Here is a 69,747-nt window from a genome sequence, read left to right on the forward strand (position 1 = left end):
ATTTTAACCAGTTTCAGACCTCCCAAGGTGCATTTCAACCATTGCTACAAAAAAAACTTAACATCATAAATATTATTTCATGCTAATAGCTTAATTATAATATATAAGTCAAATATACGACCATTTTTTTAAAAATTCTCAGTCAATCAAGGTACAAATGTATACTGTATTTATTATCGCTTTACAGAATGTTTACATTTAGCTTCCTATGAACACAACTCGTAATCTCACTTTCCAAAGCCAATTCTTAACAAAGCAACAGTAAATTCTATACACACCACAGACATTTATTCAGGCTTGTTCTGCCAAATCAGCAGCAAAAACACCAAACAAAACTTTATGGCAAAATAAAATCATGTACTCATCGTGGTATTAAACTTGGCAAGAAATGTTCATAGTCAGAGTAATACAGGTATTTTCAGTTAGATGAAAACACAGTATATCCATCGCAGCATGGGAGATGACTCCAGTGGACTCCCCCACATCCAAAGAGATGCTGTGCTGTGATTACTCTTGCCCAGCAATGGAAAACATCAGGATGACAGAAAGATGGAATTGTCCAAGAAAAACACAATTTCAAAACGTGGGGAATGGCAGGTTTTGAAATGCAGTGTCTATATGGGTCTAAGTGAGTGGCTCAATTCACGACTTCTTTCGAGGGGTATCACAGTAAGGTACGTTTTCAAGTAGAAGGTTCTCTCGGGGCCGAAGCACTATGTAAATGAAACAGAAAGTCAGACATAAACAGACCAGGATGCAATCTCTCATTTATTCTTTCAAAGATTTTTACAGACAAAAAAGGTAACCACGAATAACCACCACTGAATGCAATATCGTTAAAAGTACAGACTGAAAGTGTCCAATAAAACCAAATTTACTTACAAATCTTGTCTTCCACATGAACTCCCTGTATTACAGTCTTGCGAAGAATTACTTCAACATCTGATGCCATTTTAATCATCTGGAAAAATGCTGAAACTGTGAGTGACTGCAACTCAAACAAACCATTAATGATAACCATTAATGAATAATTTATCATATGAATTAATTATTTTTGAACCAAGCTGAGAAGATGAATTAATTATTAATACAATTCTATTCTCACCACTCCCGAGTCATAGAGGGTACATGTTCGTTTGCTGACTAAACAATCATTTAATACCAACAATAAAATATTACCTCATTTATCTTTTCCTCTGAAGTTTCCTCTTTGTTCTTTCTGAATTCCTCATTTATTTTCTGTCTTGCAGCTTTAGAGAGTTAAAATGAAGAGGGTGGTTATAGACTCTTAATTTGTAGATTGTGGCTAGCAAGGTTGCATAGTTTCTAAATCAAGCAAACATAGAATGGCACTTCTAATGTTACTGCGAAGACATTCCACAGAGCTTTAGCTAAAAGGTTATCTTTGTTAGTCATAAAGAATGTCTAGTTAAACTTGGTGCATTTATCTAGCTGCAAACGAAGCAAAATGAGGACACAAGGACTCTGTGGGCGGTTCATTTAATATTGTACACAGCTAGCTATGTAGCTAGCTAGCTATGTAGCAAGTCAGCAAGGATAGATGCTAGCTTCGCCAGCAAGCTAGCTACCTCCGGTGAACGAAACCTCAGTTTACATAATTAGCTAAGGATACATCACTTTACCTCAAATAACACATGGCGAGCTAAGTCAGCAGCCATGGCAACTGTCAATGACTAACTGGATGTCAGTACCTGTCAATGCTCGAAGATCGTCTTTGAACACATCTAGTCTAGTTCTGTGAAGGGCCTTGAAAATTCGGAGAACCTGTAATATGAACAAACGTAGCGAGCTGTATCATTATCAGAATCAGTTCGTTTTACGGCAAACTGGATTTTAGCAATGTTCCCTTGTGATAAACTTACCAATTTCTTGGCAAACTAGACTACCTTACTAGTGCAATACAGTTACATTCGTTACTCGTTAGCTATCCAGGAAATTAAGACAATACAAACATGTTTTTCTTACAATAACTACAACACAAACACTGCACAGAGCAGAAGAATAAGACCGTTGTCCACGCAGGTCATTATAACACTCAATCACAATTATGTTAGCCCCTCACCTTCAAGCGTGACTCCATGTTGACTTCAGGAATATTGCACTGCTACTCGGAGTGCACATGCTGCACCATCTGTAGTCTCGCAATTCGATTGGCTTTGAAGTCACTTTGAGGATCACTGAGTATGCGCATTATGGCGGACTAATTAAACGGAGCGTGAAGGTTTTTTTTTTTTTTTCGTTCCTTCACTCACTTTACTCACTTACTCACAATTCACTTTACTCAGTTTGCCGTGAAAAAGTGAAAGGTAACAGGAAACAACAAATCATTCTTAAATAATTGGGTTGGCAGAAATACTTAAATCAGAACAAATCAGGTTGAGTTAAAGCCGATTCCCGAGGAGGGGTGAGCCACAAAAGATGGCAACCTGCGGCATCAATAACAGGCGCTAACGCTCCATTCATCAAGTCTTCCGGATCACGAAAACGTCGAAGACTTCAACCAATAAGATTCGCTATACGTTTAAAGAGAGACGAGGACAATTCTGGATCTGTCGGCCCATGCTGGCCCCTGTTCACCGTGTAACTGCATAATTGAAAGTTTGATTTTATAATGTGAGAGAATATCATGGCAGATAGCATTCACATTTCAACTACACATAGCGCTACCTTCATACTGAAACTCTATGAGAAACTTTAATATTTTTTTTCTATGGATGTTTGCCTCCTACATTCAAAGGGCACCTGTACAATTAATCAGGACACATCCATAAAATTCCAAGTCTTTTTTTCCACTCTGTACAGCTGCCTTTTATTTATTATTTATTTTATTTTACATAACGTGCATTTAATTATAAAAAATACATGGGAAAAGGTAAATGCCAGTAATGTAAATGTCCTAATCCAAGGTGACGATGGAAAATTATTTCACCACTAGGGGGAAGCAGAGCTGACCCTTGCCATGGAAGCTTGGTTGGCAGGAACTAATGGAGGGCGACCATGAGTTTTTGTTCGGTACAAGATGGGCTTTAGGGGAGATGCAGCTAAGGATATGAGGCCAGATATGGGAAGGCATAGTATGGCACTATCAGAATGTGAAGCAGATGTAGGCTACAGTTGATATGCATTGTGAGGAGAGGAGGAGAGGGGTCACTATGGAGTTGGAGAGGAGGCCACTTATAATCTCTCATTCACTGAACATTCTAAATTCTGCAACTGTAAAATGTTGGTGTAATTTTAACACTTAGTAAAAAAAGTTTTAACCTTGATACCAGGAGTGAGTTCATAATTGATAATACACTTATAGTGACACAATTTAGTGGCTAAAAGAGATTTTGCATTAAACATTCGTTTAAAAAAAATCCTTATGAACCGTTACACCAACTGATATTAAATTTGATACATGTGATTTCAGGTTTTCCATTGAAATTATGAGTGAAACATTTCTTCATAAATCAGAGTATTGGCAAATTACACAGCAACTTCTTTGAATAGACCTATCATTGTTTTAAATGGCAGCAGACAGACACCACTTTAAACTTGTAAGAATGCTGGTAGTAGTTTTTTTGACTGGTTACTTTCCATTCCGTAAAGGGCCCCATAAAAACTCTACAAAATAATAATGAGTTACAATTGTACTCTGAAAGGTCTAGACCAGGGATTCCAAATAGTCCAGTAATTCCCAACTCCCTTCAAAGAGTCACCGCTGAAATTACAGTAATTTCTGCGTTGAAGTGTTTTTGAAGGGGGGTTTTGAAGAAAAAAGGGGCTGAAATTTGAACTTCACCACTCACTTCAACCCATAATCAAGAATACTAGGCCTGTCCCCTATACATTTCACCACAGGGCATGCATCGATGCTTTCTTTTAAGGCTGTAAAGGCAAGAATAAACATGGCGTGAGACAAAAAAAAGGCAAGCCCTTGTCTTTTACTGAGCAAAACATTGAATCGATTATCGATTATCAGTATCTTTATTTATTTTCTAGTATCTTTGATGTACTAGAAGTAAAGGTGTACATATTAAATAGGTTAGGAGTTACATGTCTACCCTTGCTAGGTCCTTTTGTATTCTAACACAAATGTATACCTAATAAAAACATAGAAAGTATCTCTGGAACAGCCACAAAGTCCATGCAATAAGGGTACAAAAGTCAAGGAGTTCCCATAGTAACCTTTCAAGATGCTCTATTTCCTCCTGTAAACTTGAATGGAAAAATACCATAATATGGTATTTCATCTGACATTACACATAAAAATATACATTAATGCTTCAAACTCATCATCAGTACACTCACAATAAGCTACCTCAATATTTGTTATTCTATAGCTAATAATTGTAATATATTCCAAATACATGTCTCCAAACGAAACCTGGCAGCATACTGCTAGGCACTCACTGGTTAAAAAAGTTATGGAAATTCGTTCATCTCTGTTCATTCATCACATCTGCGTACTGTTAAAAAGTTAACTCTACAACCTCCATGACTACATTAAAACAAGGCTACTCCTGAGGAGAATATTGAATGGAATTAAAATATATTAAGAACAAACAATTGAATTACATGTTACATGAATTGACACAATGGTGGACACTGATACCCTGTATACTGTGCATCTTAAAATCAAGGTATAACAATCTATATTATTATTATTATATGTTCTTTGATACATGAATAAGACAATAAAGTTAAATATCATAATAAAAACAACATATTGTCCAAGAGATCTGGGGTACCTGCTTTTGTTTTTGTTTTTAAGAGAGCCCACAGTTGTTTTCTGAAGAGGATAACCCCAGGGAAAGTGTTTAGTGTTTAGTGTCTGTCATTCATAAATCACAATTACTATTTGCATGCCATGTGCTTGGGTTCTGCCCCCCACTCACCCCCTTTTTTGTGGGTTTAATTTTGAACTGTTTTCTCATTTTCCAGGAGAACCTCAAATGGATATCTAGTTATAAACATAATATAGTGCATGTTTGCAACCTCAAGTATTGATTTTTTTTTTCTCAGAGACTGATCATTGGTACCTCTTAAGTGCACTGTCTTTGACCCTTGTCCCAGAGAATCTCAATCCATTTGGCCACGTACTTCACTGTCTAAAAACAGTGCAGGGATTAAACACTGACCAGGCACAACACAACAACCATTTTCTTAAGTTCAAAGGTTGTTGGAGTAGGTGGACTATACACTTAAATGCTGTCAATGCATATTAAAACTATATAAATGAAAAGTTTGAGCCCGCATGGCTGGACTGACACCCACATGTACCAGACTTAGAGATGGCAGGTTAAAGTGGATTACATAACAGTATTGATCTTTTTGCTCTGTGTGTTACGGCCCACTCTGCTTGGTTTTAAAGTCTTATCTTGCCAGAGATTATGTCGTTGTACAGGGCTTCAGTAAGGGGAACGTAGGTTTTCTCTGTGGTGTCCAGGAAATAGAGAGGGTCCTGAACCACCTGTGGGCAGAATCCTTCTTGGACCAGCTTTCCTTTCTGTTGTTTAAACGTTTCTGTAACATCCAAGGCCATCTGAGGGGTAGACACACAAAGGAAAGTTTCAATATTTTAACTTTTTGTCTGTTAACTGAAGAACTTCGGAACTCTGAAATAATCAGTGTTCTCTTTGTAATGTGCTTTGAGACAGCATTTACAGTATGTTTAGTAACATAAGGTAACACAAAGTAACAGATCACCCTTGTGACACTGAATGGTAGGATATTAAATACTAATTTTGTTTTTTGTTTGATTGCTTTTGTTTTTGACACTGAAAAAAAGTAACATAAAAAGTGTTATTCTTAATCAATCATTTCTTGTGACCCTTACCAAAGATGGAAATGTGCCAACATATAAAGTGTGAGATATGTTTGTTTTGTTTTTAATACAAATCGAAATCAACAGGAAATGTACAATACCCCTACTACTGGCATTTTCATGTATTCACATATTGTGATTACATTTATATGAAAAAGACATGTAGAAATTAATGATATGAAACCCACTCTACTGATATTTCTATTCAATATACTGATAGTTCACTTACTTGAATCCGAAGGAACCAGGGCCAGGAATATACTGGAAGGTTCTTCACCAAATGGCTGTAGAGTTTTTTGCCCTCCAAAGACTGATCTGGTTTCAGGACAATAGCTGCCATACCTGCCCTGCCTTCATAACCTGTATCCACACAGGAATATTCAACAAAACACTGCCACATTTTTTCACTTTGGAATCAACAATATACACATTAGGGTCAGCTCACTGCAACATCCTCCATACTCATGCAGAAACTTTGAGGGCATGACAAATACAATCCTTTAATACACTTGCTTGTAGACAATGGATATTTTTGGCCCTACAAGTCCAGGTCTGCACCCCAGGAGAGAAAATCCCAAACATCGATGAGGCATATTTCAAGCTGATATCATCTGAACAGCTCACAGGCTCCTGATGAGCTGCTAGAGGGTGCTTTTGAGTAGTGTGATGAGGGGACCCCCTGGCCATCATAACCCCCCCTACGTTAGCAGAATGAAGCTAATTATGTCCCACCGCTGTGCACTCCCGGTCATTGTCCACTGATGACACAGTCCAGGCTTGAACTTGAGCCATGTGTACATTTTAATAGTAAACAGACCTAACCCTAACCCTAACAGCTCAAACTGTGCTCTTACTGGGGGCTATTCTACCTGCTGTTCAGAGAGCCACTCTGAAAAAATAATACAGTTCACAAGTTACTGCTTTTTTAAAATTCAAGTAAATAACTATTGAATGACATCATTATAATATACTTGTATTCACCTCAAGCAGAAATATGCCCCACCCATTTTCATCCAAATGAGAGTGAAACAATGGCAATGGACATGCACATAAGCATGTATGCTGTGAAGCATAAGGTCAACTTGCTTGTCACAAATTCCAACATGGCAGACTTTGGTTACCTGGTACGCTCACTCCATACACGTTCACTTCCTGCAGGAAATCCAGGCTGCCTAAGATCTCTGACACCTCCGTGGTGGCCACGTTCTCTCCTTTCCACCTGGAAGCACACAAATGGGGCCCTTCAAGTAGTTTTCGTAAAGCATCAGAGTATTGCACTGGAATTCGATTCTATTATATCTTTCTGGTCTTCACAAAACTGAATTTAATGTCAGAATTTAATCCTTTTTGCTTCACTACAAGACATTTTGGTTCCTAAGGCTTTTTATAAGTGTTGTAATTGGACACAGTTTCTGCAAAGCAAAGAGCTTTGTCAATACCTTCAAGTGACAAGCCTTTTTTTTCTTACACAACATTGTAAGTTTAGTGATAACTGAAATGAATGAAAAATGTTTCCTGAAAAAACATAACAGATTAAAGTGAAAAGAGAGTCTAGATTTTTTTTTTGCAAAATGACTCACTACACTCCATACAGTACTTATTGATAACATACAGCATATGGTTATGAATATATGAATCATAAATCTACACAATAAAGCATTGCTGATTTCAACCCACAGAGCACATATATGCTATGTTTTCATGACCACCCCCCGCCCCCAACCCAACCCAACCCAACCCAACCCAACCCAACCCTGCACACTAGGTGGTGCTGGCAACATTACAGATGAGCTAAAGATAAATATACGGAGAGGTGAGCCCACACAATCCATCACATTAGTTTACAAACAGATGGCGAGAAACTGAATGCGAGTCACGATGACTGATGTCACATACTCGGTAACTTGGCAACTGTCACCAAAGATGACACAGAATAGACAGTTGAAAACAGGAATGACTAACATATTGAAGCTGCACTAGAAAACAACAAAGGAACAATTCATCACAGGATGAGTAATATTCCATTGTAAAGAACTGTTGTTGTTTATTTCTGCATTTTAGTTGCTGTATTTTCTTGGGGGCCAATAATTGACTGTTTCACTGAGGCAATCGCATAACCACTTGCAGCTTTACTGTTGTATTGTCAGTGGATGGATACTGCATAACTGCATCACAGCCTGAATGAAAATAAAATTTTTAGTTTAGCTTTGGTGGCAACAATGTTATATATATATACATATATATATATATATATACATATATATATATATATATATATAAATATATATATATATATATATATATATATATATATATATATATATATATATATATAACATCTGTGTTAATGTTAAAAACATCTGTGTTAAACTGTTCTAAGTGACTCCTGCACTGTGCTGTAACTATATAGTATTGAAATAGAACTGTATTCAATGCAACAGTTACCGCGTAATCAAAAACATCCCAGGTTTGCAACTGAATGCTGCAGTTGCGAAATTTGATTCAGCTTTTTTTTAAAAAATTTGTTTGCAGCCCACACAGATTACTTGTTACGTGTCATCAGTTTTTCGAATGAAATTTTGCATTCTTATGCCAGACACAACAGGATTCACTGTCGAATGATCCAAGATGGGCTGAATGGCCCTTTGCCATTATTATACTTCCTTGCATTTTTAATCTCATGAATAAAGTGCGCTTTATAGCGTAGTTATTAATTAGACAGGGCTACTGAGAATGTGCCAGGGGTATACCTGCACTGAGCAAACAACATGTATGAAGATGATCTCTTTTGCATATTTCCCCCTTTTTCACCCAACGTTTTGCAATCAGCGGCTGTAAACTGGGCTCATCTCACCATGACAACCACCACACACGCATGACAACCACAACTATTTTCCGCGCTAGAAGTCCCAAGAGGACAGGCACAACTCCCTGATGTCATCTGAGCAACTCAAAGTAACAAGTTGCATAAAGCGCAGCCTGCACTCTGAACACCTTAAAGGCCAGAGACACTCAGGAGCCCAAAATAATAACAATTAAGTTTTTAAATTACAGGCTGACATACTGAAATCTGTAAATTACATTTGCTGGTGTTCAGTTATATCCCTGCGGATCCAGTCACACAGCAAGTGTCTACCACCCCTTGCTTGTTGTTAACTTGAAATAGCTATGAAGTCATTATTCAAAAAAAGTTAATGAATTTGCTGTCAAAATGTTGCTCTTCATAAGTGGTTTTCTTTCTTTAGAACAAAATGGATGAGTTCTTCCCAACAAAACAATTCCAGCAAAAAAAAAAAAAAAAAAAACGGGCTGGATATTATTGTTATTCAGGGACAAAAACAGGAACCCTTTAAATAATAATTAAAGCCAATACATAAAAAGCTTTCTACTCTTGAAACATTTGACTTACTCTGTGTTGAAATTTTACTGTAACACTAAATGCATTTATACTAAATTTTATTTAATACTGTTTTATCAAAACACATGAGTCAACTGATATTCTGTCACCATAGTAATAAGACCAGTATCTCACATGCACATATTTATTTATGTGTCGATCTTGCTTTCAAGCTCCATTCTTTTTTCACTTGGCCCCCAACAACATTAAACATAGCAACCAGAATTTCACAACATGACCAAACCTCTGAAAGCATCTTTTATGGAAATAAAAACATACAGCTGTTTTAAATCATTGATGTTGACACAGACTAACTAAATAATATGAATTCATGAAATCAAATCAAATTAAAAAAAAAAAAACCCAACTTGCTTGGTTTGACTGAATGCTTTTCAAATGTTGTGCAGCCCTTCATTCATGTATTCATCCTTCTTTTGCCATTAAAAATACCTCTTTTGTTGACTGGAGATCTCTCAGATATCCAATTATAAGAGAGAGAGATGGGGCTTCAGGTACAATAGACTACTTTGTGGTGCAGTGGGTGAACACACGGGCCAAAGCCACCATTCTGTGCTGCTCATTACCTGCCAAAGGCAGGCAGGAAGACAGATGAACAGTTGCATTGTGACCTTGAGTGCTACTAGACACATGCTTTTGACCCGGTGGCGCGCCCTCACATAAAGCCCTTGTCCTCTAATCCTTTAGACACGGGAGCCGCTTCCAGGCCGATGTGCCTGTCAGGGCCTCCTCGGTGAGGGCCTTCCACTCCAGCCGAAGCGAGACGATGGGTCCTGACAGGCCATCCCAGGCCGCTGCCCGGGGGAGGTCCTGCGTCATTCGTGGGTTTTTGTGAATGGAGCCGAGCCTCAACGCCCCCCTCAAACCCCCTACCCCCACCCCAGCTGGGACCTATTCAGTGGTGCCAGCTCGAATTAGCCTCGCCCGCGTCTTTCACCCGAAGCGGCGGGGGGAGGCGGCGGTGCGAGGAGAAGTGGGCAGTGTTCTCAGCGGGGCCCAGGACTGCGGGCGAGCCCCTTTCACGCTGGGGGAGCTGGGAAGGCCTTGCGGGCGCCTGAGAGGCAGCACGAACGCAGCGCAGAGAGGCCCCCGGCCGTGAATGGAGCTGCACCAATCGAGGACTGCAAGCCTGAGCAGGTCAGAACAACAGATGCGAGCGCGAGGAAAACGAGGCCCTCAAACGATCTGAATAAGTATTTCTTATGGGGGATGGAGGATAATCATGCCATGAAGACAGAAAACAAACATAATAGTAAATACACGCTTTCAGACTATGTATATTGTGTGTACACTGCGTGCACAAAGTGAACATGAATTCAGTCGATACAATGAAAGCCTCTTCACTATGTTTATTTAAAAGGGGCTTGGCTCATTTCCTTGCATTTTATGAAAACAATCATTTGTTCATTGTTCGAAGTGCAAGTATACAAAGATTATAAGTGCTTTTAGAAACAGATTCATTATTTTTGCACACACGCCAATGAGAGGTGTTCCCATCACTGTCATTAATTTGGACAAAGACAACATCACAGGCTAGCCATTAGGACAGAGAGAATTGTCTGAAAGGAATGAGCATGCGGACTGTATACCAAGCACTGTCAATTAAAAGGTGCACAGTAATTTTTACATTTTGTAAAGAAAACTTTTAGCACTCTGTATTGCAGGTGGCAAGTGTCATGGAATATGCGGTACTGCATTTTGCCTGAATATGTAAGGTAAAACAAATACATAGCTTGTGACAGACACCTCACCTCCGCAAAAATCCCTGCTCGCTACACTGTAAGAAACACCAGCTTTGCTGATCACCTCTGATAAAGCAATCAACCATAAACAGAAGGCTCTGCAAGAGGGAATGAGGAACTAACAAGGTATACAGCAATGTACCTGAAGGTGTCCCCTATCCGGTCCCGAAAGTACACAAAGTCTCGGTGGTCTTGGAGCATGAGATCGCCCGTGTTGAAGTAAACGTCCCCCTCCTTGAAGACGTCTCGCAGGAGTTTCTTCTCGGACATCATCTTGTTTCCCGCATAGCCCAGGAAGGGATTCATGGCTGACACCGGAGCCACCAGAATACCTGTTTCTCCTTCAAAGGCAAGAACTCCTTTTACCACAGACAGGCACAATGATCTAAATTAACTCCACAGGGTTATAGTAATAGAAGCCATTGAAGCCTACAAGCTGGGAATGGGCAGAGCTTGCCCAGGTTCAGTGGCCTTCTTCCTGGTTGGTGAATCTTTCCTGATATTAGAAGGTTTTGCCTGCATGTGTTTACATGACTTTACAGTTGGAGCCCACTGCGTATCTGCTAGCAACTCCACATCGAAAGAGAAGGACCATAGGAGAAGGGTTCAGCGGTACACAAACTTCAAGCTTTTGAGAGCCAAATAAATTGAGATATATAACCAAAAACATTACCATAAACAATCAACACAAACACATTTACATTTCACCTTACCTTTACTGGCTTTTACACAGCGTCCTGTTTCTGTTCTGATTGGCTCGTATGTTACCGGGTCATACTTCAGGAATTCAAACGGCAAACTGCGCTGTGAAACAAACACAAATTGTGTGCCGCATTCAACAGTGGCATTTTCACTAAAATGTTCCATTCACTGCAGGTGACTGTGCTGTTACAACCGGGCTTACAATGGAAGTAATGACCATTTTCACACCATCCGCTGGCCACAATCAGCAGGAAAGGTGCTCCTTTGCACAAAAGTCTGGGCACATTTGTGCAGGGGATAAAGAACTGGTTTGTAACCACAGGACTGCAGCGTAGATTCCCAGGACGGCCTCTGTGCCCTTGAGTGAGATATTTAACCTGAGCTGCTTTAGTAAACATCCAGCTGTATAAATGGACAATACGCAAAATGCAAGCTCTGTAAATCCCCGCTGGAGGGTGGAATCTGCCAAGCCAATGAATATTAAATTATCTAAAAAATGTTTATCAAATGCATCTGGTTCTCTCAGACGTCATTTCCAAGACTCACCGCTGAACACAGAGACAGGCGCATTTAATCGCAGAGCATTTGGTTAAAATTTACTTAAAATGCAAGTGCTCATATCAAAAAACACAGTTCCGTTACAGTATCTTTGACTGTTTTTGTCTCCTTTTATTTGGGAAGTGCTGCTTGTGTTTTGCCCAGTTAGCTTTGTCCTCAGGGCAAGTACAGCATTTACGATAATCAAGGCTTTGAAATATAGGAGATATTCAGAATCCTCTCTCTTCTCTGTGTTAGTATGGTGGAAAATGTACTCAAGGGCCTCGTTCCAATGAAAACATTGTCCCACCCACCACTAACACAGTGTAGTCATTAAACAGTAGTGGTCTGTCTGGCTCTGAGTTTTGACTGGAACTGGACTGCGGTCTTTATTTGATAAGTAGGATTTTGCAGACGGGTTTTGTCTGCAGTAAAGAATAAATATAATCCAACATGCAGAAACAACACATAAAACACGTGAAAGGTGGTCCTGATGTCTGACCTTGTTAAAATAACCAGCCCGTCCAATGGGCCCAATTTCGCTGGTGTAGTTGACGAAGCCGATACTGGCCTCCGTCAGGCCGTATGCCTCGCGGATCTGGATTTTCCCAAAGCGCCTGGTGAACTCCCGCCACACGTCTGACCTCAGGCCACTGCCGGCAACAATGCGGACTCGGTGAGTGGACTCCTCGGCGACCTGCACGAGACAGGAGGGTCAGGTCACACGGACATTACCCCAGTCCCAAAGCAGCTAACATTAAAGTGACTCTCTCAACTGATTTTGTTTTCACTCGTTGGACATTGACCACTTCCTGTGTAGACCAAATCCATGCCCATTCACAGTGCAATCCAAATAAACTGAATTAGAATTGTACATTAAATCCTGGAGCTCCCAGACCAACCAATTCATATATAGACCTTAATGTGGCCAATGGTAATTAAAGGAAAACTGTATCACTACATTAATACTAGCCTTATTCTGGTGCAATTGTGACAATCTGAAAAGGTCACAAAGCCCTGAGTTCCAACAAGGACTTAAAGTCAGGCCATGAGAATAAATAAATAACAACAATTGTCTCTCACAATAGATATTCCCTTGACTCCTTGATCTCCTGAAAGTAACATACTGGTCAAAATACCAAATATGAATCACTCAAAACAAAATCTTACCTTGGGCTGGTTAATCAGGTAGCGACAAAGTTCTCCGATGTACTGAAACACTGTGACATTGTATTTCTGGCAATCCTTCCAAAACTGGCTGGCAGAAAACTTCTTTTTCAAAATGCAAGTAGCTCCTGAGAGTGGAGACCACAGTAAGAGAGTAGTATGTAATATAGCACCTTTGATTTTTATTCTGAGGTTAGCAAAATACATATTTAAAAATATTAAGTGATTAAATTCTTTACCAAAGCTTTTAGAAGCACTGTAATTCTTCACAGTAAGGTAGGATAAAACAGTAATGGGATGGAACTGAAGTTCGCTCAGTATCGATTGGGTAACGTTTGAAAAGGTTTCATGGCTGTTTTCAGCATGTCACTGACATTTCAGATTAGCCTCACTACACTGTGTGCAGTGCACTAGATTGAATCTGAAAGTAGCATTAAACCACAGTCATTCCCAGAAGCCTGCAATTTTGTTTCAAAAAGACTCACAGTGTTTGCTGACTTGAAGCTTGTAAGCTTGTTGTCAATTTTGTCTCAGTCACATACAGTACAGCAGACATGTTTGCTCAAGGATGAAAAATCTCTATGGTGATACCATCCCCCGTTGATCCTTCTCATTAAGGCTAATGTGGATATGCCAGCTTCAGGGAACTGTGCAGCATTTCCCTGCGGAAGGTCATTTCACAGCTTCTCTATTCCCTGTTCTCTTTCCTGTGGCCACACAGGACCAGGACTTGGGAGAACTCACGCTCAAGACATTCCTACCGAGCTCAATGCATCCCCCAATTCCTAGGAGGGAGGCCGACATGTGGTAGAGCGGGAGAGCGATGTACACATTGTCCTCGGCTGTGGCTCCACACATCCGCAGAAAACACAGGCACATCACGGCCTTCAGGTGACTGATGCGTGCAGCTTTTGGAAGCCCTGGAAAATGATGTGGATCCACCAGATATACAGATTCATTCACACAGCATTATGCTATAACAAGCCTGATTATTTTTTCCTTTCTTTCTTATTTGCCCTCAAGTCTGTAATGAACATTAATTGCTTTGCATTACTTTTATAAATCATGAGGAAGTTGTGAAATTTAACATTATGTCAGGATAATTTTACAATTACAGCAGAAAAATGCAAGTGCCAGATCAAACGAGTACTCAGTAAATGGCAATGAGTCCCACTGGGAGTGAATCTTGCTATATCAATTATTTATCTGAACGCACCAGTGAAGGTGAACACTGTTTCAGTAATCAAATAGGGAAAGCAAGCTCTCTCCCTAATTGTTGGCTGTCCACCGCCAAATTTTTCTCATGCAACATATTCTCGATGAGACGTTTTTAACAACCAGTCTTAAATTAGTCTGCAAAGACTCTGTATTGTTTTTGTTGTGGAAGTGATTGGTCCCACATGATTTAAGAAGGAATTTGCCTTGTTCTGTCAGAAGGGGAGGCATGCCTGTTCTAAAACAAGCGTAGGACTGCATTTAAATCACAGAGTGCAGGATGTTACCAGGTTTCCAGCTGCATCAATTACATTTACATTTATTTGTTTAGCAGACGCTTATATCCAAAGTGACATACAAAAGCTTACAACAATTAAAAAAGCCAAACAGCAATGCAATGCAAGCTAAAGAGTGCCATCAAATTGAGAAAAAGTTAATAAAATACCAGATAATGATACTTTTTTGTTTGTTTCATGGCTTAGAAACATGTAATATAAACATATAATTTAAAAAAAATTAAAAGGATAAATAAAAGTATTAGTCAGTGAATACAAAAAATGGCAAAATCTATGTATAATGGCTAGGGGCAATCAGTTACACAAATTTCAGGTTCAGCTTTTTCCTCTGACTAGAAAGAGTGGCTTTTTACTGGCTTTTGCATTAAATATGTGACTTAGATCAAGCTATTAATTTTCAGGGGTGGCTAAACAATGACACATATTCAAATCAAATGACTGAACAACAAAAATAAACAGTTCTTCTAAGTAGCTTTAGAGGTTCTCTACTGAAGCTTTGGACAAGAAGAAACATATTGGTAATTTTCAAATCAATGCATCTGGAAATACTGCTTTGACCAGTCAAACAGTCAAACAGTTGACCAGTCAAACAGTTTTGAATGGAATCTGTTTTTTCCCCTCATTTTCTATTTTAGAAGACTCAAGCTAAAGCCTTGTATTTTACGGTTCTGCCCGTTTTTTTTTTTTTTTTTTTTTTTTGGACAGAGGGAACGCCCCTGAGTTCCACCAATACCAGCGTCTGCCCACTCAGAGTGCATTTAACAACATTAATTTCAGCTCGTATTTTTCTATGCTGGAGGGATTTCTCTTGCCAGACTTATATGTGTATAAAGGTCAAGGAAAAAAAAAATTCCAGAGATGTAAGCGCTCCTTTCTTACGGTGTGGCGTGGTGATGCAATATGTACTACTGTGCGGGGAGAAACAGATGTGCTCAGACCGAAGTACGTTTCACACAAAAGTATGTTTGCTCAAATAAGAGAGCTCCGATTTGATCTTAATCCAAAATACATCTGATATTCAGTGAAATGAAGTGGATCGTTACAGACGTCCTGAATTACCGCGCTTGCTGGAACGCCAGCTGGCAGGAAAAAAGCCCTGTGAGTGACTCACGATGATGTTTAATAAAGCTGTTAAATTGCCCCCGAAACGCCAGTGATATAATAAATGGGAGCGAAATCTGTGTAGGCCCGCGTGTGAACGCTGGAGCGTTCCTGGCGCTTGGTGAAAGGTGAAAACACTGTTACTGTTATCAGTGAGGAAATGAAGGACAGATGGAAGGAGGGAAGGAGGTGATGCCTGTCCAAGGGAACCCCGCTGCTGACACTGAGATGCTTCCATAACCTTCGTGAAAAGCAGGGGTGTTAAATGTGTAGGATTTAAATCTGCGTACGCTAGTATTTTGGCAAATATGTCTGTTTGAATGTTTTGAAAAGGAATAACAGTTATTTCAGTTATTTCAAACACTGCAAGGGAAAGCCACTACAGGGAAGGGTGGGATACGGAACCCACCACTATTTGAGAATACAAGTTTGAACGGTTGATTTTAGAATCTTATACCAAACAGCTAATGTTTCAAAAACTGGAGCAAGCTGAGCAAGCTTTCCATCAGGATATGGGTGTGCATGTATGCCTGGGTTCTCTTGTCACACCACTGTCAGCACCCTAGGATTAGCTCAGGTGCCTATGAGTTGCTCAGCTGACACCAGGAAGATGCACCTATGCTCTGATTGGTGTGTGTGATCCCTGATGCATTGTGGGACTTGTAGAATGGAAAAAATCACAGTTAGTGGAGACTGGATTCTCTGCTCTTTGTAGTCTATGTGAATGCAGAAGTTGTTGTGGTGAGATGAGCCCTATGTACAACTGGTGATTACAAAACTTGGGTGAAAATGGACAACAAATAATAATAAAAAACAACAAAGAGTAGATCCCTGGAAAATGAACAAATAAAAATGAACAGCACGGGCTGAAGGACACATTTCAACAGAAATATTTTCTGAAGTCAACATTTGCAAACAGAATGCGAATGCGATTTCAGAATGCGACTCCCTTGGTGCAAAGGGGAGACAGTGTACCTGTTGTCCCGGACGTGAATATGAACAGGAAGTTGGACATGATGTCTGTCTGAGGGGGCTCCTCAGCAGGAGGGGGTTCTTCTGACGCTGTCTCCAGTTTGTCCAGTAATGAGGTCACCCCTTCATGAGGGGAACCCTCATCCACCACCCACAAATCAATTCCGCTGTCCTGTAGAGAAATGCGCACCTCATCTAAAGAATTCAGCAAATCTGTGAAGAGGAAAAAGTAGCTAAATTAAATACAAAATCAGACAGTTTCCCTAATCAGAAATGGCTACATTGGTGGTATACTTACTATCATTACATATATTAGTGCAGATGCTCTGAGAGTGACCTACAAGACTAACATGGAATGATACTTATCACTATCATAACAGTGATAAGGACAACAGTTAAATAGCATCCAGCTGAAAATGGGGCTAAAATTAAGCATACAAGAGTAAAAACAGTGAGTAAAAGTCAATGATGTGGAGAAGAGCTGCATTATGCATTATACACAAACAGCAGGAGGTGTGGAGAGAGTCCGTTTTGTAAAGTTGATTAACTGGCAACAATCACGCCTCAATCTGAATACAAATAGCTCATAAACTATCCTTGCATGAAATTTATTGCAGGCAAACTTTAGTGAGTCTGCGAGGGGTCTTGCCAGTGTTGGCTGGAACATACTGTAATCAAGATCTGAACCCTCCCAACTTCATTTCCATGTGTATGTGAAAAATTCTCAAAGATGGAAAATGAAATGTTCTATATGTTGAACATGACTAGAGTATGTTGAATGGAGCTTGTGAGTGGGAGCAAGCAGGGGATTCATTATATATATTTGGGTCGTGCTGAAAGGGTGCAGCTGACTACAGTTATGACATCTCATCATGTGTTGGAAGTGTTGTGATGGAAAATTGAGGCTTTATGAGCCCCAAAATGGGTGGAGCTAACATATGTCATCAGTGACTCACCAATTTGAACAAATCATAGTGTTTTGCTATGTAAAATAATTTGTTTGATTGGTTCACAAGAGTCAGAGATCAATGATGGTATGGTAGCTCCACCCATTATGGAGTTTATGAGGCCTTACTCTTCCATCACTAGGGCAAAGACACTGTACTCTGACTTTAGGTGGCATATGACCACCATATTTTATAACAAAAATTGCTGGCTCCTTTGAGATACAGGCTTCCTTGCACCAATGGGTCCTGCTTAACTGTGACTTTTGGTAACTATATATTAAGGTTGAGGGCGGTCGGTCATATACATAAACAATCCCATTTGTTGGCTGGATATCACTGTCAATCTGTCCTTGACCGCTAATGGCCGGTCACTATGACTTTACAGGCTTAATGACTTTTCTTTCCATTGTTACTTTTTTACATGAGAGCAAATCGCTATAGTCCATTGTTATGGATAACTCTCTTTTAGATTAGATATTTCTCAGTCATGAGCCACCGAAGGCTCTGCTCATTACTGTTTCTGTGAAAAATGCCACCTGGCAGTTGCTGAATGAATTCTGCCACAGCACAGCTAGAGGAAATAAACTACTGCTGCATCTGGAATCAGTACATGTTTTGCCTCTGCAATGCCCAATGAAAGTGTAGGCCATTTTAAACATCTTATTGACACAACTCAAATAAATAATTTAAATTTAAGACTAAATAATTAATACAGCAAATCATACAATATGAATTTGAACACAGACTTTAGTTGTGCATTGCTTGGCTGTACCAGATATGATTTTCTTGACATGTCATTAATTTTAATAGTTACTATTATAGTTACTACTGTAGTTACCGTAGTTACTACTATAGTTAAAACATTCTGTAATTATGAATTTGCACCATTCAAAAAAAATCAAATTCTATCACAAAACATGAGAAGCCATCAGTCATACATGCATATCTTCCTGATGTATAAGACCTACAAGGATATAATGAGGGTCATTCATTAGAAAGAGTACAGCTGAGAAGTTAACCAAGCTGGTGGTTAACCCACGAAGGGTTTAGCCTACAACTGTCAGACACGTAATGTACTTGGACTCTGAACATCGTAGCCATGCAGCCATAACTGTTACATTCAAAGGACTCACACAGACTGACTCTATCCCATGTGAAGACCTTAGAATATTCTTAAGAGTTTTCTTCTAAAACAGCAAGGTTTTAATGCATGTCGAATGACATGCAATAAACTTATTAGAAAATGACGGTTTCACCACTTCCATACAACTTACAAGTTACTTCCATACAACTTACAACTTACTTCCAGTCATATATTTCTTTTGTATTCGATACACCATTTCCACTGTTGAGTAATGTTTAATTCTGCGCTCGGTAAAATTCAAAAAGTTTAAAATTCACATTACCATAATGATGGTAAAGTAACAGTAGTCGTTACAGTAACAGCAGTAATTGTAGTAAGATAAAATTAGATGAAGATCATATAACAGCAGTCAACATTACAAACACATGTGACAACGCAGCACTATTCAGCTGTGCGCCAGCTTTAACAGGATGCAACATGCCGCAGCGATATCACGCGCACATCAAGCCTGTAGCTGTAGCACATTACCGTGCTTAAGGTGAGGGAGGACGGTCTGAACAAGGGAAGCAAGTCAACGAGGGTACGTGGAACACATTTTCACTGGTTGGCTCTCACAAGGAAGAAGACACAAGTATTGCGACACAGAGATAACACGCTACCATGCACATGCTATTTTTTTTCCATTCAGTATACCTGAGCCTACGACGAGTGTTTTAGCTCCGCAGCTCTGGATACAGTGAAGAAGTGACTTGGATTTGATGTTAAAGTTCAGAAACGCGACCTCGCAGCCCAGCTTGCTGAGTCCGAACCAAACGCAAATGAAATCGGGTTCATTGCTCATCAGGAGCGCGACAATGTCTCCCTTTTTCACGCGACCCACTGTCCTGAATACCTGTGCCACTCTGTTGCTCCTTCTATCCACGCATCGGTACGTAAGAACTTGACCCTCGTAAATAATGAACGGTTTGTCAGGGGTCTTCTTTGCCTGATGAACAAAGCAGTCGAGGAAAGTGATGACCCCCTGCTTCATCCTACACCTCATCACCCGTCCGATTTTTCGAAGTTTTAGGTAATAAATCAAATCATCCCAGAAGTGAGGGTAAAACATTCTTTGAAAGACCAGCAGCGCAAGGAGTCCAGCGGCTACTGTCGTAAACACCCAAGGTAACATCGTCATAAAAAAGCCAAGTGAACTTTCCAACGAAGAACGAAGAAGTTAAGGCAAAGTTGAAAGATCTTCACCCCTACGTTTAAATGCCTGTACGTGAGAATGCGCATGCGCCTAAGCGAAATCGGTCTCGGCAAGCGCTGCACATATGCCTGCATTCACAACCGCACTCAACAAAGACTATGGGATAGGCAGTTGAAACAAACCAATAATGAACGCTTGCAATTTTCCCAAACCTTACCACATGATGCTACAAGGAACTTACTTGCTTACTTTCCTCTTTTTTCCTTAGATATTTTACAGTGATCACATCCATCTCTTACAGCTGTTCAAGGAGAATTTCTTTGAGAATTTTGGCTCGAAACGACTCACATATAACTGTTCTGATCTTATGTACAGTTACTTCTGTGGTTACAGTGGCTACTTCTATTAAGACTTTTGATAACCCCACAACTCTTCTTTCCACAATTACTAGAATTACCAAAATAATCAATATAGACTCAACAGAATGACTACATTACTGACTACAGAACTATCATGCCATAAAGACAATACAAGAAAAATGTTAATTATAGACACCAGGTTTTATCTAAGTCAAGTCAACTATTTTAGACACAGAAACTTTAAGGCTGATTGCATATAACCTGATAAGTAGACAGTAATTGTGCTCCATAGATAAGATCACTATTTATGGTGCTTTTGGGGCCAAAGTAGGTGGAAGACACAGTTTTAGCCTCTATCTTATGTGTGAGTTGGACATATTTCAAGCCAGGGTTGCTAAGGTTACACTGTTTATTGCCAGTTCCATAGTCATGCTGAAGATGTAACTTTCTTGAAGATGTAAAATTGATACCGTTCCTTACATTACAGCTGAAAATGTATGCATATTGAAAAGCGATCAGCTTGTTTCATGGTGGATAAATCTCCTGTTTCTTTCCACAGGCCGATGTCAGCGGATAGCATTCTCCCTCTCTTTTGTAAGAATGATATATGGACATTTAATGACTTGTCTCTTGCAACAAGCCAGTTATGTGTTATATCCATGTGAGCCTTCCAATCATGTTTAAATGACTCTCCTGAACCACTTAAGCTTAAGATTTCTTTTTTTTTTTTTTTTTTTTATTCAGTTTGGATTTTCCAGAAAATTTCTCAGTTGAGGCTGTGGAATACTTCAAACCTTTTGTCTACTTCCAGTCCCCAGGACACACTATGAAGTTACATTATTACATTACATTATTGTCATTTAGCAGGCACTCTTATTCAGAGCGAGTTACATAGCTTACCGTTACATGTTACCCATTTACACAGCTGGATATTTACTGAGGCAATTCTGGGTTAAGTATCCTTGCCCAAGGGGTCAACAGCAGTGCCCCAGCAAGGAATCAAACCAACATCCTTTCAGTTATGAGCCCCTATGCTACACAAGCCAATTTAGTATACCAACTGTAGCAGTAATGGATTTAAATGATCAAAAATGTCATTAAAGCATGAGTAACAACAGCGTCGTTTGCAAGAACAAGAGCTCCAGAGGAGCAAAGGATTCTGGGATTTATATGAGGGTTATCGGTTTAGGCAGGAGTAGTGCAAAAGGGTTGCAAAGTAGCTTGTGTCTTTAGTCAATAAAACAAATGAAGAGCTTTTCAATATGTATGTCCACTATTGTAAAGGTGAAGAGCAAACTACTTTGCAAATTACTTTTAGATTTTCAGTGATGACATCCTTGGAGGCTACGCGTACTGCATATATGTATTTGTGGATATGTTTCCACAGGTCTTATGCAGTTACTCACTTGTGTTTACAATGGAGTTGCAAAAGGGGTTAACTGTTACCAAAACACAATTTTATGGAGGCGTTGACCATTAATATCACAATGTCATCTAATAATGTGACTCATCTGAAAATACCTAGGCACAGTACTATACAATAATCACATTCACATTGGCCTGAGTCATGACTTAAAATGTACACATGACCAACACCACAATCCTGTATGTGACCTTTTCAGTTCAAAAAGGAAAAGACACTTAAAGCAGTTAAATTCAGGAAAATACTTTGATTGGATATGGCATTCATTTGGAAGTCAGCCTTGGATGGGACATTTACCTTCTGTCTGTTGTCAAAAGTTGTCAATTTGAAGCTCTATTTAGAGACATATGCCAAATGATAAAGTATGTCAGAGAACAATCTGCTGTGTGCTTTTATCCCTCAAAAAACATAATAGATCTGATCAAATTTTGTGACATTACAGAGCTGTCTTGCTGCAATGAGATTATCATTGTTGGAAGAACCAACATGTCTCTGGTGGTACTAATATTTCATGTAATTGTATTATAATCACCTGTAACAGAGCCATTGGTGAGTGAACCAAACACTAATACATGGCATTATTGTCTTTTAGCAGACACTCTTATCCTGAGCAACTTACATAGGTTACAATTTTATCCATTTATATACAGCTGGACATTACCTGAGGTAATTCTAGGTTATTTACCTTGCCCAAAGATACAACAGCATTGCCCCAGCAGGGAATTGAACCAGCAACCTTACGGTTACGAGCCCTGCTGCCTACCACTATGCTAAACTGTCAACCATAATGGGTGGGAAATCTTTGCTGTGTTCTGCATGTGAAGACTGCCCATTTTGTGTTTTTGTCATCTGATTTTACAGACCACGTTGGTCCTTGGAAAGATAGAATTGTTTTATTACGCTCTCAACTGTTGCGCCACAGAACAGAATGCTACTGATTAATGTACCATATGTCCCAGATTGCTTCTCTTCATTTAGAACTTCCATAAACCCCACAGCCACCTCTTCCATTCCATTACATCATACGCTGAAAGGGTCTGGCACCACAGCAAGCCCATAGCATACATTTTGCAAAATCTTCCCCTGGAAAAGAAAAATCAGTAGGCTGTTTATCATTAGCAAGCCGAAGCCCTCTCCTCTCTTTTGTGGTCAGGCTAAATAACCCCAGGGGCTGTTTAGCTAGCCGAACAGAAGGAATTCTGGCGAGGGATCTTTCCGTTCACTGAGACAGATCCTTGAATGCGGAGCACAGAATGTTAGGCATTGTGATCATGTGCAGTGCCTTTGATTGCAGTTGCCCATACTGGCACATCCTGAAACAATATTGGACACTCCTCCATAGATCTTATAAATATTTATGTCTGGCATTTTGCAGCTAAAACCAAAAAATAAGCCACAATCATTAGTTTAAACTTTTTTTTTCCAGTTAAAGGACACATGCCAAACACAATGGTTAGAAGGGACTGGAGTTGGTTAGAGAGGAATTTTGCTCGGTTTAAAAAATGAGGAGGATTTTTTTTACACTGAAAGGACTAATCCAAATGCTATTGTGGATCCAAATATAATCCAAATGTGGATTATAACAAGAGGGGCCAAATAACGCAGCATACTAACTGGTGTTTTATGTTATTCTCGGAGTCTTATATTAATGAATCACAAATTTATGCTGCTGGAATTTAATGGAGTTTGCACAGCAGCAGTGCCTGATGATTGATGTGAAAACATCACTGTCAGGAATCTGGTCCAAGGCTCCAAGTACTTCTCAACACCTCAGTGCTGCTGCCTACAGAAAGAAAAAATATCATAATTTTTCTTTCCTACAGTAGTTTATTATATTTACAGATTGCTGCTGAGGGGCTGCATTCACATGTTACACTACATTGCATTACATTCATTTGGCAGATGCTTCCATCCAGAGGGACTTCCAGCACAAAAGAACAGAAGTGTATCCATTCAAGTTGGCTGAGCGACAGTGTCAGACCAGGCTAACAAAACTCCCAGACCAGTGAGTGTGAACATAGCACCACTCAAGCCCTGCCACAAGTTAACTTGTGCTAACCTGACTACACAGCCTAAAAACTAAGGAAGGTCATGTACAGACATTACCACACATTGCAGTCACTAGATTGTAGAATCCAAAGCACATTGTGATACTTCACATAAAAACAGCAAGCAACACAAGTGATACAAGTAGCAGGTGTTAGAGGGTGGGGATTGAGGTGGAATGGAGATACAGTGTGAAGAGGTGGGTCTTCAGTCTGTGTTGGAAAGTGGCCAGTGATTCTGCTGTCCTGACCCCGTGGAAAGGTCATTCCACCACTGAGGAATCAGTACAGACAGGCATTGTGTCTGACAGGAGTGACGCCGTTAGAATGGGACAGTGAGTTGCTCCATGGTTCCAGAGCAGTGCATATGGTTTGAAGACCAATTTTAGACATGAGGGGGCTGTCCCATTCACTGTCCTGTAGGCCAGCACCAAGTCTTTGATGGTGCTGGCATACAGGACAACTTGATGCGAGGGATAGCAGGAAGCCAATGAAACAAGGTGAAGTGGGGTGTGACTTGACTACGTTTAGGGAGGTTGTAGACGAGTCATGTGGCTGCATTCTGGATTAATGTACATGTATCTGAAACCATTGACAATGACCTTGACATCCAGTGACTAAACTAAATTAAGCACCAATGTAACAGGGGAAAGAGGTGTCTACATTAGCTTTAGTTTTTCGTAACTTATCACATAGATCAAGACTTGCTATACCGAAGTATTTGAAACAGGTGAAGTTGTTAATGTGTATTACAAACCCAATTTCATGCAAATGAGGCAGAATTTTACACAAGATGGTACATAAAATGAAAAACAAAAGCCTTCAGTATTTGACCCTGTAATAGTGTAAATCCACTCTCTATGTTGATCAAAATGAACAGTAGAGGGCAGGATTTTCCTCTTTTTGTTTCAAAAATGAATACATGAAAATGTGCTGAACTGCATGTAGCATACATGTATTTACCTCAGAGACGGACCCTGTCACTTGTGTTTTCAATTATATTTCAAATCATTTTTATAGATTTGTTTTGGAATAAAAATAACAAAACAAATAATATGTGTGTTTTTTAGATACTACCCTCATTGTAAGCCTTGACAGGTTTTTAACCGTTCACATCTCAGACTACATTAGGTGTTATGGCAAAAAAGCCATAACTCTAGAGGATAAAAACCGTACGTTTTAAGCGTACTGTCCAGCATAAATTAGTATCATGCCCCATTAATAGTTTGTTTATTAATAATGATCATGTTTATGGTGTATGACATTGTGCATCATATATTTGTATGGTGTTTTTAATTTATTTCTTTAGTACTGTTCTTTGCCAGAATGGTCTAGATCTTTACTAATTTACCTTAAATGAGAATTTAAGCTCGCTTCATGACAGCAGCCAGCAGAAAAACAAACACAGAAACAGGGTCTGGAAACCTTGTTTACATAAAATTAGTGGGCAAAATAGTCGAACCAAAATATTTTCTTTAGCAAATTATAAAGAGGGTCATTTGTATGTTTAGTTTGAGTAAGTCCACAGCCAAATGTCTTATACTGCTGACAGAAAACTGTTTCAGTTTCATGGTTCAGGTCATTTATTTACACATCTCCATGTGTAATTAGACAAACAAATGAGCTGCAACATAATCATTTACATGGTGGAAAAAATGACCGCGAAGGGCTGGGCCTAGAAAAGCAAAACATAATTCCTATTTCATTTCCAATCACAAGAAGATAAGTGGGGGGTTTATAGGAAAATAACTAACTGGTGTAGCTTGCATTCATATAGAAGAGCGTGTGTTGTTTTGGATTGGAGGTTTTGGATTTGTATTATTTCAACAATCCAGCCGAACATCCAACATCAGCTTCCTTTCATTAATGTGGGTTATTTTATGCTCTGATCTCAGAATATAGTCTGAAACACGGATAAAGTTGTATATGTAAAAGTGGCACCCGATGTGTTGAAACATACATTTAAAATACATTTAAAACAAATTGTAAGAATTTAAGCACAAGTTTTTAGATGAAAATGTCTTTGAATGCATGTTTCCTGTTATCCTGTACTTTATCATCTTATCAGCTTGTACTTATTATCCTATCATCTGGTACTGTACACATATACACCACACATACACTGTGGCCATTCTTTTAGAAGTGACTGTCACAATTCCTAATAATCATGTTTGAAAAAAGCTTTGAAGATGCTTGCCATGCTCTGGTCAGGAGGTAGAGAATGTTTGTGAACCCCATGGTACATGTTGTTCAAAATCAGGGACGCCCTGCATGTGACAAAGCCATTAATAGCTTCTTCGCTGTCTCAAAGCCTGTGTCCCCTGGAGTAAGACAGGGTGGGATCTGATCATGACATCAACTGACATCCACACCCTCTATTGACATTTGTGCACCTCTCTTGAATATATAAGGAGGCCCTGTTCCAGTGGACAGCGAAAAATCACCTCTATATGGCCCGTGCCTCTGCTGATCAGTTAAACTCTGATTGCTGCTTGATTGCGTGTCTCAGGTCTTTCCCACAACAGTCACTGATTTTACTGACCAGATAGTGAGCTTGGTGTTCTTCACACTGAAAGCACTGTCTCTGCCATTACTGAATCCATAGGTTCTGGGTCCTTATGAATATTCTTGAAGGGGGATGGTCTGAAACAGAACATCTGTAGCTAGCAAAACAATGCAGACATTATTGACACACATTCTTAATATATGGACCAGATAGTCAGCTTGGAACATTCCAACTTGAGAAGTCTCCCACTGCCATTGTTGAAGCTACAAGTACTCTGATTTGCTATTTTTTATAAACATTCTTGAAGGGGCATGGTCTAAAACAGACCATCCATAGTGGGAATAGAAACATCAGAAACATCAGACATCATCATCAGAAACTACTGTTTGCAATAGAACCCAACAGGGGTGAACGGAAGGAGCTGAATATCTGACCATAATATAGAATATCTCTGGTAATGTGCTGTGTCCTTCAGCTAACTACATCATTTACTTCCTCATTCCTGACATTCTAGAGTAGTAATTCTGACTGCTGACAGAGCTGGGCGGTGGAGGCAAAATGAGTTGTTTTGTAGCTTGAGGTGAAAAAGCCATCAGTTACGTCAGAGGATAAGTTACAACACAAATAGAAACAGCATGACATGTGGCCTGTATGAAACATTCAATGTGTAGCCAACATCTGGCAGCAAGCCATGAAGCTGAGATCGCTGTGAAGGAAATTTCTTGCCACCACTCCATGTTTACCATTATTTTATTTGCCATATTATATGTTGTATTATTTTACCATGTATTATTCTACTGTTTCTCTGTACCAGCATGTGCTATCTCTTCTCTGTTCCTTGGTTGGGGGAGGGGCGTCAGTGTTGGCATGCTGCCCGGAGACATGAGGAACAGACTAACATTCTCATCCTTACCTCAGCTGCCAGCCAGAAACCATCCTAAATAATAATAAACTATTACTACTTATACAAATGTAAGGGGACTGCAAGGGGACTGCCACTTTCAGAGGACACCAGCTTTTGGTGCTGTATGGTGCTCCATGGTGCACATTGAAATACATCTGTTGTAAAGAGTCTCTTTGTATTGTATTGTCTCTTTAGCTGCTCTACTTTCCTGAGTGAATCCTAATAACTGTTATTTTTTAATGACTAAAGTTGGACTATTTTCCATCATAGGCTTGTGGTCAAGTCCTGATTGAATGATAAATGATAAAGAGCAGCCCTTTTATTTTTGTCTTGTGGCTGTGCTGTATCTTAGCAACGGAGAGGCAGCCTAAGGATTTGGAGAGCTTAATTTCATTGCCCATGTAAACATTATACTAAAAATGTGAAATCCAAAATTTAAAGGATAAACTCCTGTCGTTATAGTGGAATACAACGGTTTATTTTTTTTTCCTCTTCACAAGCACCATTTAGCAATGTCAGTGAAGGTTGGATTTGTGGATGATTGGACTTGTGCCTGTGCTGAAAAAAGTAACGTGTCTGTTTCTATGTTTTGTCAAAAGTAAGCACCAATGATGACTGAATCCAGGCCTTATTTGTACAGATTAAACAGAATGCATTTTTGCATCACCACTTTGCCTGACGAAGGTCGAGCGAGCTGAAAAACTGTCTGCAACTGCCATCTTAGTAAAATTACAACAGCATTTATAGCATTTCATTCTCTTTCCTGTTCCAAGTCTAAACAGATTCCTTAATGAAAACACAAAAGAAGAGTTCCATCTGTCTTTTTACTGATACAATATTTAAGCCTTTCTGAAAAGCAGCTGAATGTAAAGAAAACAAAAAACAAGACAGCAGAACAAGAGCAGTATCAGTCACACCATAAAACGGACATATTCTAAGAAAATAGGTTAAAAAGAAAATAATAAAACGACAGGGAGATAAAGAAGGAACAAACAACTGGAAAAGAACTGGAACAGAAGTTTCTGATCTGTAGGCCGAGAGAGTAAAGATCAGATTCTGAATGATGCAATTGAAACCTAAGTCCAGATAGCATGGGATGTAGCATGAGCCTGTTCATTTCTGTTTACGGTGAGAATAAGTAAAATCTCGTTCGTTGTGATGTAAGGTGAATATGGTGTGGTCTCCATACTGTCTGTAAGTGACATCTGTATTGCTTTGTTTGCAGGTGCTGTTGAGAACCAAGAGTTTATACTCGGACATGATAACAGCTCAAAGGGGTGAGGTGCTAGCGCAGAGAAATAGTTGAATTTTTTTTTAAACTTGAGCAAAGGGCACAAACAGCTGTGTGGTTTTTATGGTCGATTATTGATGAAATGTACCAAAAAAGGGCAGATTCTCTTCCTTTCTGCCTGAAAAAAAGAGGGTACAATGTGACCAGCTGTAAGAGACAAAACAAGAAACATCTTTATGGCTCTTTGGTCCAGTCTGCCTACCACTTTTGCCTGTTCACTTAAAAAAATGACTTGAAAAAGCTGAACCCAGTTACACTGAACACACAATATAAAACAGTACACAATACAGTAAAATTACTTTGCAAAATGACAAACCTCCACATGTTAATGCAATAAACCTATTAACATTTGCTAATTATTATTCATTCAGGTAAAGTTTTACTTTCCTATCTTTCTCTTACTTTAATGTAATTTCTTTTTACTATTGTGATGGATTTTGGGTATGTGAAAAGCACTGTAAATAAAGTGTATAATTATCATTAATTATACTAGTAATTACATTTGTAATAGTGGAGGCATCTAATAAATTACTGAAACTGTGAAGAGTGAACTTTCCATTAAACTTAATTTAACTCTAATCAACAGAAGTCTTAAGCAAACAGGAAACATGAATGGTATAGCTAGTACCTACATTTTACATTTGAAATGCCATTTAGACAAAAACAAAACAAAAACCAACCAGACAAACCAATAAAGATGATTTCACCTATGTTCGAACAGCATTTTTGGTTATTCTGCTCTGTCGGTTTCTCACGTTTCTACTGTGAGTGAATTGCTGGACAGCACACAACACAATGTGATAGAGTTGATCAGTGCCCTTAAGACGGAAGTCCATCAGGATGGGACTCTGCTGTATTACGGCTAAGAGAGTCACTCATTGAGCTTTTCTCAAACCTCTCCCGGCGGCCCACTGTCCTGCGTATCTACCGTCTGTGCTGCTTGATTAAAGCAGGTGTGCTCAGATAATCAAAAGTGCCACTGATGAGTTCAGTCAGGTAGGCAGAGCAAGGATAGACAGAAGATATGCAGGACAGTGGGCCACCAGAAGTGGGATTGAGAAATATATATATACTGAAAAATACTTATACTGAAAAATTTTGCCACGTCATTGTTGAAGCAGAGAGTGTTATCATTTACTGCCTTGTTATAAATGGCTTGTCATACCATAGCTGCTGTGACACTGCAACACAGACAATACTGAAACCTATAACCAGCTGGAATCTCCCAGACCTGGAGGTACTGTAGATGGACGGGAGGCAGGAACTGACTAGCTGCACAGTAAATAGAATACATGAGGCAAGAAACACTGAGTGGCCTACAGCATTTTGCAGAACCTGAGAACATGCTACATGCACAGTATCTGCAGATATATTTAGCTGGAGGCAGATTGCTGTTAATCATATACAGCATAAGCAGTTTTTATGGGTGTTGGAAATCTGAGACACTGCTTTTTTATGTCGCCATATCATATCACCTTTATTTTCCATTGATTATGATTGATTTTCAACTTCCCAGAAACGTTATACGTTTATATACGCCCCACAAGTAATGCAAAGAAGGGACTCTAATGCTAAATGCTAAATGCATGTAGTGTAATGTAATGAAGGGGCTGCAGCCACATGTAACCATATAAATGATTACCCAGAAATAAATTATAGATTATTACTATGTAATCTGTTAAGCTTCATAAAACACATTTTTGTTTCAGGGTTGTTTCTCTCCTAATCTAACATCTTTTTCCTCCCTCAACGGTTCTCTATCAAATACATTTTTTCACCTCTCTAAAAGGTAAACCACACACCATTTCTGTGCTCAGCACTTTGAAAGAGATGCTGTGAACACCTTTGCTGAAATGTGTTGTTGTCATTAATGGGTAATTAAAAAGCTCTCCAACGTGAGACTCCAAGAAGTTCCGTCCGTTCCTCAAAGTTCCACATAATGCAACATCAAGTGGTACGCTTAAATCAGCTGGATTCCAATCCAGTGGAGCCCAGCAAAAGATCAGCCAGTGGATTTTTTCAAACTTACTCAAGTGAACGCATTTCCATGCCACAGATAGACAACGAACAGCCAAGGACACTTTAAACGATAATGAGGACAGTGGAAGACTTTCAACTGCGCTGCCTCTTGTGTGTGTGAAATCAATAGTCCTTGGCTCTGTGAAATTATGCACAAAGAGCAGCAATGTAATCCTAACCCAGTTCTTGTTGACAAAGCAGGGTCTGTTGGAATCACAATCAGACCTAAAAAGGCTGACAATCTGATGACATGAGAACCTGTCTTGGAACAGCTGTCCTAAACACTGATGGAAGAGTCCGTAATAAAGTTCTACTTTGGTACAATGAAACGCAAACTCAACCCGGCCCTCTGCACAACGAGTGTATTGTGGTGATGTGACTAAAAGAGTCCTTACAGTCTTTTGTACTACAGACCTGAACCTTTCACTGGAGATTGAGTGCTGTGGTGTCTGGTTCAGGTCAGTGTACTCAGACCTAAAACCAAAAGATTGGAAGGTTTGAGGCTCAATCCAATTATTGGTTAAGGACAGGTTAAATGGTCAGACTGAATCCAATTAAAACATTATCAATAAACTGCAGCAGCATTTTTTAAATGGATTTGATCAAGACCCTCTAAATATATATTTTAAGTCAGCATTTAATGTCACACACACATTATATAGATACATAAAGTTACATGAACACAGTTGTAAAGTAAATATGAATATTTTAATAAAAGTGATACAGCAGAGGGTAAGACTGTGGATTAATGGATGGATGTTAATAGAGTTGTGACAAGAAGTGTGCAGGGTTTGAATTTCATACACTACTGTTGTATTCTAAAGGTAATTAATCTGAATTGCTTCTGCAAAACATCCAGCTGTGTTGGTTGATAAAACAGTATGAAAGATGTGGGTCACGCTGGTAGAGGTCTGCACCGAGTGAATGAATTATGAGGTTTGCAATGTACATTGTTATTCATCAAAATAAGCCATCAACCGATTCCGCACTCATCACATACAACAATAAGCCCGGCAGATTTCCCTTTTTTTTGACAGTAATTAACGCATTGCAAGTATACAACTTTCTTTGAAAACTGGCCATATGTAGAGTGACAGCAATGTTTTTCTGATGTTTATGGTTAACTGGCTCGACTCAAAAACAGACTTACATTCCACACTTCATTTTTATTTATGGCTTATGTATTATTGAACATATTGCATAACCGTGAGCACGAAACTGTAGTGCACAAAAAGCGCATGAAAACAGAGGAGTGAAAGAAGTAGCCTCTCTGGAAACACAATACCAATGGGACTGTAGTGAAGGGCGAGAGCAGTCACCCCACCCGGACTCGAACCCGGGTCTACAGGGTACCAACCATGCGACTTTGACCGAAACACCAAAGAACCAGGCTTGTTGCTATGGCAGTCAGAGCGCATACTCAACTGTAGTGACGGCACTCAGTCACAGGGACCATAACTTCCTTCAATCACTGTGCTATGAAATTGCTACATATACAGACCAGGTGTGGGTACTGGATATTGGGAGTGAAAACAGGTGAGAGGCATACCAGTGGATTTGTGAAAATGCAATGTGGCAGGGAGGTTTAAGATACAAAAGAAGGAGGAAAGGGGAAAAGATCCCAATACAACCCAATACAAACCCAATATAGGTCTGTGAATCAGGAATCAGGAGTATGTTGGAATGAGCAGTGATGATAATACAGATAAAATATTCACATAACGAATTAAACATGTTACACTTTACATTTCATTTATTTTACCATGATAAAAATCTCTTAATTCTCCAACTGTCAGGTGTTATCCTGTTTGTGATAGATGAAGTCTTTCATCACAGTGGCGTGTGTTCAAAAATGGACTCTTAAAGGACAGCAATATAGCGTTAATGGTGCAACAGGATTTAAGCATTCTTACTTAAAATGCCTGGGGTCCACACTTCCACCCAACCTATGTCCATATAAAGGCTATTTGTTTAAAAGGTCACAGCTCCAGTTATTTTGTAAAGAAGATTATAAACAACAAACCTTAAAACGTATCTTTTTATCAAATTACTCGCTCAGAAATTGAAAATGGGGTTCTGTAAGGTCGAGACCGTACTGTATGGGCAAAGCGTGAATGACCCCCACCGTGTCCTGGGCGCATCTCTGGTAAACGGCTTCTGGGAGAAGCGAACAACAGCTTCTTTCAGACCGCGTTCGCTACATGAGTTTACAATTTGTGCGCGCAGGCATGACTCCTCCGCCGAACGTTTCTTGGCTGATATCGTAGGAACGCGCCGCTCCCTCTCGCAGCGTTTGACAGGCGGGCATGGTTGCTCTGAGGACACTCCCACTTTGGGGGTTACTGTAGTTGTACAACAACAGTCACATGACTCCTCGGTTTTCGAGTTTCATAAATAAGGACAGAAGATGCTTCGACCCGAATTGAATTCAGTCTCATAACCTGGGCTGCAAGGTTGAAAAGGATACCTTTATCAGCGGTTAAGCTGTCCGCTACGTTTGCGTGTTTCTGTGCATTTCTTTTAGTGAAATCGTAAGGGTATTGTGTGTGTGTGTTTTTTTAAGTTGAACTACAGTGATGCTTGTATCGCTAGCATGGTTGACAGCACTCGTGGCTGGTATCTTTGCCATACTCATTGGGCAGAGGAAATGTTTTCCATACTTTTGGAAAGATATTTTCTTTTTAGCCAAAGTCGCACGATACGGTATACGGTTAGAAATATACAAAAAGACCTCCAAAGTAGTCACGGTCTTGGACAGATTTGTGCAACAGGCTGCACGAATCCCCAATAAGCCGTTTATTATTTACGAGGGAATCACTTACACCTACAGAGATATAGATGAACGAAGCAACAAAGTGGCACAGGTTTTCGACAAGCTGGGGACCGTGAAGAAAGGAGATACCGTCGCCCTTCTGATGAGCAACGAACCAGATTTCGTTTGTGTCTGGTTTGGGTTGAACAAACTGGGGTGTTCGGTGGCTTTTCTGAATACAAACATCAAATCCAAGTCACTGCTACACTGTTTCAACTGCTGTGGAGCTAAAATCCTCGTTGTTGGTGCAGGTAAATATGGCCAATTTGATTGTGGAGTTAGTAGAGGTATTACATTATTGCTATTAGCTGCTCTAGCTTCTAGCTAGACAATTGAACTGATACAGGCTAACTAGCGAGCTAGAACGCCCGCCTTTATGTTGAGGTTCAGAATTTGGCTATAGATGGCTCGCTGCCTCTTGTGGTATCAACGATAGTTACTGACATTCATACAAAAATGCAACGTTCCCTTAAAGACCAAGCATTTTGCAGTGTGACCTACATTTTTATCGTAAAACACTTTCTCCCCCATTTCATTGTTCTTCTGAAGGGACTTTGAATAGTATAGCCTACCGATAGGCTACGCGATGGCTGGGTGTTGCGAAACAGGACGATTAGAAACCTATTCTAGGCTGAAGCGGCTTTACGAAATGTCAGCGTGAGCACCTAGAGCAGGTGCTGTATGGGTTGTTCCTAATTGCAGATGAGCGCATTTTAGATTAACGATTTCAACAGCTAAACGCTAGACGGTCATTTGTGTCTGATCATTTCATCAGATTCGGATCAAATCGAATGTTTGGCCAAAGCCAACATGAATAAATTATGAGCATTCTTGTTAAAAGTTTACATTTATGTTTTGTAACTAATTCTGCACTTGTAGCTACTTGGTTGCCCTCTGACAGCCAACCACATCATAAATCAGACTTGCCACAATATTTCAAATTTAAAGTAGTCCTATACATACACTGAGCATTGTACATATCTACAGTAATGTGGTGCTAACCACATATCCAAACTAGCTTTTTGAACTAAACTATGAGAACAGCTGATTTATGATCAGTGCCCGTGTCTAGCATGTCTTGTAGCCCATCCGTGTCGGCTTAGTTTTTTACTCTCCATCATAGAGAGCTAAAGCATAACTTGACGCTTAATTATTCATTACTGACTGACTGCTTGGAATCAGTTATTATGAGTTTTCATGTTGACGAACAATATGCTTTGATCGATCTAAGACGGTGTATGACATGTTGAAGACTTGTTAAAGGTGATGGTAATTAATGCTTGATTCTTCGGAGATGGTCGAGCTTTTCTTCTGGGAGTCTTTTGTTTATTCTGTTACGAGGGAGTGAAACTGTCGTGCTTACCTTGGGTGGGGTCCACACGGCAACTTCTCAAAGACACTTTCAGAGAACCAAGAGAAGCTATTTTACCATGCGGAGTAGGTCTACTACGCATTTAGCACGTGCCATACTACTCTAAGCTGAGAAAGGGAAATTGCTCACCCAGTAATGAACCACTAACGATTGTTAACGAGGGAAGAAAGGATTCGTCAGGATGGAGCAAGTGGATGACGTCCAGACTCAAACATGCAGTATGATTAAGCACTGAAGTGGTGTCAGGGTATAACAACAGTCCAGATGATTTTTCACCTTCTGTTTAACATCTTGAGCCATTTTTTTTTTGTTTTCACTCAGTAGGACACATTTACTCATACAGAAGCCACCTGAAAATTGGGCATTGCTTTACTGATGGTGATGCCATTTTCAGCCTAGTTCATTAGTTTGGGGTGCACTTTAGGATAAACTGGCATTACACGACTGTTTAGGGATACTGAACACCATGTGACTATAACCTATTTAAAGTTGTACTGGTGAGTAGTGTAAACATGTAAATTTCATCACACCATATCCAATGTCTGTAATCACAACTAGCAATATATCTTAAACTATGTCAGTGCACCAGCAGTACCAGAGAAGCACCCTTACATCTCAGTGGATATTGTTTGATTTTTCTCAAATACCTATGAAATCGTGAGTGAGATATGCAGTGGCCTCTTGACTACCATTTCAGTGATGCTAATGGAGCATTTAAAATCAGAACTACTTAAAATATATGTGATATTTCACCTCTTATTCAAACCGTGGAGCCTAGACTTAGATGCCTTGCTCTTAACTTTCAACATGTAATGTAAGGAAGAGCTATTTTTAGCCTGATATAGACATATATATATATTATATATATATATATATATATATATATATATATATATATATATATATATATATATATGTATATATATGTATATATAGATAAAATCCTTGAGTACACATGTTACTCAAATATAAGAACAGGGCCTCATAACAGATTAATTGGTTGACAGTGTATGATCCAAAGATCATATTGGATCATTCCTTGCAAAATATTTTCGGCCTGAGCACCTGCAGGTGTACACAGTGTGCTAGTCTGCTTTGTAGATGTTTGTTACGAAACATGTGTTCTAAGTCTGTTTCTAGGACTGAAGACACATTGACTTTTACCTTTGTGCCACTGAACCTTTTTTGTTTTTTGAGGGTCTTCTTTCGTAATAGCAGACTGCATCACACACAGGGCTGTAATGTCCATCAGTGGAGCAGTAGCACAGACTCACCAAACTAAGATGGGCATAGAGTGGAATTTCCATGACTGGTAAATGAAATAACTGCTCTGCAAATCTCTTGAGTGCTTAATTCATGCGTGACACTACATGAGGAAGTTGTCAGGCCCCGTGAACTCACTGATTTACTCAGTAAAACACAACCTGAACAAATAAACTGTAGAACATAAAGTAAAGATTTACTTTTGAAGTGGTATTTACATAGCTTATACTAACACTTGCTTTTGTTTGTGGTTCGGCATTTTACAAAGTTGTGACAGTCAGAGAATTCTCAACGGTTTTGCTCAGGCCACGATGAACTTTGTCCCACTGAGGTCCTCTATATAATATAATTGTAGTGAGTTTTGACCTTGCAGTACAGGTACACATTCAAGTAAGTGGCTCTGTTTTATTCACCCAGAAAGGTACATGTGAGGTGACCTCAGAAAGGAAGGTAAACGATTTTCACCAAATTTTCAAAAAACAGAGCCACTCCCTCCAGCTTGTTAAGAGGGAAAAGTGCATTACACTTTATTTGAATAAATGCCTTAGAGCAGAATTAGTGGCTGAATGATCCATTTTTACATTTATATTTCTGATCCCAGACCTCCTTGCCACGCTAGAGGACATCCTGCCCAGCCTCCAGGAGGACAGCATCCAGGTGTGGGCCATGAAGAAGGAGAGCTCTCATCCAGGCGTCCACACCCTGCTTGACAAGTTGGAGCAGGCCGCGGACCTGCCTGTCCCCTCTGGCCGCAGGGCCGCCACATCCCTCAAGGCACCCACCCTCTACATCTTCACGTCAGGGACAACAGGTACCGCAAATGATCCTCATTCAGTGTTGCCTACACCGACAGGCTTTTTACTGGGTTGAAAAAAATAACACAGGGCTATCGTGTAGCTCTGTGGTTACGGCCCTGAACCTAGCAGCCCAGGTTTGATTCCAGCTGTGTCATCAACCAGTGATGAGCGGACGCCCACGACAGCTGAACAAACTGGTTTAATTCCCCCGGGGTTAGTGGTGGGTATGTTGGCAGGGGTTGCTCTTATCACTGCTCTCAGGTTCCCTGGAATTCGTCAGGCTTCTCCGAGTTGCTCTGATGACATCAGCGGAGTAGCGCCCATCCTCCAATGAGCTTGTTAGTGCCACATCGGTGCGCAGTGCAAAACAAAATAGCTGTTGCAAAAGCATGCGAGTGTATCGGAGGATTGCATCCTCCTTGCCTCAGTGCTCCTGCACAAGTCCAGAGATGATGTGGCAGTGAGACGAGCCTACTACTGTATACGGTTGCCAATTCCAAAAATAGGGTTGCGTAAAGGGGGAGAACATTAAAATTTGCATTCTGTTATTTTAGTCAGAGGTGTTTTACGTGCCCCTTTTCCGTTGCCATTGTGTAGCTTTCTCCCTGCTGTGAGGTCACTCGGCGAAGTTTGATTTGTGTCCCGCCACTTTGTGGCTGCAGCAGTGATAGGGGCAGAAATCTGTTCAGTATTCTCACAGACATAGCCATGGAACCACCTTGCAGTTGCTGTGTGATTATAGTGAGTGCACACACTGGAACAATAGCTGCAAACATGAATTAGCTGTCATAGGCACACTTTGGTGGTCTCATTAGGGACCACGCTGTCTGCTCAGCCACATGAACATGTGACTTATGTAATTGGTGCTGTTTGGGTTAATTTAGGGAGGTGCGAGAGAGAGAGAGAGCTGGTGTCTACAGATTTTTAGATGCTCCCTAGAATATGGATTATTGATTGGACATTGGTACCAAGGCTCTGAAAATAGTAGACCCCAGAGGTAAAGAAATACAAGTAGAAGTGTATAACAAGTGCAACAGCATGGTGTATATCTATGTCACTACTGTGTACACACATGGTGTGATTATTTATATATTTATAGCTGTTTGGAAGCAGCTCTAGGCTGTTGTACTTGGAAGACAATGGCTCATCTGTACCAAACTCGGTTTTTCTAGACAGAAGTGAAGAACGATGAATGTCAGGGGCATAGGGTGATCATTGGATTCTGAAGTAGCCCAGTCAGAAAGAGGTCAAGCCTGTCCAAGACCTCAGTCAGTATTGAGCCCCTAATTTAATCCACCCATTTACTCATTACTTCACACAGCACCAAAAATGTAGTGCAGGCTGTGACAGAAACAGTCGCTGAAATGTTACATGTCATGGAAGGTTACTGGCGGAATGTTGCAGAGAAGTGAGATCGTTGCAGCTGAATGCAATAGTCCTTGAACCAAGGTGTGGAGTCCTAGAAATTCTATCTCTGGATAAAAAAGGATAATTATACCAAGTTTTTTATTTATGGTTTGTGACCAACTTGGCAGCATGTTTGAATTCTAGTAATAATCATTCATTGTTCAAAACAGTGATCTTTTATAAGCTGGTGTATTAAAAACGGAAGATTTTTATTGTACTGATGCAAGTGATATGATACCTCTGTTTCCACAATTAGTGTGGGGCTGCATGCTTACTTCATTATTTAGTCAAACGGGGTTCTCAAATAGTCTAGCGGATTAACAAACATCCATTGGATTAACACCTATGCTGGTACAAAAAAATCTGTGCCTTGTCATTTTGTAGATAACACTGATCTTTGTGCAGATAAATTGCTGCTTTGTATTATTTACTTATCTTCTGGATGAATACCAGATGGCAAACAGAATTAAGGAACACTTTGTATGCAATGTTATCAAAAGCACACTGAAAGTGTGATAAACCCTAGAACATACAGCTTATTTAGCACACTCTCCCTGAGTTTGTTGTTACAGTTAGAGATGTCTAAGAGAGATGTTGCCACCTTGCTTAACGAGTCTGTGATAAGACTCAAGGATGTGTCAAGGATCATGTGTGTTGACCTATATAAAAAGAAAGAAATTAACCTGATATTCATTGAAGACAGTCACTGAAATAAAAGGGATTTACTAGGATGTGTGTTCTTTCAAAATCCATCTCTGTAGCTAGGTGCCATGCAGTACACGCCACTTAACTTGATTTTCTTCAGTCATTTTCTGGTGAGATGCACGGACTTCACACTCTCCCGCTATAGCTCCCTACAACTGTTAGTGTTTACCCTGACCGCACAGACCATCAGCTGACATCACACGGGCGCTGCTGAGGAGAATGGAGACACAGCTGCACACAAGGAGGAAATATAAGGAAAAACCGTCACTTCGGATGAGGGCTACTCAAATAACATTGATCTTCATAAAAAACCGTGTGGCCTTTTTTCATCAGTAGATGACTTTCACATTCTTCCTGCCTTTAATGATTATTGTGTCTTTTTAAGCAGGGCTGTCTGCAGTTAACATGGTTTCATGCCAGCTCCCCCAAACATTGGCGGGTTTGTCATATGCAGTGCCTCTACTGCAATCGCCTTGGACAGGGTCCTAGCGTTGCTAGACATGCTGCATTAACACAGCTAAAAGCAGCCCAGAAAAAAATAATTTGTTTCAACTAGCAAATAGCATTTCTACTGCATGTGTTAATCAATCTATATGCTTTTGCAATCTCATCCTGCCAGTGAACGTTACTTATTGACACATTATATATACTATATATACTCATGGTCACTGTTATTATGTAGAACTGATGGGAAGTCAAGGAGGTTAATATTTATATGATGGATATGTGCAGAAAAAATCAAATGACCATATTTTTGTTGTTTATGATACGAGTATCCAAATGTCATCAACAGGGAATGCTTGAGTGTGTGTCTGTGTGTATGTCTGCATGTGTGATGAATGAAATTACATTGCGCAAACAGTACACTCTGTTACAGTTGAGTGTCATGTTTCTTCACATTGCAAGATAATAATAATTTGTCTGTTAAGATCCCTGCCATTGAAAGGAAGTCACACAGCCTCTAAGGCATATCTGTCATGGATGGGACTCTTTAGCTATGCCTCTCAAAGGTTACATAAATACTGACTTGTTGTTTCTGTCTGTGTTGTGCCAGGGCTCCCCAAGGCAGCAGTGATCACCCACCTCCAGTCTCTTAAGGCGGCGGGGGGGTTCTGGGCCTTTGGGGGCATCCAAGACGATGTGGTGTACATCGCGCTTCCTCTCTACCACAGTGCAGCCTCTCTCATTGGCATCGGAGGAACTGTTGAATTGGGTAAGATTTGCACGCATTTTATCATTTATCATTTACTGTTCAGTCCAATGACTTCTTAGTGGTAGTTCCAGAAAAACCTAACCGCATCTTAAAAGTAAATAATGGTAATAGTGACTTTCATTTATGACTTAGATACCTATTCGGGTGATGTGATTGCTATACACTAGTTGCCTGCCATAGTTACAGAATTTACCAGAATTCAGTGCTTCAGAGCCTAATGTCAAGGGTAGTTTGAGTGTGATCCATAATTGCTTTGGGTTGGGGCCTGCAGGCATATGTTTGGAGTTACATTCTCAAAAGGGAACAGGATGCACTTATCAAAGGTTCAGTGAGCTGGAATTTTGGTAAGAGCTGGAGCTGGAATCGTCACCCTGTCCTCACAGTCCACACCGTAGCCTCAGATCAAGGCTGCCGCTGTGGCAGGTCATTGAAGAGCTGGTCCAAAGTCCGGTTCCAGCTCTTACCAAATCCCCTTGCCGACTCACTGTTTGATAAATGCCACCTCTGAGAGGCTACCTATTAGCGCAGCGAGCTGCGTGTTCGCCCGTTTTAATGGTTTGCACATCAAAAAGGTTTGAAAACAAAAACCAGTGATGAGTATTGAAAATGATTTATTCACTAGAATACTGGACAAATGTACTTGGAGTGCAGCCTTTTTGTTCCCAGACTTATTTAAGATTCTGATGAAATTCAGCTAATAGAAAAGGCCATAATTAGGCACTCCTGCTTGCATCTTACATTCTGCTCCTCGAGGGGTTTCTCAGCCTGCTTCTGGCGCACACCTGCACTTAATGCTGCCAGACCACTGAGTGGTAGCAGCTGATCAGCTCCTCTCAGCAATTTTGTTCTTCACTTAAAGCCTTAAAGTATGTGAAGTAGTGTAGTATCTTATGGGTAAACTAGTACTTAACCACATCAAATACCCTTGGACTGTTCACATTATGATTTATGTGGTGCTCTTATTTGATGTACTTTGTATGACAAAATAGTTAGGCCTGTCCTCGTCATGTCAAGCATGAGACATTACACACGCATGTTTATATATGTAAATAGACAAACACGTACTGATGAAGAAAAATTAAATTCAGTCAAAAGTTAAATTGACAAAAATTTTATTATTACAGTGGCTGCTTTGAAAAGAATAAATCTTACAGTGGGAACTTCCAAGTTCACCCCTTCCCCATCCCAGAATCCTGTGTTTGTTCACGCTTATCGATTCTAACTGTTAGGAAACCTAGTCTGTCTCATAGTGTCCTAACAGTGAACCTGCCTTCCACAAACTGTTCATTGACCTCAGCATTCTTAAACCAATATGTTCTTGACATTTTGCTACTATTGCAAAATAGGTTTTTACTCTACAAAGCTGAGAACTTGATACGTTTGTACTTACTACATTCTACCTTAGGTGAACTTCAGGCTGCGTACCCAGGGGATCTATTTTAACACCCATGTTAATGTGAGCTACAGGGTATGGATTACCAGTGTTACTGCAGTGGGGCTTTGTTTCTAATACTGCATGCAACTAAGCTTGTACTATCTGAAATGGATTCCTCTATTCAAACACAGAAGTTTCTGTAGGATGTCTCAAGCATTCATTGTCATCCAAGGAGAACTTGTGAGACCTGACAGTCCTGCAGCCATCATCTAAAGGTGGTCATTCAGTGACTCTGTGAGCTCAGTATGAAGAGTCGGAAATGAATGAAGGACTGAATCGATTTCCTGTGATTGTGTGCTTTCTTGTTGTCTGTCCTTTAATTTTACAGGTGCTACCTGTGTGCTGAAGAAGAAGTTCTCTGCCTCACAATTTTGGAGAGATTGTAAAAAATACAATGTGACCATTTTCCAGTACATTGGAGAGCTCTGCCGATACCTCTGCAACCAGCCCAAGGTAAGGTTCCCTTTCACTATGGTGCCCAGAAAGTTGTGATCCACTTTGTAAAATCAGATTTACACTGGACAAATTTCTGGTTCTGTGCTTTTTGGAGTAATAAGGTTGCCTGCTTGTTGTTTATGAGTGCTGAAGTGCTCCTTCTGTTGGAATAAGTTCCATTTTTCCTCAATTTGTTTTGGCTGAGAAAGAAGTTTGGGCAGTACTTTCTGGGCAACCCTTGAAACTTTCCATGTGTCTCATCAGACAAAACACTTTGGGGCTGTAAACCTGGAGCCTGTATGTTTCATTGTGTAGAATATACTCAGTATTGTTTGACTTAAGTGTTATGCTCATTTTAAAGCTTTTATTAAAGGAAATAAATTCATGAGAACTGAGTGTGAACTTCTCTGTCCTTACAATATAGGACATTGACCTTGTAGCAGTTCTGTGTGATTGGTTGGCAAACTGAACACTGATGAGTCATTGTAGACTCTACACACACTGAAAGCAGTAACACCAGAAATGAGGGAGTTCAAATGAGTTTTATCTTGTGAATCAAACTGTTCTCAGCGAAAATTCAGTGAGGGATACTCTTCCAAGGCTAGAGGGTCTTTTGGTCATGGACATCCTCAGAAGTAGCTGAATTTGAAAACATTGTGTTGGATTGTGCTGGGTTTTTGCGGCTGGTTAACAAAAGAGGCTTTTGTTGGTGTGGCCGGCTTCCCCCCTGGCGAGTATCCCTTATCCCTTGAATCGGAACAGAACCGCTCTCTGGCCCGCATTGAACAAGTGCATCGTCTCAAAGCTCTCTTTGTCCACCCGCCCCACGCTCTCTCTGTGGCCGGCTGGCAACAGTGACCAACCCAACCCCCCCCCCACCCCCCCCCCCCCCAATCACACACTGACCATCCCGACAGACACGAAACCCAGAAGAGCAGGGCAGAGACTGAGGGCCAGCAAGCATGTCCTGCCAAGTGCTCACAGAACAGGAAGTGGCCCTGCTCTGCTCAAGATGCTGGCTCCTCCTAAACGAAATAGGATATTATATGATGATGATGGCTATATTGCATGTAATGAAACATAATTAAATGTCAGTATCCTTATTATTATTTTAATTCTTATCATCTTTAGCAAACAGTGACATACCAATATTAAAGTTCCACCAAATCAGGACATTAATAATGAAGGAACAGTAGAAAGCAAGCCTCCTTTATGGCCTCCCCACTAAGTCTGTGTTTGGGCTGTGCTATTGCTCCACAGTGATGCAGTGCTGGTTGCAGTGATGAATACAGATGGTCTGAAAGAATGAGCGAACGGCAGACGGTCCACAAACTCGCATTGTACGCCTTGTAAAGCTGTGGCGTGACTGGTCTCCTTTGTTCCTGTGTGTGTGCCCCCCCCACACACACACACACACACACACACATCTACTGCTCAGCATGTCACACATTGTCAACCCGGGGAGCTGGTGTGTTTGCATGTCAGCACAAACAGGAAAACCCGGTTCACCCGTCGAGACGCAGAAATGCGGCTCGCTCTACGCGGTTCTCTTCAAGGTGCTCCTGACAGTTGAAGCGCCGGTTAAGCAAGTTGCGAGAGGCCGGAGAACCCATTTCTCAGTCTAGGTTTGAAATAAAATGGACAACTGTAGGTTTATGATTCCTTGCATTTTGTTGAATAATGTGAAGCATGGTCTCCTGTGTTCAAGATTGTGAGTTCTCAGTAGGTTACTAGCTCTCCGTGAGCAGAGACTGTGATTTTCACAGACTGTGATTGGCACAAATTTCTGACTACCTACTGTGAATTTAAATTTAAGAAGGAGCTGGTCTGGAACATTTCCAATCTTAATGTGCAGTGGGATAATTTAAAGCTGACAGGTAGTATGACACTGATCATATTTAACCTAATGTGTAATGCAGCTAATATAAAGCCAGACAGATAAATAAGTGTGTATTAAGAATTTCTGGCCCAGATGTACCTAGGATCTCCCAGTGAATTTATGTATTCATTTTTATCATATCATAATTATTATTATGCACCTAGCTCGCAGAAGAGCTAAGAATATAGTGTTCTCATAGTGTGCTGTTAGTAAGAACAAGTTCAAGTTCCTACAAAAATGCAAACAGCATTCTGGAGGAGTAATGGACAGACTGAGTATATATAAAGTAAAATTGCCAAGATATGTTAATCCAAGTCATGAGGTAATTTGATTTCACAGCAATGTTCTCAGGACCACAAAATAGTTCGCCATTTTCTGATTATGATATTCACGTGACTAATTATTATAAATTTTGAAAAGCAAAATGCTGAGGGCCATTCAATGCTCTGGTATATGAAGCCGTCTCTACCTGCCCACGATCCTCAGCTTTAGGCAGCAGCATTTAATTTCCTCCCTGCTCCCACCAGGCCGAAGGCGAGAAGGACCACAAGGTGCGGATGGCGGTCGGGAACGGGCTGCGTCAGGATGTGTGGAGGGAGTTCCACCGACGTTTCGGGGAGATCCGCATGTGCGAGGTCTACGGCTCCACAGAGGGGAACATCTGCTTCATGAATCACAATGGCAGGATCGGGGCAGTGGGCCGCTCCACTTGCCTGTACAAGGTGAGTCTGTGAGGCAGTATAGCATAGTGGTTAAGGAGCAGGACTTGTAACTGAAAGGTTGCTGGTTCAGTTCCCTGCTGGGGCACTGCTGCTGTACCCTTGGGCAAGCTACTTAACCCACAACTAACCCACAACAAGTAAATATCCAGCTGTATAAATGGATAACGAAAAAAAAAACTGATGTAAGTGGGTAAGAGCGTCTGCTAAATGCCAGTGATGTAATGTAAAAAATAATGTGCTGGGTGAGAAACCTGCTCTGCCGTGTGGCTGCAGCTCATGGAAGACACACTTCCCCATTACTGTTCACCGTTCACTGTTTTTCTGTGAAAGGAGTCTTTATATCTGTACAGCAAAGTACAAAATGCAAAAAACAGGGAGTGTATTTTAAAATACATGGAGCAAAAGTCCCCTTTTCAGTGGAATGTTATGCATAAGTTTTGCATGTAATTTTTTGACACTCTTCCACGATACATGCATTAAAAACAATAATTGGTAGGCTTCCTTATGCTTGTGCTGTATTTTAAATTATGTGTTTTGTCCATGTTGGGGTTGGTATTTCAATACACATGCCTTTTGATTGGACAGCTTTTGCATTTCTCTTGGCATCAGGCTGTGCAGATACACCTGCTTTTGGTCACCTTTACATAACTGCTTCAGGCTTTTACCATCTACCATAGTGTTTGACAGGGGTATCTGACTTATACAACTCCCATCCCTGGGGTTTGCAGTGCTATGCACTTCCTGCTTGACAAGGCTTTACAGACTTAAATGTCTGGGTGCTGTAGATCATAGCATGCTGGAGTGGAAGGGGGAGGGAGACCTCAGAGGAAAAGCTGGCTTTTTCAGTGTCTTGAGTGTCATTATATATTCATTATATATTCAGTTTCAGTGTCATTATATATTTAGTCAGGTCACTTGGTGGAGGCAAAAATAACTAAAAATAACTAACCTAAATGCATAGAATGCAAAGAATTTTAGTGTTTGCAGTTGTGTCAATTGTTATTGAATTTTGTTAAGTAGACTATCTATCTCGACATCTAGATCTAACTCTAACTATCTATTGTAGTGCAATAATTAAAAGATATTGAACAGAGTAACACTTGTACGGTGAAAATCATGTTATATGAGATGATCTAGCAGTAATGATAAAATTCAGGTAAACCCACTCAGATTTCATCATCTTCCTTGGGATCTTACCAGTTTCCTCTCATGTTGTCTTTTCTTCCTACCAAAGCCAGTGATTACCCAATCACTCCAGTTGTTGACCAGAACGCTTTGGCCCATAAGAATGCCATTGTTTGTATTAGTAGGAAAAATGCCACTTGATAGACTTGTCTAACCAGAAACGTAGCCATCGACAGAGGTTTATGGCAAAGTCTGATACATTAGTCATTGCCTATCACTCTGGTATCTCTGCGCCTTGCCTCATTTGAGCTTGGCCAACAAGTAGGAAGAGTACACACTTTAATGAATCATTTTGAAGTTATTTCCTTATTAAGTAATTAGAGATACACAATGCAGCATAAGCCTTTAGCTATTGCACATACATGACAAAGGACAGGCCTCACAATGGTAATTTGCCACACCTGTCACATACCTGAATAAGGTAGTCCGGGAGTAAATATGTTAAAAAATAGGTGTTTGGGTGTTAGCAGGATAGGATGACCGTTGCTCTACATCAGGGTATGGTGTGAGAGAGAAGAATGTCTCTTTTGGCCAGAACCCAGCAGTGTTGATGTTTAGCATGGACAACCAAACAAGGTTGAGAGTGGGCTTAACAAGCTCAGTGCTTGTACAAACTTGAGCTCCTTTACTTAGCTGGTCAAAGATAAGTTAATCAGCTATAAGTAGTTCTTTGAGTTTTTTTCAAGCTTAATGAATGGATTCAAGGGCCATTGTTTTCCCCTGTACAAATAAGGCCTCATGTACACATAAAAAGTACCTTAGCTAGGTATGAGAACATACAACTCAGGGAAGGTATCTGGTCAGACACGGCACACATTTGTAAAACAACTTTTTTATAGGCATAGACTTATTATAGTACATCTAACTTGACTGCTTCCCTTCAGAGATTCATTTTAAATCATGGCCAGACCTTTTTTTCCAGGAAAATTGAAAGTGATTTGAAGCTATTAACAGATATACATGTTAAGCATTGAATGGTTAAGTAAACTACTTTTCAGGCCTTAGATGCCCTTTAAAATCAGCACTGGCCAGATAACCTTTAAGTTTGTTTACTTGTGCAGGGTAGTGAATCAGGATCCAGGGATCAAAGTCAGTCCAGGGGTAGAATATGGGAAGCTTGCAATTGCAATTAAAGTCCTGCTAATAAGGTCTTAAACCTTAATATTTATGTGTTAAACTTAGTTCTCCTTTAAAAAAATAATTTTATGCTTGAATGTGCTTGTATCTCCACCAGCTAGCTTGTACCTTGTCTGGCCAACTACTGAAACTTCATATGCGTCATACAGCGCTTCTGATATTGTTGACTCCTTATGTGGGTTTTTTTGCTTGTGTTTTACTTTGCCAGACTTTGGATAAAATTTGAATAGGATAAAAGTGTCTGCCAAAGAAATAAATGTAAATATAAAAAAGGTAAATGAGGGCGCGTCTGCTGTAGTTCAGGCACTTATCCAGTAGTGTCTTACTTGCGGCTAATTACCAGGACTACTTGGTGTGAAAGAGTGGCAGATAAACCCATTACCTCAACTATTCTTAGTTCTGACAGTTTGCCAAGGAGCACTTTGACCTACAAAAAGAGATTTACATTTTAAATATAGCTGACAGTATAGGTTACACAAATGTTTGGTTGCCCTAGCTTAAAGAGCTTTCCAGTTTGTGTTAGATAAGGATTCTAGCAGTAATGGTATCGATAATGGTATAATACTGAATTGATGCCTTGAAACTGATGAAATGAACATCTTTTATAGCTTTATTTTGACTTTGTCACTGTTTTTTGTTATTCATGCCAGAAACCTTCAGTTCAAATCAAGGGCAAAATGCACTTGAACTCTCATACAGTGCAATTATCCTCTATTTACTGCAACAATGTTATTAAAGCCCAGGTTTAAACATACAACAGTAAAACATTTGGCTTGTAAACCTGTGGAAGGTCAGTCGTTACATGACAAGGAATTACTTAATTCTGTGTCAAGTGGCAACCCAACCTTGATTATGTACTTTTTTTGCAAAAATACACTAGCCCTTCAGAGCATATATGCCAAGGCTTACATATTTTCTCTGTATAATTCTGCAACTGGCTAATTATGTGGTTTAGTGGCCAGATTGTGCATGCTGAGTGTGACAAAGTTGGAAATATAATTTCCACACTACTGTGAGGTCAGCAGTGCCCCCCACAGTGGTTGATGTTCAGATTGGCTGGCAGTGAAATTGCACACCAGATCTTCATTGTTACAAAATGTAACTGGCTTGGTAATTGTCACAATGAAGAAAATAACTTTAGCCGTGAGGATACATTAGAGAGGAATATTGATAACGCAATATACATTGTTACGTAAAGGTCATCGGGGTTGAATAATTTTCAGTTTAGGATGGCAAGTGCAATAGTGAAGAGTACACAGTCTGAATAGTATATATTATATAAAAAGTTTAGATAGTTTGATGTAGATAATGTATGTACATATTTTATAATTATAATAAATTAGCAATTTTTATAAATTTAAAATGTTTTGTGATGTCTGACCAGAATTCAATCAATGTTCAATCAATATAATAGATTTTATCTTCTTAATAACACAACCATCTGTCCTCCAGTTCTCAGAATAATAGATTAAATACTGCTGCATATTGTAGAAACAAAATTCTTCTTCTGGGACAGAACAGTCTGTGTCCCACCCCCGTGCCTCTAACAACACAACCACAACGTTCTGCACTTCTGGAGGGAACACTGCCAACCTTCTGAGGGTAGACGTAAGGAGTGGATGGGCAAGGGTGACATACAAATAAAATTGCTCATATCAAAACTTGGGCCTGAACCAGATGAACACATAGAAGCTCCCCCCTCTTCCATGCAGTAGTGTTTAAGAGCTACAGGTCATTTGAGGAGAGGAAGATAGGAGACAGATATCAAAGGCACTTTGAGTCTTCCAAAATAGAGTTCCTCCTTTTTCCCACTCCAGTAAGACTGGCAGTCAGACCATACTTCTGTTCATTAATGAGCTATAAAACTCTTGATTTGATAATCTCGAACTGATTAGGTATTTTGCCCATTTTGAAAAGTAAAAGAAGAAATGGAAATGTACATTGTACATTGTGACAGTACCTGTCAGAAATTTTGACGTACCTGATTAAGATAATGGGAAACATTAATTCAAAAGCATTTTGATCTAAAGACTTATGCTTAAATGCCTGAAATGTGTTTCTCATGTATGAATTTCTTTTCAAAAACAATTTTATCTTTAAAAAATATTTTTGGCTATTTTAAAGAATCTAAAATATGAGATAGTTTAGTGATCGAACACTTTTTGGTCACTGCATAGTTCCATTTTTGTTTCTATCATAGTTTTGATGTCTTTACTGTTATTCTTAAAAGTTGAACATAGTAAAAATAAAGGAAAAAAAGTTGTGTCCAAACTTTTGACTGGTACTGTATTTGCACATAAATTCAATATATGTACTACAGCATGGTTCATTTACGTTTTAAAATACCGGTATGTGGGGGTCTCAGATATGAAGATGGAAGGAATCCATTCATTATTATGGAACTTTACATTATATTGATCATGACAACTTTTTGCCGTTTCCCCAAACAGGGGTGTTAGATGTGGAGTATTGGACCAAATGTTGACTGGACAACAAGGCTTCCTGTAAACTCAAACAGTGTCAATCCCTACATTGGTACACAGAAGAATTAATGTAATCTGATTATTTTCTAGAAGTTGGAGTATTGCAAGTTTATGAGCTAAAAGGCGACCCTATTAATTCTACTGCTTTGGTGTACGCGTAAAATTCTTTTTCGTAGAACCTAGAAGTGGCTGTTTTCAAGTTCAGAGACCAGTCCACATGTTGTGTTCAGAGATTTAAGATTTCCTGGAATATCAGCTGTGTTCACAATAACCTAGAATAGTCTGAAGTACGTGGTTTGTTCTTCTGTTCTTTGTACACGTAATATGGGCATGTGAATTTCAGGGCTTATGGGGAAAGTTTGTGTTAGCGTACCATGAGAATTGAAGCACCATCACACCATTGAGGAAATGATGTTTGTCTGTCAGAAAAGTAAAATTCATTAAGTAACTAAAGAAATAATTAAAGAATCTCCAGTCTGGTGGGTAACACTCAAATAATTCCTACACACGTCAGTGTGTTTCAGCTGAGGCCATTTCTTATTGAGGTCCAGCAATTTATGTAATGAAATAAGGAATGATACACACTAAATAGGTGTATTAAAGATGAGAAAAGGAGGGCCACCAGGAAGCCTGACTATTTGAGTACAGCCCTGTAGTAATAAACTCCTATTACTTGCTTTAAGAATTAAATTTTCACTGGTAATTATATTTGAATATGAAGATTTCAAAATCATTGAACCTTAATTCTGACCTTAATTCTGTGTGACTGTTCTCTTGTGCCCTCTAGTGTTATATCTTGGAACAACTGCTCTTGGAATAGCAGAACATTACACTGTCATTACACTGGCTGTCAACTGCACCTTATCCTAGTGATGAAACCATGAGGCTTCATTAACAGCACAGTGGGTGGAACACTCACTGTCAATCACTTAGTTGTCTGAACCAATCAAAAGACTCCATTGAGAAACACTCTCAATGGCTCTGTACATTTTGGTGATTCACAAAGCCTCACTGTCCCACCATGACCCCTTGTTAAGTGATAACTGCAAGCTAATTTAGAGATGTGTTTATTTTTTTCAGAAAACAGCTTGACATGCCTGTTAAGCTCTTTCACTGTCACAAGCTGGTTTAATAAGCCTTGTCTGAGGACTGGAAAAGATGGCATTGTGAAAGGACAAGCTTGCATTAAATGACACAGTTCCCTTTTCTGTTTTTACTTGTAGCTCTTCTTTAAGTATGACCTGGTGAAGTATGACATGATGAAAGATCAACCCATCCGCAATGAACAGGGCTTCTGTGAACGTGTGAGGAGAGGTAAGACATTCATTTAAAACAGGGCTGTGCTATGAGTTAAAGGATTAAGCATACCCGACAAATTTACTGTGTAACAAACCCTTGGTGATTCAACTTCAGAGTGTTTTTTTTTTAATGTGCACACGTGTGTGGAGATGCCTGTGGGAGTGTGTTTTTGCTGTTACTGAGTCACTGCATGGATGTCACACAAGCATTACATTACATTACACTACATTACATCATTCAGCAGACACTCTCACCCAGAGCGACTTCCAAATAAGTGCATCGCCATGCTAAGAGTGGTTATCGAGAAGTATTACAAGAGGTCAGTAAGATACAGAGTTAAGTGCTAAACTAGTGGAGAGTGCTTTTTTAATTGAAAATGGGGATAGATAGGATAGATAGAGATGGATAGAGAGGAAGGTAGACTAGAGGTACAGAGTTTTCAGCTTTCTCTTGAAACACCACCCACAGCAGTACACTAAAGCTGCACTAGGCTATGTTCAAAGCCGAGACTGGTGTCCTTGGCTGAGGGTTACCTGTCCCTCCCCTCAGGTGAGACGGGGCTGCTCCTGTCCAAGATCAGCGCGCAAAGTCCCTTCTTTGGGTACGCGGGCAGCAAACAGCAGACGGAGAAGAAGCTTCTGCGAGATGTGTTTGTGAAAGGAGACGTGTATTTCAACACGGGAGACCTCATGGCGGAAGATGAGGAAGACTTCATCTCTTTCAAAGACAGAGTCGGCGATACATTCAGGTACAAGGGCAATATGGCCATCACAGGCTGTGAATGAATGTGCCCTGTGAGTTTTGCATTAATACTCTTAATGAAACTGGAGTTTTCCTTTTCATGTTGAGCATGAATACAAAAGGCTGTCCTGTGTTACAGGTGGAAGGGAGAGAACGTGGCAACAACAGAAGTGACGGAAATTCTCGGCCTTGTGGATTTTATTCAAGAGGTCAATGTGTACGGTGTGGAGGTCCCAGGTATGGATATGAGGATCTGGTCAGATATACTGAAAAAATGTAGCCTTTAGTAGACCTGCAACTGCTGTAATGTAAAAGGAAAGCAGTATAGCATAGTGCTTAAGGAGCAGGACTTGTACCCGAAAGAGTGCTGGTTTGATTCCCCATTGGGTACCCTTGGCCAAGGTACTTAACCCGCAATTGCCTGAGTAAATATCCAGCTGTATAAATGGATACCATTGTGAAAAAAACAATTAACTGATGTAAGTCATTCTGGGTAAGAGTATCTGCTAAATGCTAGTAATGTAATGAGAGCATATGTTGAAATGTAATACTAATTATGGCATCACATATTTCCAATCAGATTTTATTTATTTATTCATTCATTTTCCAGTGTATGGTTATCCTGGCCCCTTTTGCCCCTGTTTTCTTGTTCGTGCGCTAAATGCCCATTTCTACAGCTCACACAAAATACACACAAAATTGTTGGTTGTTTAAAGTGTAGCCATTTTGTTAAATCAATTGATTTATGGGACATTTTGCATTTAACAGTCATACCAGTGAGGTGCATATTTGCAAATGCAGTGGCATGCCTAGATTTTGCACAACTGGCTTTTTAAATGAATACTTCTGAACAAGGCCTGTCGTTGATCGAATTTACATCAGTTGTTGCACAGAAAAATCTCACGTGCTATAAAGGAATTACGGGAAATTAACCAAAGCACTGGTATATTCACAGGAAGTGAGGGCAGAGCCGGAATGGCAGCTGTCATTGTCAGGCCTGGCTTCGAGTTTGATGGAAAGAAGCTGTTTGATCACGTCCTGCGTGACTTACCAAGCTATGCCAGGCCACTTTTCATCAGGATTCAGGTAAACTATGGAAGTCGTCTGGTTTTAATGAGTCTGCATGACTTTATCTTAAAATTAATACAAGAACATTTAGTTTTCATACAGATTTATCAGAATGAGGTGTTTTAGCATTTATAGTTAGAGTGTTGTAGTATAGAATGTACTACTGATTATATCGCACACTTCCCCTGATGTTATGTTGGAGATTCAAATATTCTCCATATTCTCCTAAACTGAGCCTAACTATGACCTTAAATGTGGAACATGTGGTAACCGTTAGAAGCCTTCATGACAGTCATCGTTTTAACCTGACTCTTAATTCCTTGAATCATTTGACCCAATGGACAATGTTTTGGGAGTAATAAAGTTTGGGAGCACTGTCCAAATAAGTAACTTCTTATGCAGTTTGCTGAAAGTGCCCGCTGACCACGTGTTGCTCCATGTCCTTGTGTGTTGTAGGAATCCATGGAAATGACTGGAACCTTCAAACAACAGAAATTCGGCCTGGTGAAGAGCGGGTTCAACCTGTCGACCATATCGGACCCGCTTTACTTTCTAGACAACGCCGAGAAATGCTACGTCCCCCTCTCCGGGGATGTCTACGACAGCATTGTGAATGAACAACGGAAGCTATAGCCATATCAGACGAGAGGTTTTACTGGAACTGGAATGTAATGCTGCTACAAAGGAGGACTTCAGATTGCCTTTGCTGCTTTGCAAGGCTGTGTATTTGGGGGGGGGGGGGGGGTTGGGGGGGGGGGTTGACCTTAAGCCCACACATAATCAAACCGTGAATAATGGATGAGGTCCTCCTTTGTGAGCATTTAGTATGGACAGCACAGGTGAATAATGAATGAGAGATGTGGAGTGGGGCCCGCGCGGACATCGGCGGCCTCGATAAAAACGCTAAGAGATCAAATGCCTCAGCGGGGGGCTCGAGCGAGACGGGGGTGGCTTGAGCCGTCCTAACCTGATCGGAAAACCCATTGAGGCCCCGAGGGTGTTTAGTTCCCGCCTTTTTCCACTTCCATTGTTGAACGTATCCGGCCGAGCGGGCGGCTCGACCCCCCATGGACCTGCACATGTCGACGATCAGAGCTTCCGTTGCTGCCGCTGCCCCTGTTTGGTGTAGATGGCGATTTTGATTCGAGCCACTCGTACTGTTCCTCACTGAATATTGAACGCGAGGGGCCGAGCACGCCGAGATCCAAAACCGATGACATGAAGAGTCTTAGCGCAGGGCTGTTTTTTCTTCCAGTCAATTCAGCAATGTCCAAAGGAGTCAGGTGCAGGCCTGCTATTGTAAAACTCTGAGTCAAACACAAAGAAAAAGAGAAAAAAAAGTTTTTCACACTAAATCGTGTTAATAGTGGTGACTTACTGAAAACAGATGCTGGAAGAAAAAAAACAGCGCAGTTACAGCAGTGCTACAGTCCATTTTTTTACTTTTGAATGTGTATGAACAACTGTGACCTTGCATTGACTAATATCTTAAGCCAAATGTCCAGGATTAAAAAAACACCACAGTGGACCATTCATGAACCATGTAAGAGCGTCCCATGGTCACTGTGATAATTTTAATCATTTCCTGTTTGGTTTACTGTGCAATGTAATTTGTAGTAAAATGTTTACCATGTCAGCTGAGGGCTCAGAATCCTGTGAGGGAAGGACAGTACATTCACTGGATTCAAATGAAGACATGTCACAAAATATTTTACACTAATTTTTTTTCCCCTAGATATTGTTGAGTTCATTGAAATGGATCAATTTATGTATTAATAGTTTACAGTGTGTACAAAATGCAGTTTTTACAGGTAATTGTAACTTTGCTTTGATATTTATGGTGCAGTAAATCATTTTAAATGTGTGACATTTTGAAATTGACTGTACATAGTGATACAGTAATATATTTTAATTATTTTTTTAAAGCGAACTTCAGCATAATACATTAACATGACCTCTTTAAAACAGACAGTCATTTAGAGAGATGTGCCAGTGCTTAGTACACAGTATATATTTTAAGTTCGGATAATATATTTTGAATTGAAATACATTTTAAATTTATATGGATGTGAAATGATTTATTGTGTCATGTTAGATTCAGGTTTGGGTAATGAAAAATGCTGTGTTAGTTTGTAGCCTTGAATGGCACCCTAGCAACATGGGGTAGAGTTGGTCTTATATGTGGCCCGGAGTTTTGAATTTAAGGAGATCCATTTGCTCCACTTAAACATACGCATTTGAGAGAAACAGTCTGAGAACAGCTGCAGTGATGATAACGGAGGGTAATCTTTTCAGCATCAGTCACCATTTTTCCTCATGTGGATTTCCTTTCATTTTTAAAAAATTTGTAATTAGTCAAACTTCCTTAACAACATTTAAATGATTCGATAGGTGAAAAGAAACTTATCATGCTAACGTGCAAGCAATACTTTGAATACTTGAGAATTTCAGATGAATTCCAGATGACTATTCCAAATTTGCTGTTTACATGCATGCAATATTTAATACTCAACTAACAATGTCCAAAACAGACCAGCACTAATCAGAAAAGCGTGCATAAAAATATGACTTTCTATGATCTAGTGAAAGTAAATTTGCATATAACAGAAGAAAAGAGCTTTAATTTTTGGGTACTGATACCAGCATTACATATTTTGTTAATGCCATGCATCCATTACCATCTCCATTCAGAAATGCTCATAATTCTTGTTGTTTTCTCAAAAGTTATACTCCATCATTATTACTAGTCAGCTACTTGCAAAATATATTACTGAAGGTCACTACACACCACACTATAGTGTATGCAGCAAACCCCCAAGCACATCAGGATATTGCTCTCAATAAGCTGAGAATTCACAATTGAATGTCTTAAAGACTAATAGCTGTATTATTCTGAATAGTAATGTACTGTAATATCCCACCTCTCAGTCATAATTATGAAATGTGTGAACACTGCCTGATGTGGTCACATCATTTTTGTAATTCTCAAACATTCCAGTGTGTCAGCATACATTGAAGGGTGCTCCCTAAGCTGTTTGTTAGGATTTAGACAGAGGCCATTTCAGACATAATTGTAAAAGAAAAAAGAAAACTGTGTAAATGTGTTTTTCAAAGCTGTCTAAATGATTAATTCAAATTGTAGAGGTGGTATGAAATAACACCAACAATTTACTCTCCTCAGCATGGAGGAGAGCTGAAACTTAGCACAGCCCATTCCCTACAGTGTATTCCTGTACATTACCTAGAAAAACTGTTAACTCTTGCCACTGATTATAGTGGAGTGACCCATTTCAGGAACAACGTTACGTGTCAGTACTCTTCCTTCCATTGCATAGACTCAGGGTTACTGCCTTGTGCACTGAAAGTTTGTTACAGCTTCCAGTAGTTGTTCTTTTTTAACCATGTGAGAAACAGCTGCATTGTGAATGTTATTATTCGAAAAGCCTTAACAGTGTTGTTGAAAACAAACTTTACTTTTAAGCCTTATGAATGAATGTGAATAGCTTGTGCCATTGTTAATATGAAGTATCTGATAATTAAATGTAAGAAAATGTAGAAATGATCATCATGTCATAATTTTACTTCTGATTTTACACTGATTTGTCTTTGAATTCTCAATACATATAGACAGATGTACTTTCCTAGTTCACAGTCAGGGGTAGCTACAAAGACCGGGACCATAATCCTGCCAATAAAGTTATTTTCTTATTTATATCATTAAGTTAAAAAAATATATTTTGCATTTAAATACCTGTTGGGCAGCTAGAGTGAGAGAGAGAGTTACAGAAGAGAGTATAACCTTTTACTATCACATGGCCATTCAGCTCTCAGTATTGTTTGGCAATATGCATATGTATGCCAAAGCATAGGTCAGATTGATTTGCTATGAAATGTGTCTGCTTTCTCAATGCTGACCTTGAGGTGTACTGTCCCCTTGTATTTTCCTGTTATGAGGGGCTGTTTATATTAAATCAGTAATATGTGGAAGAAAAAAAAACAATTTTCCCAAAACAATCACTCACACACACACTGTTAATTTGTGTCCCATATACCATAAACACACACCTCAAAATCAGTTGAGGACTTGGTTTGAGAAGGTGGTTACTTTCTGTAGAATGGATTTACCGCAATTGCTCTTAATTTACACAAAGGGGAAATACACACATACACACACACGCATATGCTCACCTTAGATTGTTGGGATCGGTTCCACTTTCGATGGCACATCATTGTACCAGCCTAGCTTCATTTCCAGGGCTCAATTTGAAATGCAATACTGAAAAAATAGCAGATAACACGTTTGAAAACGAAAAAATATATATATTATAGTAAATCCCAGCCTGAAATGATGTGTCACCATGCGTGAACCTAAAATAACACTCAATCCCATTTACACTATGGTAATACTGCTGCTGAAGCAATCCCTAATAGCCTTGAATTGCCAATGCTTCACAGCATCTGTTTTGCCACTGTTTGCTTAATCTTCTTCAGGCAAGAGACCTGTGACATTGGAGGATTGTGCAGTGTTTCAGTAAACAGGTCAGGCGTGTCATGCCTGAAAGGATATAGCCCATGTGTTTGTATGAAAAGCGCGGAGAGCCACAGTGAATTGTGCCAGGCTTTTTGGTAATCCTCTTCCATCAACTGAGATTAGAATCAATCAGATATTGCAGCAGACTACAAGAGGAAGTGAAGAGGGGGGCAGACATTTTTCAAGCCCTTTGGATCCTCTAAATAAAATGGGAATGGAGATAAAAGCTTCCAAGATGGAAAGAAAATCATACAGGTCAAGCCATGAACAGGAGACAGAAACAACCTCAAATATTAAAACTGTGGGAAGCCATTAATAAGTGTCATAATGTCATGTTTCATTATTGTCAGGCCTCACTGTATGCAACTGCTGTGATCGAATGCTGATTACAATTCACTTTCATCCTCTTACTAAATACTGTCGTCTGATTACCTTTGTGTCTATTTGCAAGTGGCCAAGCACTCTTGCCTTCGGATCACTGAACATGGTCTTCCATGCATATTTTATGTCACATATGAATACTCATTTGCGTTGCATTTGAATCATTAAAATGCAATAAAGTTAGAGTTGGTTAAACAAAAGCCAAGCAGTTTCACACTGAGACCACTTCTTCACAGCCAACAAATTGATTTTTGAAGAATTTGTCGCTAGGCCTGGGCAGTCATTCATTTATCTCGGCGCTTTCAGGCATGGAGTGTCGCCCGCAAACTGCAGGTTATGCAGGTCACTAATTGACGTCTCTGCCACGCCCAGCAGGGTGAATGGATGCTACTTGTCTTGGACATAATTTATTTATTTATATTTTTAATTCTATATTAGATTTATTTATATATTTAATTCTTCCCTCATTTGACTAGCAGCCACTTTATTCAATGACGGTCTCTAGACATGCTTAGCGGTTGCTGCACATGCGAACTGTCATGTCATAAATTTGTATGGTAAATGAACTACGGTTAATTATAAACGCTATGATTCAGATACATCGTGAGATGAATACAGTTCATACATTTCTCGATATCCCAGTAGGTAATTCTTAAAACACATAACGTAACATTCAGTTCCATTATAACCATTTTAACATCACATAACCATGTTTTTAGAGGTTTTGTACATGTAAAATTTAAACCGGAAAAACTGGTGCATTAAGTCTACACGCCTCCAAATGTACTTTGATACAGCAAATGTAGTGAGCTATAGCTGTTGCCCTCGTATTTCACGTTAGTGCCATACTTTCATTAGCCAACGTAAACTTCACTTTTGCAAAGATGTGAATGAAAATGCAACGTAATTATTAGTATTCAAGATTTAGCTAAGCGAGTTATACCATGGTTTGAGATACTTAGTTGGCCGTAGAGTACATCAGAGTTCCGGTAATGCTGGCAGCACCATATTTGCCGGAGATGGGAGAGCTAACAAAACCGCTAACTTTTATAGTGCCCTCTTTCATTTACTGTAATTTAAGTTAACTAGGCATTCAACTAGATATAGCTAGCTAGCAAAATACTTTAGCGTGATGTAGATTAACGTAAACTTCATTGGTAAACTTAATTAGTGAGAAAACAACTACGCCTATCTAGTTAACTTATTCCATAATTTATGAAGGAAGATTTTTTTGTTTTTTTGTACAGTTGTGGGTCAAGGTTGAGAGGTCGGACTGGAGCGGCAGTCTCTCCGCCCCCTCCAGCTATCTGTAGGCATAGCATCATGGCGGATGTTCAACACGGCAACAATAACCATGTCCCGGTCCTCTTCTCATTCTCCGCGTTTTCTCGACCCTCTTCTGTCCCGCTAGGTTCTGGCTATGAAGTGCTCATCCAGAAGTTCCTGTCAATATACGGATATCAAATCGACATTCACCGCAAGTTCGTGATCCAGCTGTTTTCGGACGAGTGGGGTCAATACATTGATTTGCCCAAAGGATTTGTCATATCTGAGAAATGCAAGCTGCGACTGGTACCTCTGCAAATAGATGTAAGCTTACATCTTCGTTTTTATCCCATTGAAGGAGGCCTGCTTTAGCCATACCAAACCTAATATTTACGAGGATCATTCATTTCTTGCTTGGCTGAACGCGATTGCTATCTTTGTCAATTAGGTAGCTAGACGAGCGCGGTAACTCGGGTCATGACATGACTACTTGGGCATTGACAGTGTCATTTGTGTTACCGGAGTCTGCAAGCCAGCTACACCTTTTCCGTGTAATGATAGTTGGCATGTTGTCTTGCATTAAATATAGCTGGGTGACGAGCTCGTTCATTTTTATTTGTTAAAACCACAAACAGCTAACGTGAACTATTCAGTTAGTTTTTGTCAAACGTCGGTTACCAATCTCAGTCAACAAGGTTTAACCAACACTTTTATAAGATTGCTAGCTATCAGTGAATAAGTTTACAGGTGTGAAGGATATTATGGTGCCACGTTGATTTAATATGTTCACTTGCCTTTAGCCGTCATGTAATTGTCAGACTTACTCTTTATACTTAATTTTTGTACTCTTTGGAGCATTAATGTTATGGAGGCTTTCATTTTAATTGACTGTATTATTTAGAATAGTTAGTATTTACAGTTGAGTCAGTCATGTAACGTGATACAGTTGCTGCTGAGCAATGTTTTGTCCTACAGAATAAGTAAAATTTGAAATGAAAGACTTCGGTGGAAAGTAAAGAATAGCCTGTTCTTAGCCAAATCTAACCAATCCTATTCATTTTTAAAATATATTTGTTTGTGTGTGTGTGTGTGTGTGTGTGAGAGAGAGAGAGAGAGAGTTAAATGTATAAGTTTTAACTCATGTTGATGTATGAAAACTGCCCATATGTCTTTCACTGATCAACTACATGATAGAGGATAGAGTGTTGTTATGTTTTGTATTCTTAAGGCATTACTTTACATTGCATTAATTTAGCAGACGCGCTTTTCGACACCAGCCTCCAGCAGAAACGAACAGCAATCCTTTCTAATGAGTAAAACTGACGCTATTACCAGACATTAATGCAAAGCATGCTGTCTTACCCAACGGAACAGTTAAACCGGAAAACATTATCATATGGTGCACAGTTGTGAAATAAGTGGATGCATAGCTTTACTGTGCAAACTAACGGCAACACTGCATGTAAGTGCATGACAGAGATGGATGGAGGAGATGCGGTATTAGTGATATAACAAAATGGGACATTTATAATCCTGATTGGGGGGGGGGGGGGGGGGGGGGGCTGGTTCGCTGGGACATCTGTCTGAGTAATGGCACAGTCAAGGAGAAAGCAGAGCTGGTAGCTGATAAGGCCTTTATCGAATGTTGCTTCATCATCTGGCCTAACACACAGTAACACTGCTTGCAGCTGTGAGAAGAAGAGGGGAACCGAACAGCCTGTGGCCTTTCTCTGTGAGGCCACCTGAGAGATGAGTCATTGTATCACGGCTTAGGATGTGCGAGGTGTAGTTTTCCTGTGTCTGGACCAATCAGAGGGTGAGGTCCGGATTCTGCGCCCTCATACCCAGTTGATTGTCAGCAGAGTCCTGTTGGAACATACTGCACTAAGATTACCAATGATGCTCTAGTGTCACATCACATTGTCCCTTGGCACTGCACATGATGGATGTGCTAGATTGTAAGCCAGTTTTACAATCAAACATACACCTGGTTGTGTGGCTGTTAGCTCTGTCTGACGTGTAGCATTGCGCATACACAGTCCCTGTAGGCTAGCCGATGTATTAAGTGAAGCCGAGGCAGTGTGGAGCCAATACTCGGAATGGGCTTTTGGCCATCTTTGTGTTTTCATCAACGTAGAGACACAGAAGTCCAAGGGCAACATCTACATCCTGCTAATTGTGTACCCATCAATAAGAGGTTCAGTTCACTGACATACATGTGGTTTCTAATGGAACTGCTAACCCAGACCTACAGAGAGCGAGACCTCTGTCCCAGGCTGACCTCCTTTACTTTAGGTCAAATGGGGAAATCCTGTTATACATTTTGATTGGACAGCCTAATACATAATGACATCATAATTGCTTTTGTCTGTAGATTACAACGCTGGGGAACCTGTCCCCCTCCACCACGGTCTTCTTCTGCTGTGACATGCAGGAGAGGTTCCGACCAGCGATCAAGTACTTTGGTGACATCATCAGTGTGGGCCAACGGCTGGTAAGTATTGCTCGTGCTGTCTTCTCACCCTCTGTACATGTGAAAGAGTGAATATAGGCCTTCTAGGTCACGGTCCCTGCCTTTATAAAATTTGACCTGAGAAGAAAATCCAATTGACCACAGTCAGTCCCCACAATCTAGTCTTGTCCACAGTAAATTCCTTTCCAGGCACATCATCCTCTCTTAATTTTATTTGAATGGACTGTCATTGTCATTTGGCTAGACAATAAAAAAGTCGTTCAGATATAGTACTTTACTAAGAGTTACTACCTGGGAGTTGAACACAAAATCCTCTGGTAATGAGTCAGGTTCCTTAAACGTGGTACCACACTTAGACCCTGACAATGTGGACAGTCTAAAATTAGGCCCCTGTTTTTCATCAAAGAGGAGGTGTTTGACAAGCGGTACTGTGACATTTGGAGAACGAATCCCTTTGATAGTTCCTGTTTAGAACTGTGTGGAGACTGGCTGACAATCCTCCAGGATTGTCCAAAGGCCAGAGTGTCACTTCACAAATATGTGGTCAGACTCAAGTGCTGTCTTATGATGGAGAGGAACCATACTCCACTATCATCTTTTTGATATGGCCTGTAAATGGTTTGTGAGTGAAATATTGTTGTTCAACAGAGTGCAATGCAACAAATAATTTTCCCATTTCTCATAATTCTATCATTTCCTATCTTAAAATAAGAGTATGTAAGCTTCATCTTCATAACTGGTTTAAGAAAAAACCTGTGTGGGTTATTTTTTTTTTCATTTCACTTCCAGAAATGTATTCATATAAAAACTAAATCTTGGATAAGATACACATTTCAGAAAATCATGAACATTATGAGACCATTTTAGTTTGTCTTATAATGACAAACCGTTAGGCATTCTCATCCATATTTATAAAAAGATTGCAATGCAAAATCTTCTTTTGTAATACTCATTTTATGCTACAGTTAGTACTAGATTGCAGGCACCGGTTAGGGATCCAGGTGCAGGGACGTCAATACTAATTTGCATTAGATGGTATGTGAGTGGCTCAGACAGTGATTTTGTCTACTGCCTTGAAGCGCTGTCCTCATCCGTGAAAATAATTCGTCTGCTTCTTGACAAGCATATGCTTTATTGCCTTCAGCTTCCTGTCAGCAAACCGTTTCCGTTGCCGACGTTAGGCTCTAAAATGTAGCCAAATTACCAGGCCAGGGGTTTTCAAACAGTTTTATAGCAATTACATTCTGAGACTTCCCAGACACTTGACAAAAACCATCATTTAGACTTTCTGACGTCTGAGGGCACGGATGTGGATTTACGTTTACTTGTTTTGGCGAATCCTCACGTTTGCGCGCTTTCTCCTCCGTAGCTTCAAGGCGCGCGCATTTTAGGCATCCCAGTTATCGTGTCGGAGCAGTACCCCAAAGGCCTGGGCAGCACGGTGCAGGAGATGGACCTCACCGGGGCCAAGCTGGTTATCCCCAAAACCAAGTTCTCCATGGTGCTCCCGGAGGTGGAGGCCGCCCTGGCAGAGATTCCCGGGCTGCGTAGCGTTGTCTTATTCGGAGTGGAGGTATGAGAAACCGCTCCTTTTCTGTAAGAAAGGATTTCTTCCTAAAAATATTCACATAGTTCACTGTACGAACAATGCACACATGTAACAAACATAACCAGCTAAGATTCATGTCTCAGAGATTAGCCACAAATTGATCACCTGTTTAGATTGTCCCAGGTTTATGAAACTGAAGCTTGAGTGATTACAATAAAGATACCGAATTGCTGTCCCTGACACGAAGGCTCTACAAAATACAGCTTGTCCTCCTTCAGTCCTAACCCCAATCATTTAGTGTAGTACTTTGATACTCATCCAGGATCATCTTGCTCACCCTTAATCCTTAATCCAGCCATTTATTGTCACTTTTTGATCCTGATCCAGAATCAGTTACAAGGGCAGAAGGTTACAATTCTGAGAGGATGCAGTTGAAGAGTATCTCAGGGCAGATCAGTTGAGGGGGCATGAGATTACACTCAGTTGCTGGACTCTATTGCTGGCTTTTGGGGCTGTTTAAACATAGAAATGGGCCTTTTACTGACACCTAGTGGCAGAAATTGGTTGTTTCCAAGCAAAGGTGAATTCCAGTTGCTTTAACACTGACTGAACTGTAAATGTCATGGGTGCATTTACACAGAAAATGTATTATGATTGTGATCATTAAAAAGAAATGCCTGAAAATTCCACTGTTTACTACTTCCTGTTCAATGTCCTTAGTTTCTTTCTTGTCTGTGATATGCAGACTCACGTTTGCATCCAGCAAACAGCCCTGGATTTGATTGGCAGGGGTTTGGAGGTGCACATCGTAGCTGACGCCACATCGTCCCGGAGCATGATGGACAGAATGTTTGCATTGGAGGTAATTTCTGGGACACCCGCACACAGAATCAGCGTTCAGTCATACGTTATTTATTTTCAGACTCCTTTATCAAGGCCCACCTTCGTAATGCAGCTGTTAGACATTATCCGTTATGCAGAGGAATATTTACTGGAGTGATTTAGGTTATATAAGTTGCTCAAGGGTCTAAGTGTAGCATGAAGGTGCAGTCTCTTAAAATCCGTGGTCACACAATTTGTCTCTACCCTGGAGACATCCTGAGTACCCCAGTGTAAGGCCCAGTACTTTGTGGTTCCCAAAAATGGACCTTGGGATCTACTCATTTTTGCACTGATTGGCATTAATTGGTACAGTTTATATGAGTTATGCAGTATACACTAATTTAGATTTTACCACTCTTGACTGTCATCTTGGCACCGTCCTCTGTAAGATAAACTTATTGGTGTTAATGTGTTTATCTCACTTATTCCATTAATAACTCATCCTTCAACAAATTTGGGGCAGCTGTCCCAATTGATTAAGCTTAATTAATTGAAGTCTGGCCATTCTTGGTCCCTTAGCAATGAATCAGTTAATTTGTAATTATATTCAATGTAAATTTTATTACACATTTATTTTGTAATAGTTGTGTGTATTACACAAATTGCAAGAATAGGTTCTAGCAGGGAATTGAACAAGCAACCTTTAGGTTACAAGCTCTGCTCCTTACCACTGCACCACACTGCTGTCTCTAAGATAACTCTAGGATGGCTTAAAGTTGTCCCTTTGATGTCCCTCTTCGACAGCGCCTGGCCCGCACTGGAATCACCATCACCACCAGCGAGGCGGTCCTGCTGCAGCTGGTGGCAGACAAAGACCACCCCAAATTCAAAGAGGTTCAGAACATCATCAAAGCCAGCGCCCCGGAGTCGGGCCTGCTGTCCAAGGTCTGACGTCACATCACGGGTCAGGCAGAGCCGGGGGGGCGGGGAGGGGGGATGCGGATCCATCCACTGTCTGAGGGGAAACCTACATAATTCGGTCACAGGTAGTTTAGGACAGTCTCCCAGCATAGGGAGAAGGTTGTCATCTGGCACATATTTACTTTTTCATTTGTGGAATTGGCTTGTAATGCGTTCCCCCACCCACCCCTTTCCTCACTGGTTCAGCTGTAGGACGCTCACCTTTGACGTTGAGTTTTGATGTTTTTGACATTCATGTTGAATAAATGAAAATGTTTAGAATACTAAATATCACAACCAACTGTATGCTGCTGTTAATTAATGTCCCATATACCATATACACACACACGTCAAAATCAGTTGAGAACTTGGTTTGAGAGGGTAGTTATTTTTCTGTAGAATTGATTTACCTTAATTGCTCTTAATTTACACAAAGGGAAAATACACATGTACACACGCGTACACACACACACAGACACATACACACATACATAAACATGTTGGCATTTTTTATTTAATGCTTCATGTAGCTTTCCTACACTCTGTATTAACCCAATGTTGTTCTGGTCAATGGAGATTATAAGATTATGATTATTGTAAACATATTGGTATATATTAGGGGTTGATGGTCGTTTGCACTGCATTTCTAGCTCGTAGTCACTGTACTGGCTGGTTACTGTGTTTGTCACATGGTGCATTGTAAGTATGATATATTCTAATTTTCGACAGCTCAAAATGGTCCCACGTGACTTGCACATCCAGTCTATTGTTCTTCTTCTAAAGATGATTATACATGCTGTGCTTATATAAATGAAAATGTGTCCCTCCTAATATATTAAACCTACTCCCTCACCACCACCACCCCCCCCCACAAATTTTGAGGATTGATTACCCCAGCCCTTATTTGAATTAATATGGATGTTTAATTGGGTGTTTGATTAGACATTCAATCCTAGTGTAACAATGGCTTTTCCTGATTCAAGAAGGTTATGCTAATTCATCTATAAAACAGAGCTGTTTATTATTACACTTAGCAAGCACTAGCTGAATGAATTAATGCACAAGCTAGCACATTCTATGCCTCTAGCCACAGGATATGGTCAGAATGACTTTATCTGGGGAATAGTTGCACCGTATTTTCATAGCTCACCCTTTTTTGTACGGTACTGTTACTGTAAGACAAATAAATGTCCACATGCACTGCCTGGACTGACTTTGAGAACAGGAGCCCAACCGCCCATTTTTGAATGTTAACAAATCACATGCTTTACAGGAATGTGTGCACACGCAGGTTTCGAATGACAACGCTGGCATGAGCCCCAAAGAATATTCAAGGCCTCTGTTCAAAACTACCACCGTTTACTTTCTCCCTAACTTTGAGTAAAACATCACAACAAATCTTCCCTTTTTCCATAGTTACTAGTGTTAGGAAGAGTGAGGCTGCATGAATCCCTTAATAGGTGGAGCCACCATGTGTTGTCAGTCACCGATTGGTATTAACCAATCAAGTGTTTTCTCTGCACAGCAAAGCACTATGATTCGACCAAATTAGTGAGTCATTGATAACATGATATCTCCACCCACTCTGGGGTTCATGTAGCCTCACTGTCATATCTCTCATTTACAGATCATCTTGGGCTTTGAGGTTTTGAAATTAATTTTAAAGGCGTTGTGTGTGAATTTATTAAAAACAAATAAACTGGCAATTTTGTAATTTTTCATTTAAAGACCATGCACACTGGTTACTTTGAATGGAGGCCTGAGGCTCTGTTGGCAGATACACAAAGCATACAGTGCCAGAAGTCTGGCTTGGTGTTTCCAGCGTGGCTTGTGAGAGCACATCATTTCAACCAGCCTCCAGTGAAGTAAAGCTGCGTTTCGGTGTGATAGCGATGTTTTGAAGAAAAAAATGGTGCCTATATTTAATTGTCCAAACTGATTGTAAAGCAGCTCTTGAAGGTACTTTTTTTGTTGTGAAGTTTTAGGCTTGTGCACTTTGTAAACTCTGTTAGAAAACCACAGACACCTTTGTTTTTTTGTATCGGCTGACTTAAATAAATGTTTGTATGTACCGTGCATCATCTGTTGTTTCACTTATTACTCAGTGGCATTAGAAAAACAGCATGTGGTGACCTGTTAATTGAAAACGTGAATCTGAACACTCTAATCTTGTCCTTTCAGGTAAATTACAGCACTTGGAAACACCTGGATCATAGAGGACTGTGTATTTCTTACCTGGTCCAGGAGACCTAGCATGTATGCTGGCTTTCCTTACCAGCAGAGCTCTCTCTTAATTAGGTCTGATGTAGCCATTAATTGATTACTTATCTGTAATTAACATCACTTAAGAAATATCACCTATCGGTTCTTTGAACACAGATGCAGGTTTTTGGAATGTGTTTCTTGTAGCATAAGGACACCAGAAAATGAGTTTCTGTACACTTTATTTTGAGCATCTTTGATAAATAAGTAATAGCAACTCATAATTAGTTTTGTTGATTAAGAGGGAGTAATTTTTCCCTGGGGCTTATAACGAGTTATTTAGCAACTAATTAAGCGTGATTTCATACAGCTGTACTGAGTTTATGCCACCAGCAGACACTAGCAAAATTATGTTGGATAAAGAAACACACTGTTTTTCCTCTATTTTTAGCAGAGGCACACAACAGCTCTACAAATAATTTATTGCAGTTTAAACAAAGAGATGACAAATTAAAATCAGTGCTCTCTTAAGAGCTCAGCCGAAGCTAATTCACTGAGAGCTCGGATATGAAGAAAGGCAGCACACAAAGTAGGTCCACAGAACCAGGTGTGGGAAAACACAGATAAATAAAAAATAAACTAAGATCCAAAAAGAGCAATCCAATGTGCTGAGGTCCAAATCACATCATAATTTACACTGAGGTTCTGTTTGATACAGTCTTAACGGAACTGAGAATGGTCGACCAGCCAAGTCAAATATTATTCTTGGAAACAATCAAACAGCGTAAACGTTAACATTGAGCCCAACATTGCCTATGCACTCCGTCATTTATGACATGTACTATAACACAGCATCTCACTGTATATTTTCAAACTAAATAAATACGAATCTAACTGCATTTTGTCAATTTAATGATTGTTGGTGAATGTAAATCTGATAAATACACTTGGACATCCCTACCATATAACCACGAGGAGGCAGCTCACTGTATATAGCCCACAGAATAAATAAGGCCCTTGCACCGTCCTCACAAACAGTACAGTACTGCAGATCTAGCCACCTTCTTAAACGCACTCTAAACATTGTACGCTGCTGGATAAACACAATATAGAAAATGTGTATGTCTAATGGCTCCTCTAATCCTTTTTATATTTTCAGTATGCGAAATCCAAATAGCAGGTATAAATCAAAGTTGGTATAAACTGTTAAGAGATGTATAAAACAGTCCTTTCACTGGTAGCCTGGTGAGCGTCACCAGTCATTATCATGCAGCAGAATCTAAGACGGTGTGTAGAGTTGAGTGCTCTCTTATAGCCCACATTTGGTCTGACCACATTGTGATTGGTCCTTTATTTATTCTACATTTATGTGTTTGGTGATCACTGAAATGAATGAATAGTGCTTAGAGAGAAACAATAGAATAACTTATAACTTGCTTGAATTCATTGCTCAGGTTTAACAAGGTACCCTACAGTTTGACTTAGTCTGGGCCCCTGTCGTTGTTCCCAATCCTCCATATGCAGCTTTCTGTTTAGCGTGAAACAGACTTTAAATGTGTCAGAGTGAGTCAGAGATGAAATGACATGCATAAGTACACTGTTACCTGCAGCTGAGCAAAGGCATGAATTAGGTTTCTTAGCTTAAAAGTTAAATAGGCTGAAATTCAGTAGATAGTAGCCAACGTTCATCTGTCAGTTTGCATTCTGCAGAGGCAAAGTCTGATCCTCATCGTATGGATATGTCAGTCTTATTGTCTGTCCCTACTATCAGTCCATCCAGATAAAATGGAAATCGGTGGATCTGCACAGCTGCGACTGTGAACTGATACCCGAAAAGAGGGAGCTTGTTGATTCAGAGCCTTTAGCAGGGTATTTACAGGTTTCTGTCAGCACTCCAGCCCGAGCGGCTGGTTTCTCCCTGTCGGTCAGTGTGGGTGTGTCTTTTGCCTGAGCGGCTGGTTTCTCCCTGTCTGTCAGTGTGAGTGTGTCTTTTGTTTGTTTTTTTCCCGTGCATGGGCTTTTGTTTTGTTTTCAGCCATCACCCCACCTCCTGTCCCGCCTACCTGCCCTGCTGCCACGCCCACCACCTGAAGCCCATCCTGCACACCTGTTCCCTGTTCGCTCATCACCAGCCCATGTATTTATACCCTGCTGTTTCCTTTGTTCTTTGCCTGATTGTCTCGGCTTTGTTCCTGTCATTCTTGCTGTTTGATAAGGTCAGCTCTGTTTGGTTTTTTTGACTCTGCCTGTTCCTGACTCACTCTTTTTGCCGGCTTTTTTTGACACTGTGTTTTTTCCTGTGGATTTTCTGGTTACTGATTTGGTCTGGTTTCTTCACTATGACTTTTTAACCTGTGCGATTGCACCTGTAATTAAAGGATCTCCTTTAACTGCCTGTTTTGTCTGCACCTGGGTCCTTTCCATGCCAACCCTGACAGTTCCGGACTGAGGGACTTGTTGATTCTGTTTTCATGCTGCACTTGCGTCAGCCTATGACTAAATTTATTTACCGCACGGATGAACTCATGCTGTTCTCTACTGGATAGTGCTCTTGGCATGGTATGATGCAAAAGAAATGAAACACACTCTTTGGCATTGTAGGTGTAAAATAGGAGTTGCGTGTGACCATTACCCAATATGTTCTGTCTTGAACTTTCTGTTGCATCATTTCAATGGTCACCAAGCCAAATTGTTATGCATGCATTAATGAATAAAACATTGCAATTACTCATTTGAACTCACTCATTTGAATTTAACTATGCACAGCTTTGAGGTTTAGCTGAATCTTGTCCCCCTGATGATGGAATTTCACCAGTCTTTAACAACCCCTTTTTCCTATTGTCCTAAAGGTGGCAGCAGTGTA

At 40.0% G+C, this 69,747-nt stretch overlaps 4 protein-coding genes across 4 annotated transcripts; 2 read left to right on the forward strand and 2 right to left on the reverse strand.

The window, feature by feature from the left end:
- Nucleotides 1-255: 255 nt before the first annotated feature.
- lyrm7 (LYR motif containing 7) lies at nt 256-2,143 on the reverse strand. The gene is made up of 5 exons (XM_036530080.1): nt 2,084-2,143; nt 1,713-1,785; nt 1,180-1,250; nt 883-961; nt 256-713 (listed from the first exon to the last, which is right to left on the reverse strand). The coding sequence occupies exons 1-5, from the start codon at nt 2,099-2,101 to the stop codon at nt 643-645; spliced, it is 312 nt and encodes a 103-aa protein (XP_036385973.1). The 5' UTR covers nt 2,102-2,143; the 3' UTR covers nt 256-642.
- A 2,465-nt stretch (nt 2,144-4,608) lies between these two features.
- On the reverse strand, nt 4,609-20,242 carry LOC118777785 (long-chain fatty acid transport protein 6). Its single transcript, XM_036528944.1, has 10 exons — nt 19,702-20,242; nt 16,981-17,190; nt 14,155-14,313; nt 13,397-13,521; nt 12,729-12,923; nt 11,701-11,791; nt 11,130-11,328; nt 6,952-7,049; nt 6,060-6,190; nt 4,609-5,548 (listed from the first exon to the last, which is right to left on the reverse strand). The coding sequence occupies exons 1-10, from the start codon at nt 20,183-20,185 to the stop codon at nt 5,372-5,374; spliced, it is 1,869 nt and encodes a 622-aa protein (XP_036384837.1). The 5' UTR covers nt 20,186-20,242; the 3' UTR covers nt 4,609-5,371.
- Nucleotides 20,243-33,158: 12,916 nt separating this feature from the next.
- On the forward strand, nt 33,159-57,591 carry slc27a6 (solute carrier family 27 member 6). Its single transcript, XM_036528945.1, has 10 exons — nt 33,159-33,810; nt 36,796-37,005; nt 40,158-40,316; nt 42,080-42,204; nt 44,593-44,787; nt 50,816-50,906; nt 51,441-51,639; nt 51,772-51,869; nt 52,588-52,718; nt 53,157-57,591. The coding sequence occupies exons 1-10, from the start codon at nt 33,324-33,326 to the stop codon at nt 53,331-53,333; spliced, it is 1,872 nt and encodes a 623-aa protein (XP_036384838.1). The 5' UTR covers nt 33,159-33,323; the 3' UTR covers nt 53,334-57,591.
- A 1,342-nt stretch (nt 57,592-58,933) lies between these two features.
- Nucleotides 58,934-66,752, forward strand: isoc1 (isochorismatase domain containing 1). Its single transcript, XM_036528955.1, has 5 exons — nt 58,934-59,202; nt 61,253-61,372; nt 62,721-62,924; nt 63,646-63,762; nt 64,527-66,752. Exons 1-5 carry the CDS (start codon nt 58,936-58,938, stop codon nt 64,671-64,673), a joined length of 855 nt encoding a protein of 284 aa, XP_036384848.1. The 5' UTR covers nt 58,934-58,935; the 3' UTR covers nt 64,674-66,752.
- Nucleotides 66,753-69,747: the final 2,995 nt, after the last annotated feature.

This window comes from Megalops cyprinoides, chromosome 5 (assembly GCF_013368585.1).
Source record: "Megalops cyprinoides isolate fMegCyp1 chromosome 5, fMegCyp1.pri, whole genome shotgun sequence".
NCBI lineage: Eukaryota > Metazoa > Chordata > Actinopteri > Elopiformes > Megalopidae > Megalops > Megalops cyprinoides.

Excerpts from the sequence above, each read along its gene's own strand:
- lyrm7 (XM_036530080.1), bottom strand. Across the intron at positions 1,251-1,712 it reads CGATCTTCGAGCATTGACAG|CTGCAAGACAGAAAATAAAT; the intron begins GTACTGACATCC and ends AACTCTCTAAAG. Across the intron at positions 714-882 it reads TCATGTGGAAGACAAGATTT|TGCTTCGGCCCCGAGAGAAC; the intron begins GTAAGTAAATTT and ends TCATTTACATAG.
- LOC118777785 (XM_036528944.1), bottom strand. The coding sequence starts at position 20,185 with ATGACGATGTTACCTTGGGTGTTTACGACAGTAGCCGCTGGACTCCTT. Across the intron at positions 14,314-16,980 it reads ATTCACGTCCGGGACAACAG|GGCTTCCAAAAGCTGCACGC; the intron begins GTACACTGTCTC and ends ATCATTTTCCAG. Across the intron at positions 6,191-6,951 it reads GTATGGAGTGAGCGTACCAG|GTTATGAAGGCAGGGCAGGT; the intron begins GTAACCAAAGTC and ends GTGTGGATACAG.
- slc27a6 (XM_036528945.1), top strand. The coding sequence starts at position 33,324 with ATGCTTGTATCGCTAGCATGGTTGACAGCACTCGTGGCTGGTATCTTT. Across the intron at positions 44,788-50,815 it reads GCTCCACTTGCCTGTACAAG|CTCTTCTTTAAGTATGACCT; the intron begins GTGAGTCTGTGA and ends TTTTACTTGTAG. Across the intron at positions 51,640-51,771 it reads AGAGTCGGCGATACATTCAG|GTGGAAGGGAGAGAACGTGG; the intron begins GTACAAGGGCAA and ends CCTGTGTTACAG.
- isoc1 (XM_036528955.1), top strand. The coding sequence starts at position 58,936 with ATGGCGGATGTTCAACACGGCAACAATAACCATGTCCCGGTCCTCTTC. Across the intron at positions 62,925-63,645 it reads TTGTCTTATTCGGAGTGGAG|ACTCACGTTTGCATCCAGCA; the intron begins GTATGAGAAACC and ends TGTGATATGCAG. Across the intron at positions 63,763-64,526 it reads ACAGAATGTTTGCATTGGAG|CGCCTGGCCCGCACTGGAAT; the intron begins GTAATTTCTGGG and ends CCTCTTCGACAG.